Consider the following 52,674-nt stretch of genomic DNA (forward strand, 5'->3'; position numbering starts at 1 on the left):
TCAGTGCTCCATGTTCTCACATACTAATACATATTCTGATTCTCAAATGCTCCACCAAAATGCTTGGTTTTTAAATATCTTCCCATTTTTTCACATCACGTCTCTGTGTGTGTGTGTGTGTGTGAATACTCTGTATTGTTTTTATTCACAGAAAGAACCAAGCACGTTAAAAAGAATGAATTTTGTTGAATGTAGGTAGGAGTTTTGGCCAATGAAAGTAAGTGTGCAAACTCTGTAAGAGCACGAGCAGTCTATTTTGATTTCTGTAAGTGACACTTCTCAGAGCACAAAATTCTAATTGAAAAACAGAAAGCGACAAAACATGCCCTGAAGACAATTTTTCCCCACATTTTTGTATCAGGTAAGTGTTTTGCTCAGCCACGACACTGAAGCCCACCCCTCATCGACGCTGTTGAAGTTCCACAAATCAGCCCGTTTTCCATCCCGGGCGCCGGACGGAGGCAGCTCCCACGGTCCCGGCTCTCCCGCTCCCAGGCACAGCTCCTGCGGCACTGACTGCCCGACACCCCCGCTGCGGGTCCCCTCTCCGGCGGCGAGTGACGCGGGCCGGCCCTGCTCCCCGCCCGCCCCTGAGGGGGCAAGAGGCACGGCGGGGCAGCGGCCGCCCTCCGCCGCCACAGCCGCGGCCACAGCCACGGCTCGCCGGCCCAGTGTGGCACTGCCGCCCTCTGCGCACACCCTCCATCTGCCGGCCCCGCATCCGCCTCTCCCTGCGCCCGCCTGCCCCGCATCCGCCTCTCCCTGCGCCTGCCTGCCCCGCATCCTTCTCCTCCCCACCGTTCCGGCCGCCTCCGGCATGGCGCAGGGGGCGCCGCGGGCCGCAGCGCCGGGGGCGCGGGTGTGCGGTGTCCATGCCGGGCGGCCGCTGGAGCTGTTCTGCGAGGACTGCGGGTGCTGCGTGTGCGCTCTGTGCCCGGTCCTGGGCGCGCACCGCGGGCACCGCGCCTGCCTCCTGCCCCACGCCGTCCGCCGCACGCAGGTGAGTGCCGGGAGCCGTGGAGAGGGGGTATAAACCGGGAGCCGAGCCAAGAACTTCCTGGTTCGGTTTTATATCTTGCCGGTTTTCCCCTCGTTTCTGAAACTTGTGCCGCTGAGTGTTCTTTTGCCAGGGTGTGATGGTGGTAGCTGTGAGTATTAGTGAATTGCCACAGTACTAAGCCGATCTTCAGCCTTCAGCCTTGCTTTGCTTGCCTTATAAACACCTTGTGGAGTTCAAGGTTTGTAGGCTGTGTTGACTAGCAGAACAAAGTTTCTGTACTTTCTGTACTTCAGCAAGTGCTTTGTAGACCCCATACAGACAGGGTCAGCCTGATGCTACTGCACAAGGATATGGTTCGTGCACGAGGAGAAAGAGTTAATCAGTCACACCCAAACGTCCCCAAAACAGATGTATAAATCAGGGGACAAGGAGGAAGTGGCTTTGACTGTTAGGTCACATGCAATAGCATTTTATCCTCAGACCTTGTACGTGGAATCAAGAGGAGTGTGGTTGCCCCAGAAAACGTGTTTTTATTGCCAGGCTGGAAGTACCTTTGACAGAAACACAGATGCCTCAGGGGCAGGGGAAAGGTAACTTCCGCTTACCCTCTGCCCCCACCGTTGTAGCTTGCTAGATCACAGTGACTGTCTATGCAGAGTTCTCTGATAACTCCTCTGGGATGGGAGCAGGGGTTGTTGTGGGTTAACATCAGTAGGCAGCTAAGCACAACACAGCTGCCTGCTTATTCTCCTCCCTTGCCCAGTGGGACGAGGGAAAAGAAGAGGAACACTAAAACCAAGAAATTTCATGGATTGAGACAAAAATTTAATAAGAGAAAGAGAAGTGGAGGGAAGAGAAAAACAATGAAACTGATGCAAAGGCAGATACTCACCAGACAGTTCCTGAGCAAAAGACAGCAAACCCACCTAGACACCCCACTTTCAGTTTTATTGCTGAACATGATGTCATATAGTACGGAATAGCTCTTTGGTTAGTAGGCGCCATCTTCTGCTTGTGTCCCCTCCTAGCCTTTTGTGCACTCACAGTATAGTCACATCTGAAACACGGCACCACATGGGCTGCTATGAGGAAAACTGGCTCCATCCCAGCCGCAACCAGCCCCGCGGGTCTTTAAGATTTTTTTCTTCATCCCAGTGTAGCTGTCCACCAAATATCCTCAGGAAGATTTGCAAGCTTGCCAATACTCCTGCTTGTGCTTTGTTTTACTTGGAGAGCCTGCCAGGAGGCTCACTGGGGCCTGCATGCTGTGGTGCTGAACTTGGGAGACTGAAAATGCTGTAACACAGAGGTTTGATGTTCAGCAGCTTTATTTATTTATTTTTTTATTTTTATTTTTTCAGCTACAATTTCAGAAAGTTCCTTCCTACTCCTTTTGTGATATTTTGGAGCAGAGTTACTTAGAGGTTTTCTACAGAAAACACTAGGAAGAAACAGTTCCTACCGAACTTCCTGCTTGGAAGTTCACACAGATTGTGAGCCAGTACACAGGTCACGATAAATCCTTGTAGCATTTTATTGCATTTCATGTTAGAGAGCATTACAAGGGCAGAGGGCTGTGCATTAGGCTGCCACAAACAGCAGCACAGAGGTAAAACCATTTAAGACGTCTGAGCGATGCAGAGCATGGCTGCTGCCTGCTGGTATGCTTTCATCCAAAGTGTCCCTCTTGCAGCGGGAACTCACTACAGTGTTGCTTTCCCTTCAGGCCAGAGCGGCAATGTGTGGATGATACAGGTGTTGTGCAGTGGCAACCTGATCTGAGGCAAAGTAAAGTGCACAAAGCTACAAGCTGTGCTGCTACCCTGGGGGTCTGATGGACACAGGGAAGCACGTGCTGTTGATAAAGAGTTGTCTCTGCACGAAATCAGGAAGTGAGCAGGGTAGAAACTTGTACTCCCACGTGACCCTCTATCCCTAGGCGGTTTCTGCTGACATCTACTGGCTTAGGGATGCAGAGATTTTATGCACAAACTATCAATAGTTACAGCCTAAGAGACGGTATTTGACTACTGATTTTGTTTGCTGGGAGCAGTTATTCCGTATAGCCCTTGTGATGTGACATCAGCCAGGCAGCAGTTCTTCCACTGAGAATCTTCCACAGCTCTTTCAACAAATCCTAGCTGTGAGTGCTGAGAAGAGATGGGAACTGTTGTGTGAGGTCCATCAGCTGCGTCATCCCTGGAGCAGAGGTTGTTTAATATAGTTGAGAAAGACACTCCCTGTGCTCTTGAATGCAGCACACAGGATCACCATTCTTTGCACTTGGTATGTGTTCTGTGGGCCTGACTGGAGCTGGGAGTGTCATCTCAGAAATCCTTGCTTTTACAGTGTTTAGACTTGAATGAGTTAAGGCAATCCCTAAAGGAAGATTTTTGGAGTTGATTCCTCAGGGTGAATGACATGGGTTGCTGGCAGGGTCTTCAATCGTTAGGAAGGAGTTCTTTCATGTACCTCTGTAAAGAAGGTAATGCTTAACCAGAAATGCTTGGGATTGATGTAAGTATTTGCATATGGTCACTGTTGTGAGGGTGTGAGTGCACAAAGTGATGTCTGTTACTAGCAAAGAAGGTTGTCTTTTTCTCTGTGGTCTTTGTCAGCCTTCTGGGAAGGGAATGAGGTGTAGGCTGCAAAATAAACTAAGGAAGGCTGGTATCTGGTAGAAGTCCTGAATCTTCTAGTGGTGTAGAACTCTTCTGGTTCTTCAGGGACAAGACTGGAAAATTGTGGCTGGAATAAATAGCATGTCTTTCTCTATGCAAGAATATTTATCTGCTTGCATGGATGTATCTGTGCCAAGGGCCTTCCAGATGTGGAGTCTCTGGCTTTTGCTTGGAGCCCATTTTCTTCTGACTCTGTCATAATCCAATGACAAACTGCATGTGTTTTCTAAGGAGACACACATCAGAAATGCAAACTGTTGCTCATGAAGCAATGCTTTATGCTCTGTTTGTCCATGCTGCAGAGTATAAATGCTGTGCTGCCCTGGGGCTGTTGCAGTGAACTGGTACATGTGCATGCAGATGCTCTTGACTGGGTCTCAGCTGCAGAAGAGGACACTGATAGCAGCTACAGCTGGAGCTAGCTTACCTGGTAAATACTGCGGGTATTTACTTACTGTTTTAGCACCAGTGCGTGGAGACTGCAGGGCAGCATTGACTGTATCCTTCATGGTACTAATGACAAAAATGCATCAGCAGGTACACCAAGACTGTTCAACCTGCTGGGCAGAAGGCAGCCAATTTCAGAGGGCTGCAGGTGAGAAACTGGAGCAAGACATAAGCAGAACATTGATTATGCTGTGCTGGGAACACCACAAGTGTCACAGATACTGTGATTGATAACCAGCCATCCTGACACAATTAGCTGTTGTAGACATTCAAACTACAGCATCACTGTAGTGATAGTTGGGTATCTGATAGGTCATTTATACACTGGGAAGCATCCTGAACATTGACTGAATTTTGATTCTAGATGGAGCCTCCCACTGATCCTCTAAATAAAAGTACTTACTTAGCTGCCCTTCAGCTACTAAATGCATTAGCATGTAGTCTGGAAATGCACAGCACCACATATTTAAAGATGAAAATGGTTTTTTGCTTTGGATTTCTCTGTGCCTTAAGAAGATGGTGCTAATTTGCACAGCTCTCAAACCTTAGCAGTATAACCACCAGGTGAAATGCGGAGATCCTTATGTTTCATCACTATACGGGCATTAATAAGCCTCATTAAAGTCCATTCATTTAAGAGTTGTACCTTCCAACTCAGAATATTCTATTATTCTATGATTCTGAAACAGAGTATTTCAGTGATACACCCCCCTATGTGGAAAACAAGCTGGATACTTATTTTTGTTTTTTACAGATGTTGTTACGAAACAGTGTTTTATTTTGTTTCACTGCTGTGTAGGAACTCATGGCATTGTGCTTGAAGAATCTAGAAGAGAGAAAAGAGCAAGAAGCTGGCAACAGAAGGAACATAGTGCAGGCTGTAAATGATGTGAAGGTAAAGTGTGGTTTCCTTTTCCACTGGATGGTAATTTTCCAAGAGGTGACATTTTGTTTTCTCTGTAGCTATTCAAAGACCCAGACACCTACTCCTTCTCAAGAAAAGAGTGTATCCCCTGTATCCATCACAGTATGTTACACTGTCAAAGGGAGAGGAGAGTCTCCAAAGACCTGGTCCTCATTCCTTGATCAGTTTAACACCTCTGGAAGATCAAGGCTGAAATTTTTGTGCAGAGGAATAGCAGGTAGCCTCACCTGCCTACGTTATTCTGGCTTCACTAATGTATCTTGCATTGCACTGAACTGCTTTATTGAATTGCCTGGATTCAGAGTTGACTAAACACAAGAAGAGCTCTGTTGATTATGTCTCAAGAACAGGAATGTGTGCTAAGCTGCACCTCATTTATAGAGCATGAAATTACTTTTGCTCTAAGGAGCATCTGCAAGCAGTTCTTTTACAGAAATGTCGGTAAGAGCCTGAGGGGGCTTTAGAGACTTGGTTTAATGTCTCTTTGTTTTGGAGGCTTTCTCTTCCTATCAGCTACTTCTCTCTAGCTTGCTTTGAAAGGGGTCAAAGTCTTGCTACTGAAGGACCAGATCTGCTTCTTGTTGCAATTTGTACCCCGTTAATTCCAGCTGAAAACAGAATTTACTGCATAAATAGGCATCTTGGAATCTTCCCTCAAGCTTTTCCATCCAGACATCAGCAGGTAAACCATGTCTGCCCTCTTTTAAGTGGTAGACACATGTTTCTGAAGAGATGCAGAAACTCAGTAAAATTCAACCAAAATGTAGCACTGAAAGCCTGAAAGAAAAATGTCTGAAATGTTTATGGTCTGTTGAGCAGGGAGGAGACACTCTTCTGCTTCATCTATAGGCACATGCTGACAGGATCAAAAGGCAGCTGTCAGAAAAAGTGACAGAACTTCAGTTACTTCTTCGGGAAGAAGAGAGTTTGGCAAAAAACTTCATTGATGAAAAGACTCAGCAAGCCCTGGGAGCACATGATCAGCAGTTGGAGTCCTGTCAAGAACAGCTTGCAGCCCTAGAGACCCTCACACTTCAAATCAGACAAATACAACAGGACAGTGATCCTATTCGTTTGCTGGAGGTGGTATTGTATGGTCTCTTTCTACCTCTTACCGTGATAGCCCTTGGTAAATTTCTCTAATGATCTCTTCTACAGATCCTTCTGTATGTAAGCAGCGTCTTTCTAACTGTTTTTTAATTTGCTTTGTGTTGGTGTTTTGGTAATCAAATTTGGTTCCTGATTTTTGAGCTATGAGGTGTTCCTGCTATGGCATTGATTTCAGGTCTGTATGAAATTCATGTTAATTTTAAACAAATATGGAACAGACAGATATGTGTCTCTTAATCTTGAAGACAAATGCTGTATCAAGTCTTTCCTTGTCCAGTGTAATATGAAGGTCTAAGAAAAGGCAGGCCTCAGGAAACCTGAGGAGGAAAGTTAAAATGTGTAATTTATTTAATTGCAAGAAATCCTAATCATCAGAAGCAATAGCCATCACTTCACTGGAGGGGGCAGCACTTTACTTTTTGCCTACAGATAAACATCAGCTTCTCTCTCCTTCTCTCTCCTAGTATCTTCACCTTCCTTTGGAAGGGTGGTTATGCCCTGATACAAGCCAAAAGATGCCTCTGGTGCATTTTTGCATCCTTACAATGTGGCAGACTTGAGTTTCACAGCAATGTATACTTGAGTATCCATTGCTGTGATATGGCCCTGGCATTCTGCTGTGTGGGCTAGCAACATACCTCCACACAGGAGCTGCTCTTCATGATTTTGTGGTGATCTTCTTGTGGGGGAGGTTGGATTTTATTCTTCAGAATGCTTTTAAAACTTAGTGGTTTGACTTTGCCACTGATGGGATTTCCCACAAAGGACCCTGGCCAGGCTAAACCCATTTCCATCCTGGAGGGATCTCTTTTAACCATGGCCATTGGGTTCTCCATGTCTGGAGTGGCCACTGGCTCCACCGGCAGGAGGCGGTAATGGGCAGGCTAATGAGCTAAAAGGCAGGCTGAACTCAGCAAAGCTTGCCTGTTACAGCCCATAGGTTTACCTAGTGATGAAGCTGTCCTTGCTCTGTGGTGTATGGGAGCTGGGAGGGAAGAGTCCTTTCATGTCACAGTCTCTGCTAATTACAGCATTTGGCTTTCTGCCCTCAGAACTACACAGCAATTGAGAAGGAAATTAAGGAATCCAGCCACTTGTCAGAAGAGTGGCATCCAATACCTCTCTCGTTTGAACACTTACTTAACCATTATAAACACTTCATCAAAGTTATTCAGTCCATTCTGGAGAAACCATTGGAAGCCCGGCTTAAAGAAGGTACCTGGGAGAGTGCTCTGGATTTTGCTTTCTTTTGCTCTCTTTGCAAATTAAGTGTGCTTTTAAAGTAAGAACAGGACTTTTAACCAAATCATCTGGAGAAACAGAAGTGTTTGAGGCATGGGTACTGTTTTCTGACAGCATGGGTGTAATGCCGCCATAGCAGTGGTGATTTACGAATGTAAGGGGTCTCTCTTCAACACTGAAAACGATCTTTGGTTTGTCTGCTGCTTTTTTTCCCCCCAGTTCTATCAGATACTTCAATACAATTTACTGTAGTCCATCACACTTACAGAATGTATCTATTCTCTGAGTTACTGTTGGCATTGTAAGTGCTCTGGCACTGGGGTACCTCTAGAATTTTAAAGCCTTTTCTAATTAATGTACCTGGTGATCTGCCTCAGTCTGAAAAAAATTGATGATTTTTGGTAAAGATGAGTTAACGTGTTTTATTTAGAAATCCTTTTGTCTTTGAGCTATTTCATCCTTAAGTGACCTTTGTCATGATTAAGGCAAGGAGTTTTTCCAAACGGGACACAGAACCACAAAGCTAAATAACCATGGGGAAACCCTGCTGCTCTTTGAGTGAGCAGGCAACACTGGCCATCACATTTCACCCAGCTGCCTTTTAATAATCTCTTGTCTGAGAATTGCCACTGAGAAGAGAGTAGCAGGTTTCTGGGGCAAATGGTCAGACCTGATCTGAAAGGCCACTGCGGGATGTGTGTAGGATTGCTAGAAAGTATTGTGGAGGTGCTCTGCAGCAAGCATCTGCAGCTATCTTCAGCTGCCAGACTATTTTCATCTAATAGGGGCTACTTTTTAAGGAATCAGGCGTGATTACTTGGAGTTCTTTTCAGTTGCGTAGTTCTTTGGCAACACTAGTCCAGCATCTCCATGCTATCCAAAGAACATAACGTTAAAAGCATACAGAGTGAGTATCCCCTCCCCAAAAAAAGTAACATAGTTTGTCCATGAAGTTGGAAAATGATGGTTGAAAAACTGGCAGACTCCCTAAACTGCCCCTTTTCATCTCTGCCCAGATGTTTTCAGTAGCCTGAATCCCACTGCAAAGAAGGAGCCTGGGACAGTGCTAAAAACCATGACTCCTGTTGATCGGCTGCTTTTCTTAAAACGTAAGTATGATTATACTGGAGTCCTAGAATCTCCTAAGCTGGAATGGACCCACAAAAATCACTACTGTCCAACTTCTGGCCCTGCACAAGACCATGTGTCTGAGAGCATTGTCCAAGTGCTTCTTGGAATCTGTCAGGTTTGGTGCTGTGACTACCTCCATGGGGAGCCTGTTCCAGTGCCCAACCACCCTCTGGGAACCTTTTCCTGATATCCATCCTAAACCTTGCCTGACAGAACTTTAGACCGTTCCCTCCAGTCCTGTCATTGTCACCACAGAGCAGAGATCAGTGCCTGCCCCTCCTCTACCCCTCACGAGGAAGCTGTAACTGTCATGAGGTCTCCCCTCAGTCTCCTCCAGGCTGAACAGACCAAGTGACCGTAACTCTCTGTGTATAACTCTCCTTATCCCATCACCATGAGTGACCCAGATTAGGAATGTGTGGAGGCATCAGTGTCGGTGCCCTGCTGTGATTCCCTTGGCTTGCCTTTTGCTGTCCCTACCTAGTCTCCAGAGGTGTAGGCTGTGGCTCTCTGAATCCTAACCTTAACCCAAATGGCAGCTTGGTGCTGCAGCTGAGATACCCACCACACTGGTGGCCTAGATTAGAAAGGTGTGGAGGCAGCAATGTTGGCGGACTGCTTTACGCGCTTGGCATACATTTTCCAGCCCTGGTGTCCCTGGAGCTGTAGGCTCTGTGGCCAGCTGAACTCCATCCCTACCTAATGTAACATTGGTGCTGCAACTGGCATCCCCATCACAATAGATGACCCAGATTTGAAAAGTGTAGAGTCGGCAATGTTGGGGCCCCACCTTGCTCACACTAGAATACCTTTTCCAGACCCAGTGTCCTTGGACATTGGGATTTCTGTCTGAGCCCTAACCCTAAGCATAAAGCAACCTTGGTGCTGTGGCTGAGGTCCCCATCACCTTGGTTGAGCCAGGTGTGGATGCAGCAATGTTAGCACCCTGTTGTGATCCCCCTGGCATGCCTTTTCCAGCCTGCATTCCTGGGACTTGCAGGCGTTCTGACTGTCCCAAGACACTGCCGGCTCTGGGCTCCTTTGCAGGTGTTTTATAACTTGGACTTCCAAGGGTCATGATAAATGTAGCAACTATGTTTACGGCTTTGACTGCAGATGCAAGATCACCGACCTGGGAATATGACAGCATTCACCCGAGACTGAAATTGTCTGATGACCGTCTTGAAGTAAGCTGTAGCTGGAGGAGAATATTTTACCCCTGTGGTCCCCAGAGGTTCGATCAATTATGGCAAGTGCTAAGCAGAGACGCATTCCTTTCTGGGAGCCATTACTGGGAAGTTGACCTGCTTCATGCTGGAGCAGGATGGTGGATTGGCGCAGCCTACCCTACCATTGGCAGGAAAGGAGATTCTGAAGCCTGTCGACTTGGCTGGAACAGAGCATCTTGGTGCCTTAAGAAGTTTGATTTTGAATACTGGGCATTTCACAAGGGAGAGAGAATCCCCATCCTGATAGAGGATGATCCTGATTGCATTGGCATTTTTCTAGATTACGAAGCAGGAATCCTTTCCTTCTACAATGTTAGTGATGGCATGTCTCATTTGCACACGTTCCGCTGCAAGTTCACAGAACCAGTTTATCCAGCCCTGAGACTCTGGGAAGGGTCCATTAGAACATGCAAACTAACATAAGAAAAAAAGCAAAATAAAGCCTACTCTTTCATGCTTTTTCTGTGAATGCCACTTCAGCAATTATCTACACGAATTCATCTCTGTGGTATCAAAGTTGTAATTATGATGCTTTTAGTAAGTAAAAGAAGTTCAAGAAAACCAACTGTGACTTTTAATGTGTATGTATTTTTCAATAAGGAAAGGTGATCTTGCTTTTATAAATGATGTTGATGTACCACTGGAAGTGCCACATGTCCTATTTTTGTAGTTCTTTCAACTTGTAAGAATAAGTTCAAGAAAACCAACTGTAATTTTCAATGTATATGTATTTTTGAATGGGGGGAGGTGATCTGACTTTTATAAATGGCATTGATGTACCACCCAAAGTGCTCTATGTAATACTTTTCAACTTGCAAAATGGAAGAAGTCCGGTTGAAAGATATTACAACTTACTGGAACTTGGATATTGACTTTTAAAAAAGATTTTTTTTAATGAACTTCCTTCCCTCATCGGCCTGTAGAGGCTGCAATTGTGTATGGCAACAGGTTTAGTTTGGTTCAAGCCTCCAAGATTATATATTGCATATTGTTATCATCGACAAGATCAGATTTGGATAATAAATGCACTAAGTGAATTAGCTCATATTTAAGTGTAATTTTGGAAAAATCACAGACTGGCATTGACTGTTGGAAAGGTCCCTTCTGAAGTGGGAACTTCTGCGGTCACATTTAACAGCCATTAGCTGGTCTTACATGTGACAGAAACTCTGAATTGGACTTCTGGGTGGCCCTATTCTTCCCACTGAGTGGAAGCATGAGAAATAGCTTTGTGCAACCCCTAATAGACGATGAAATGTCTGCAGGGTTCACAGGTGCAATAAAAACACTAGGCCAGTGGTGCTTTTGTACCCCATTTATCTTTGTGTCCAATCCGCAATATTCACATAAAACTAGGAGACACAGCTTGTAAGTTTCTGTATATGGATATTTCTCCCCCCACCAATACCTTAATTAAAGTCCCAGAAACTTCTGGAGCCTTTGCTTACAGCAGTCTCCAGGACCAGCCCTGTTGGAGTGAAAAACCACTGCTACTTTAAACTGGCCAGGTAATCTTACAGTGTTCAAATACTAAAGGCCCTGGAATCATCACCAGTGCTGACAAAGGCAAGGTCTGACCATAGCCGGAAATGCAGAAACAAGAGCTTGTTTTATAAGCTAGATTTATTTTTCAAATTTGAAGTTTTAAAAAAAATCTTTTAACAATTGAGTAGTTTTTTAATGTAAAGCAAGCATACTGCATCAGTCACAGCTCACATATGACCAAGTATATGATTCAACCTCTGCTTCCCCATTTAAAGATATGAATACAGTTTTCTCAGAACTGCACAAGGGTAAGCATTTTGAAAGAGCTCATAGTTACATAAGCACTCACCACCAAATTTAAGATACTTCACCAACTCATGACCAAAGGTAGCAAGTTCCAAGTAACCATCACTAGCAAATGATTCCACCACAGAAAAAAAGCAGATGAATTATACCAAAGCAGTTCTGTGCTAAGCAAGGTAGTTGAAGAATGACTGGTCTGCAGCAGCTGCTGCTGCTATACAGTTCCCTACTGGTCCAAAGGAAAAGCAGCAGGCGATAGGAGTGGGATTGCATTTCTTACTTGAAAAGTGAGAAGCTGGGATGCAAGAGTAGAGCACACAAAAGGTGCACTGACCATCATGCTGAAGCATAGTGGTGTGATGTAGTCAGGCAATCAGCCTCAGCCATCTTACACACCAGTGTTGAGAGAAAAACCCCAATGCAGAGGATTTGCTGGTTAGAAAAAAAAAAATAGCTGCTCAAACTTTACCAGCATTTGGCTTCCTACCTGAGAAGTTGCCCCCCAGGTCCAAACAGAGGCATCCAAATGCTCTGCAGAATTGACTTCATATTCCAGACTTCACTCAACTTGCAATAGATGCTTTCCACAATTTCTGAAGCATAGGTTAAGCTCTGATCCATCTCAGATCTACTTTTCTTCCCTGCTCAATCTCTCTGGCCTGCCCTTTTGCCTTTCAGTTCACAAAAGGCTCTCTTGCCCCTTAAATGGGACCTTTCTAAATATCCAGTATGCTTCCTTTCCTGGTACTGTCTCTTCAGAACCTAGCTTTCTCAAGAAGCCATTTTCCCACAGAGTGCAGATTCCTGCAACCACTGCTTTATCATGACACTTTTAAGGCTTTCATCTTAAAAAAAAAATCCATCCAGGTTGCATTTGTAATTTTCTGTTCAGTGTATGTAAACTTTCACTTATCTGTATTCAACTCCAACTGAAGTCCTGCTATCAGAGGGGTTAGGCAAGTGGCAGAAAAGAGAGGAATATCAAAAGATACAGAGCTAGAACAATTCAAAGTGTAGACAAAATTCTCATGATTTACTGTATTCTTAACAGAAAAGGGAAACTGGAAAACAGCAGAGTGTGGTATTACATTTGGCAAAACTCCAAACTGATCCAGGTTAAGTGAAATGGAGAAGAGAGGATCATGGTATTTTCTAGGCACAATACTACACAGTTTCTAATAAAATCTGTATAATTTATATCCCCTTGTTTCTGAAATGTCCTGCTAATAAGAACCTGAAAATTCTGTTTGCATCCTCATAATTACACCACTTTCTTCTAATCTGCCATGCTGCTATACTTAGATACGTTGTGCAGTACTACACTGGGAAATATGGAGTGCTTTGGTTTAGCACTTCACTTTTTTTACATGATTATCCACTACTTGCTCAGTGATGGTTTCATCTTCTTCAATATTTCTTTTAATCTTCTGGCCCACCAGATCAAAGATGGATTCTGGGGGAAATCCCTTAGGCTCTCCCACCTTCACCGTCAGCATGTCAAGTGTCAATATTGCACCTTCAGGAATTGCCACTTTCGCCACTACTGACTTTCCCAGCTACAGGGGAGGAGGAAAAAAATGTTTAAGTTAAACACATTGCTAGGATTAGTCTAACAAAAGGAGGTAAAAAGTATTTTGCAGTTATTTGAGAACAGGATGTGTAGAACTGCCCTCTCCACTACTTATTCCAAATGAAGATTAAGTTAGCATGGAAGCTTTCACTGTAACCAGGCTGCTGGGAACATGCAGATGTTTCCTGAAACTGGGCAGTGGCTCACTGAAATTTTTCAAAATCACAGTGGAGAGAATCTGATTAGAACAACTGGTATTTCAGCTTAGTGTAAAAGCAGCTCACACACAATCGCGGAGACATATTGTTCCTACTACTATTAGCAAATACCTGGCACTGGTGAGGTCACAGCTCAAGTCGTCCTGTGCTCAGTTCTGGGTCTCTCGCTACACAAAGGACATTGAGGTGCTGGAGCAAATCCAGAGAAGGGCCACAAAGTTGGTGAAGGGTGTGGAGCACAAGTCCTATAAGGAGGGGCTGAGGGAGCTGGGGGTGTTTAGCTTGGAGAAAAAGGAGGCTCCGAGAGGACCTTATCACTCTCTACAACTCCCTGAAAGGAGGCTGTAGCCAGGTGGGAGTTGGTTTCTTCTCCCATGCGGCAAGACAGAACAAGAGGAAATGGCCCCAAGCTATGCCAGGGGAGGGTTAGATTGGATATTAGGAAAAGTTTCTTGTCAGAAAGAGTTATCAAGCACTCAAACACTCTAGAACATGGAAGTGGTTATGATCCCTGGAGTTATTTAAAACATGTGTAGACATGGCACTTAGGAACATACACTAGTGGTTGGAATTGGCAGTGTTAGGTTAGTGGTTGGACTGAATGACCTTATGGGTCTTTTCCAACCTAAATGACTCTGTTTCTTCTCAACTTAGGTAACCACTGGATGATAAATATAAAACTCCATTATAATCAAAATGGCCAACATTACGCAGTGAGAAATTTTTTAAGTGCAGAGGCAGAAACACTACTGCAATAAACAATTTGCAAGCTATTTTTCTGAATATGGAGTTATTAGCTAGAGATCTAAATTATCTGCAGGTTTACACAAACCAAAATCAGAAGTTACCTTTTCATTGCAAGCCATTTCACAGGGCAAGAGTTGTTTGATTGGAGAACCCATTGCTTTTTCCACAGTACGGATGGCTTTCACTAGCTCCGCCAGTTCATTTGGCTCCAGAGATGCTTGGTGGTCGCTTCCTTTCCATGTTTTGTCGAGAGTCACGTGGCGTTCCAGTACTTTAGCACCCATAGCAACAGCTGCCACTGAAATGGCTATGCCAGTTTCATGCCCCGAATAGCCAATGGGGATATCAGGAAAAGCTGACTGATATGCCTTAAATCATGACAGAGTGGGTCTGAATTACCAAGGTAGCAGTTTCAAAGACAAAGCAAATTTTAGAGTGATAACTGCAATGGACAAATACTGTGCCATAAAACAAGCAGGTGGTTATGCAGAGAGTGCAACTTCGTAAATTCAAGAAGTCACACTGCATTACCAATCACCACGTTCCAAATCTGACTAATATTATCAATAGTGACAAGAAAAAGGAAGCATGTCCTCCTCTACAACTTATGTTTCTCCTTTAAATTCAGTTCTGCTACTCAAGGTCTTTGAAGCCTGTATCAGTGTAAGTAATAGTATCCTATTTTCATCCAACAATCCAGTGGATTGGCTGAACTTAATCCAAAAGAGTTTTCTTCAACATTGTATTTAAAATCTGAAGCAATCTTTTAATCCATACATTGAGGACAAATTCTAAAGGCAATTAAAGGCAGCTATGCGGCATTCTATTAAAAATAATATACTCTGTGTGCATAAATCTAAGATAGTGCTTGAACACTGGTCAGTTTGGGAAAACTTTCTTACATCAGTATTTGGCATATTCAAATAATATTTCCAGTGAAGGAAACTATACTAGGGTATAACCAATTTTCTTCACTGCTCTGATAGTCACATGAAGTTTCCGGTCTAGCTCCCTATTTAGAACTATGTTCTCACTTCACGCACCTTCTTAACGGTAACAGTCTACATGATTTTTCTTTGCACAACAGAGCACAGGGTTAACCTGTTAACTACATGTCATGTTTTCCTCTGTCGAACTGTGAATACTCCAGCAATATCCTTTAAACTATTCCTCAAAGATGAGTTCTACTAAAAAAAGATCTGGTGGATATTTTTACTTCAATGCTTGCATTGTAATTTAGAGGAACATGAGACATAACTCTCAGAAATGAATTCCAGCATGCCTAAGATCTGGAAGTGTTTCTCCATAAAAGGGCACAGCCCTTCTCTGCTATCCCACCCATGGCATGCTCTGGGTTACTCACTGACCGATATAACACGGAGATTGACATCCTCTGGCTGAAGCGGGTATGCACTGGTACACTGCAGGAAGCAGAAGTTTGGATTGATGGGCTTCACGATCTGATAAACTTGATGCATTGTGTTCATCGACTGCATCCCGCTGGAAATCACCATTGGGCGACCTAGCCATTAGAAAATATGCACAAGTTTTGTGCTACGTCCACAAGAAACCTACCCAATATTAAATTAAATTCTTTAAGTACAGTAATTCAGTAAAACTAGTAAAACTAGAAAAGAATGCTGAGTAAACACTTTTTTTCAAAGTCTGAGGGTGAGTTTCTTTTAAAGAAACTTCAGATTTTTTCCCAAAAATCAATTGGAGGAAAAATCTAATAACTGAGCTACAGAGAAATAGTGATGTTCACCAAGATGGCTCAAATAAAATGCTTACCTTTCTTTGCAGTCTTTTCCAAATACGGAAAATTATTTGTATCTCCTGATCCTACTTTGAAAAATGGAACATCCAGTTCATGTAGAAATTCCACAGCCATCTACAAGGAAAAAAAAATCACTGTGTTTTAACACTCCACTTCAGGTGGATCAAGGGATAAAGAACTACTGTGCTTGGAAATAAACAACCTTTCAAAACAGCAAACCCAAAACTTGATTAAACAGGTAGATATTATGGACATCTCCCCAAAAACCACTGCTCCTGAAGTAACATTTGCTATCCTGACAGTATTAGTTTCTGACTTCCCTCCAGGTGAAGTATCATTATGGTGTCTTCTTTCATACTTCTGTTTTTGTGCAGGTCTTTGACTAGGATCACTGTCTCAAGGCAGTCTCTGGCCTCCCACCACAGCTGGTCACACCAGCTGTACATTCTGCTGCTTAGTTCAAGTGAGCTCCACCTCAGCTTAAAGACGAAGTTGCATACCACATCATTCTTGCTTTTTTTCCTTTTTTTAAACACTACCAGAGAGAGCAACTACCTGTAGATGGGAGTTCGCCTGTTGAAAAAGAAATGTGCTACAAGCATGCACACTGTCTTCCTGCCACACACATCCTGCAGGTCAGAACTATTAAACCACACAGTGTTTAAAACTACAGGCAGTAGAATAGATTTGCCACACTGAAAACTTGTATGAGTGTATTAAATAAGCACTAGGAAAAAACCCAAAAGTGCCCAAAAAGGGAAGTCCAAAATGAGTTTGGTTTTAGGAGAGATACTAGACAACAAAATATGCCGAAGCAAAGACTATAAAACCGTTTATTCAAATGCCAGTTAAACTCTGCCTTTGTCTAAAAATACGTGTGCTATATTGAAGACAATTCAAGAATTATTAGAGGCTCTCTGAAAATGGGTATTACGTCAGTAAGTGGCCTTTTAAAAATTAGTACTTTATCGGAAGAAAATTTAAATTCCAAACCTATCACAGGCAAGAGGTTATTTAAAGCCTCCATTCACCTCTGGGGAAAATAACGGAATAGTTACCTTTGTCCCCTGTCAACCACCCACAAACACTTTTAATTTCTTCAGCTCTTTCCTTGTTACAGTTAAATTTACTTAGTGCCAGAGCAAGAATGCTAACGTCCAGAAGAGAATCACATCTTATTCAGTCTAATTTTTCCACCATCAGTATGATGGAGATTCCATTTCTTGTACCTAAGATGTATAACATCTCTTTAATTTAATAATAAACTATTTAACATAGTTTATTCAGACGCATTGTGTATAAAGACAGTGAGTACTCTCTATTAAAAAGGCACAGATCTTATCCCAGGAGATGGCAAAAAATTAAATATGACAGGTAGACCTTGTATCTAAGGCCACTCTTCATTAGGTAAATATCTCTTGAAAACCAGCAGCTTTTCTTTAAGAGATTCAACAACCAGGAAGCAATTTCAAGTAACAGGAATGACATTAAAGGGAGTGGTTCAGTGAGATCCTGCTTTGTCTCCAGTACACACTGGAACAGAATAGATAAAGAAGTTATTCATAGCCATTGTGTTTACTTCACACATCACTTCATTAGTTTCCTCATATAGTTAAACGCAAAATTTAACCTCTTTGACATAGCTGGACTTCCAAAGATATATTAAATTTACTGAAGTTAATATATTCTCAAAGATTTATTATGTTAATTTATGCAATATTTTCCTTGAATTCCAAACCCCTGTCTTGCAAAAATGCCACCAGAAATCTTAGGAGCTGTGTAATGTAATTAGTGCTCAAAAAAAAAAGGCACAAATATGTATCAGTTCTGTTAATTAGCTGTACAAAGGAGCACAGCAGAGAAAAAGAGGGATCCCAGCAGCAGAAAGTGATCTTAGCTGCTGCCTGTGAAAGGTGTTCTGTGTTGCACTACAGCCTTTAGAAACCAGAGGTTTTAACATCAAAGAAAGAACGTGGGGTTTTTTTTTCTCCCCAAAGGCGCATGGGTCTTTAAGATCCCAGATAAAGAAGTCCAAGACTCCTGGGTTCATATACTCCTTTCTTAAAGGAGTGCACGTTGCTCAGCAGGTCTTCTAGACATCACCACTCTCTCTTTTCACAGATCTGTTTCAGAATCCATGGCACTGAGCTATTGCTACATACACAAAACATATTTGTCTATCATCAGACTAAGTGGGAGAATAAATTGTAAGAAAAGAAGAAAAACACTGATATATCAGTAATTCCTCCGATTGCAAGAGTGAGACAATGAACAGATCACCTTAAGGACTAAGTAAATCACATCCTAGTCTCATCCTGGATATGTCTACTTGCAGAAAGTCAGGGACATTGCTGTGCTGGCCATATGCAAGAGTGGCTAGCTTACTTCTCATAGGGTCTCCTTCAGTTTGGCTCTTTGTATTTTCTAGGCCTCAAAGAAAAGTAAAACAATCTATACAATCTCTCATTTATACTGACGTTCAAGTGTTACCTGGCCTTTCCAGCTTACACATTTCAATTTTATGTTGCATTTGTTAATACTGTCACTACCATCATTCTGAGGTAGGCAACATGCAACAGTTACAAATACACGTGCCTTAAGGGGAAACAGCAGCAGGAGTTTCATGGAGTTGTGAAGCTGGTGACTGACTGTTCAAGAGCCCACTGGCAAAAATGAGTAAATGATTCAGGAGTAACAGGGCAAGGTGCTGAGCCTCTCCATGAGATTAGTAAAAGAAATAGGGGCATAAACATTTCTGCTGCTTAGAAACACCACAGGGGTCTAGTAAACAACAAGGAAGGAGGAAAAAAAAGAGGGAAATATCAGGGATTAGAAGAAAGGAATCTGGTTTAAATACAGAAGGAAGTTTGGTATGCTTGAAACCAACACTGGAGTGCAGTCTGATTGCCATCTTGATCTACACTCTCAAAGCCTCAATTGTTTATGAATATCAAAATGAAGCCTTGCCCCTAATATTACTTACTGTGTATAAGTATCTCAGCACACATGGCAAGTCTTCCAAAATATTCAGCCATCTACTCAACCATTACAGAGACACATGTGAACTAGCAAATTACTCTAGGTCTCTTAGAAATTCATTGTCCATATATTCTCTTCATGTAAGAACTATCACACCTAAGTAATACCCAATGGACATAACAGCCAGACTCCCCTTGTCATTCCAGTATGGTTTACATACCTCATCCATGCCAGAAGCTGTGAAGAAAATGCCAATCTCCTCTGCATACTTCTTTAGCTCTCTATATTGGTCATGACTGAACTCCAAGTGGCGCTTATGCTCCCCATAGGTCTTTCCCCAGGAGTGTTTAGAGGTGTAGGGCCTTTCTAAGGCTTTCTTGTTGAATTTGTACTCCAGTTCACTCTTCTGGAACTTAGCACAGTCTGCTCCACAGTCCTGCAAGACAAGCTGGTGCACACTGAGTGGAAGTGCAAGTGAAACCGCACTCATCCTAAGTCTGAATGCAAGGAGTTAGTAACTGATGTGCCCATCTGTTGTGGAGTTTTTACATTATCATCACAGCAGTCACAGAAATGGTAATGAACACAGAGTGACTGTGGACCTACACACACACAAACCCTTTTATTTCAAAGTGCCTATACATTTCATAGAGCAGTAGTCTGGAGAGAAATCATAGTAAACCTACAAAACTACTTAGTCTCTTGCTATGCATGGCACTTATTCAAGAGTTGACTTCTGTGGTGTTTTTCCCAGATTAGCTGTCACTGATAATTTTACATTAAAAAAGGACACAGGATTCTGCGGAACAAGGAGTATGAATCTGATTCATAGACTCATCAAGGTTGGTTTTAAGATCATCCAGTCCAACTATCCACCCAGCACCACCACTGTAACCCCTAAACCACATCACCAGCACCAGACACCTCTTGAACACCTCCAGGAATAGTAATTCATTTGAAGTCACACAAACAGTGAAGATGTATACTCATTAGAGCAGTCTGCACTTACACCCCAGTCACAGAACTAAATACACCATGCCCTGAGCTGTGATGACGCGCAGTTTTCTATCTAATGGATATAACATCGAATTTCACAGGAGCTTGGCTGTCTTACTGAATGACACAAGTGTTACTGTAGTAAATCCCTAATGTCAACCAAGTCAAACTGGAGGTTAATTAGAGATGGTTCAGCAGCTGCCTGATACTTCCCAAATTCCCCGTGAGCTCCGGCCCCACCTGCGGGGCTGCAGCCATGACACAAGATCACAAAATCAACTAGGTTGGAAAAGACCTCTGAGATTATCGGGTCCTTGAGGTGACCGAACACCACTCTGTCAAAACAGACCATGGCACCAAGTGCCACGTCCAGTCTTTCCTTAAGCACCTCCAGGGACAGCGACTACACCACCTCCCTGGGCAGCCCATTCCGATGTCTGTTCACCCCTTCTGTGAAGAAATTCTTCCTGCTGTTCAGCCTGAACCTCTCCTGGCACAGCTTGAGGCCATGTCCTCTCACCCTGTCACCGGCTGCCTGGTAGAAGAGGCCGAATCCCACCGGGCTACAGCTTCCTCTCAGGGAGCTGTAGAGAGTGATAAGGCTCCCCCGTGAGCCTCCTTTTCTCCAGGCTAAACAACCCCAGCTCCCTCAGGCGCCCCTCACAGGACAAGCGCTCCAGACCCTTCACCGGAGTGAAATGCAAGGGTCTTCCTGCAGACACTCTGTGTTCCGAATAAACCTCCCGCGCGTCCCCCGGCCGCGCCCCGGCGCTCTCGCTCAGCCGCCTCCCCCCGCGCGCACCTTAGCCATGCGGATCATGCGCTTGGCAATGTCCAGGTCACCCTGGTGGTTCTGCCCGATCTCGGCGATGATGAAGCAGGGATGGTCGCCGCCGACGCGCCGCCCGGGGCACAGCTCGAACTCCCCAGCCATGGCGAGATGGCGACAGCAGCACCGCCCGCCCGCGACTGCGCCGCCGCTCCCGGCCCCGCCGCGCCCCCTCCCAGCCGCAGCCAATCGGCGCCTCCCCCATTGGCCCGCCCCATGGGCCACCTCCCGGCCGGCAGGGGGCGCCGTGGCACTGCGCCCTCAGCGCTTCCCGCCCTCAGCGCCTGCCGTGCTGCTCCTGCCGCGGAGCGATCCCCGCGGCGACATCGCCACCGCCGCACGGGAGCGGCTTCCCGGGAAACACACACCAGCCGGGAGCTCCACCTGAGAGACCCTTACTGTGCATTGATACGGATATATCATATGCACCAGATCCAGGTGCTTCTTGAGAACTTCCAGGGGTGGTGACTCCACCACCTCCCTGGGCAACCTATTCCAGTGCCTGACCATCCTGACAGTGATAACTTTTTTTTCTAATATCTAATCTGAATCTCCCCTGTGTCATCTTAAGGCCATTTCCTCTTGTCCTCTCACTGCAGACGCAGCAGGAGATACCGACCCCCACCACACTACACCCTCCTTTCAGGAGCTGTAGAGACTTGGTTCAGACAAAACTTTCAATGATACATGGGAAAAAATGGTAAAATGTAAAGCAATGGCTAAGGCCGCTTCTGAGACTATCTTACTCCAAAATCCTCCTGTGACAGACATGAAGATACACTTGTGACATTCTGGGCCTATCTGTTAGGTTTTTAATGGAACTGAAAATCAGTAATTTCAATTGTTAGGATTTTGTGGTACATGTCTGGTGTTTGTTTGTTTGTTTTATCTGATTGTTTAGTTTTGTTTTGGTGAGGGATATGAAACTGACTTGCATCTTATCAACACACAATGTTAGCACCAGATACTGCAGTTACAGTACAGCCATTCTTTTTGCTGGTGTTGGCTGTTCTCCCAAGGGAAAATTGCATCCTTCTGAGAGATTGCAGTGACTGGCTGAACACAACCAGCAGACTCTAAGCTGTGTAGTACTACATGAGAAATAGCCTAAGAAATTGCCTCAATTTCAAATCAGAAATGGCCTTGATGAGCGACATACCGCAATATGCCAGTGGCTCTCAAAAAGGATGCTGTCTTTTACAAAGGATTGAATTTTGTACATTATGGTAAGGACACTGTATAAATATTTTTTTGTGCATGTGTGACTAAGAATTGCAGACCACATAAAATGTTTGTATCTGCATAAACCCAGCCAATTCTCTAGAAATAGGTCAGTTGTCTGAGACTGTCTCATAGACGAGAAACTTTCCTGACAACAGAATTCATGCCAATAATTTCAACTGGTCAATTACATTGACTAGAGTCACAGGTGGATACAAATGCAGGCATAGTTTTTTTAGGGGTGCTGAACGACTGTTACAGAAAGAGATCTGAGTAAAATACAGTCCCTATAAAAATGGTTGCATTTGTGCAATGGGTAATACATACTTCATGTTTTTATGAAAATTTTCCAGAGAAAAAATAAAAGGTTAAAACTATACTGCAGGTATTACTGCTATACCCCATATGGGCTATAACAGCATAATTTCAGGGATTGCATAGAGTTGAAAGCCATACTGTAATCTGTTGAACTTTAGGATACTAAAAATTAACTAACAATTTATTAAAACACCTGACATTCAATATCGGCTATGCAAAACAATTTGTGAATGTAGCCTTAATACTGCATGCATACAAACACTAAGAGTAATTATAAACAAAGTTTACCCCAAAAATTCGCTGATTGAAAAAGCAGCTCACTAAGGGTTTCTTAATTGTAATGTTTGAAGCAAGCCTCTAATAAGCTATGTCTCACTGGATTTTAGTTTACACTTTTGTATACCACCCTATGAGACATTTCTCCAACTAAACTACATGGCTTGAGGCCAAATGCCCAGCTTGTTCCTTGTAGCTCCTTAGGTGCTCTAGGTTCTTCCTGCACAAACTGTTTACCACCAGCTCCACTGAACAGACACACCCTTCTTTCCTGGGGCAAGTTCCTTGTTCAACCATCAGGTAAAGAAGAAGGAAAAAATTGCCTCCAGAACACAGGTAATTAACTTCTGGAATAATTTTGCAATGACAGAATAACACTTTGCATATTATAGCCCAAAAATGATAGAAGATCAAGCCCCTGTGCTTTTAATTATCCAGTGCTTTTAATTATCCGGTATTAAAGCAGTAGAACTGAAGATAAGACGAAATGCAGTTTTATATACATGTATATATATATTTCTAACATAAAGTGCAGAAGTAAGAAACAAATAATAATAGTGAACACAAAACCTGTGAACTATTCCAACCCAGGCAGTTTTATACTCCCTAACACTTCCTAATGAAGGTCTGGCCACACCAATTCCAACATTGTATTCTAAGAAATTCTGTGCTCCTGTGTGATGCCTAAAAACCTGGTTCTGTTGCAGGTTTGTCTTTTATTTCAGTGGGAGAGCCAACTCAGCCTGAGGATTTAATGGCTGTATGTACAGACAATAATGAGAAGTATACATAGAATACAATAGAATACTTCCGTCTGGAAGGGACCTACAATGATTGTTTAGTGCAATTGCTTGACCATTTCAGGGTTGATGGTTGTGTGATTGTCACACTGATAGTTTTCACACTAGGCAAACTGAATTTATGTGCAATAATGCTTTATTCAGGAATTACAGCTTGAGACAACAAGTACATATAGTTTATGCACTCAGACATAGACTTGTATACAGCCCTAAAACTTGACTGGCACGATAAAAGACGTTTTAAGATTCTTGGTCCTTGAAACAGGTAATGTGCTTGCAGCTTTGACATAGTTTGTAGGAAGAAAATTCCATGATGATCCAGTAATGACAAACATTTGCCAGCAGCAATTCCTTTCAAATATCAAGATCTAGCACATTTCGAAAATGCTTGAGTTTATCAGTGAATTTTAATTCTTTGGTCTCCTTTCCTGGGACTATATACTCTGCAATTCTGAGGGTATTAACTTCCCATGGCCACCAATTTATTTGTCTTACTCTTCTGTTCGATTGCTTCCTTGTCCTCCTTTTTATGTCTAAAGCAGTGTTCTCAGCGCTTAAGATTATAACTCCTCAAGAACCAGAAGCTGACCGCCGGTGAGATGTTTATACTCTTGTGGCCTTTGTTTTCAGCCTGTGCACGTATTTTCAAGGTCTCAAGTATTACCCCACGCTTAAACTCCACATCATAACAAAAGACACCTGGAACCCAACTTCAGTTTGCACTGAGTAAATTCACTCAAGCTGAAAACAAACCTAACACCCCACCAGTTCTTATGGCCTTGCAATGCTAGCATTAGGTTTCTTATTAGCAATGACAGTATAATTTTTATTGGGCCATTCAGACAATAGTGACAGGCAGTACATCTCCTGGTGGTGACAGCAAGAATTTGATTTCTGCAGATCTTCTTTATTTCAGCCCAGCATATGAATTTTAGTTTCCACACAGATTCTGACAAGCTAAGAAGACCAGCATGTTTCCCTTCTGCTCTGACCAACTTTCTCATGCAGCTTTGAGAGCAAGCCTGTGTATTGTGAATGAGTCCAGCATGTGCTAACTGTTCAGTAAATTACAGTAATGGATTGACTTTCACCAGATCTTGTGGAGTTTAAGTAACTGTTTAAATGGCTTCCACAGGAAGAAGTGAGAGGCCAAGATTGCACACAATATTTGGGAGGGGTGGCTGGGATGATGTGAATGAGACAATTGTTACTGACAAACAGTGATTAAGAGTTACAGAGGCAGGAAGGGATTCAGAAGGGGAACGATATAAGAAGAAATTAGGGAATAGTGACAGAATAAAGTGGTACTGGCTGATACTGGGCCAGTGGATTGCTGAGAATGCTGTGAAGCCCAAAAGCTGAGGGGCATAAGAAGCTGGACTGAAAGCTGGGGGATAGGGGAACTTGAAGGATACTGGTTTCATGAGAAATGCTGCTGGAAACAGCAGCTGAGGGGACTGAGTCATGAAACTCAAAAGAGCCTTTCCCTAGTGCTATGAGGAATATGAGACAAATGGAGCTAGAAATAAGGGGTCTGCATGACAAAAAGGCAGATGATGTTAAACACCATCTTTTTTTCCTAAAAAAATCACAAGTGAAGGACTATGATCCATTAGAACATATTCAAAATTCAAAAAAAGATTTACAATTTAGCTAGAGGCCTACCATCAGTATATTTTCTCCCTCCTTCTGCACAGCTGTCTTCTCTCCTTCAGTTATTTCCTGAGCTGAAGGAATAGAGATCTCTATGTTCCAACCCTGTGTGTATCACTGGGATGCACTGACTTGCAATTTTTGACTTGACAATACACATGATTAGCGCTATGACACAAAGCACAGGTTTAGGGCTATACAACCCTCAAAGGAGAGGGCCTACTAGTTTAAAGATTTTTCAGTTGTCATTTTTGCCTCGTTTCCATACTTAATGAACAGTCAGTAAAACATACCCCTCAAGAGCAGTCTTGCCCCAGTCCATATCAAATATAGTGGAGGTGACTGTCCTAGTCTGTATATCCTGTGTTTTAGAAGACAGCAGGGAGACAGTGACCAAAGCTTTAGGGAAGAGAAATAAATCAGCCAGCTCTGATTCACTGTTTTTGCCACCAAGTTGCTGGATGGTACTGGGCTAATCACAAAAATAAGCTTTTCACATCTCATTGCTGAACCGAATTCTTACAACTGGCTTATTCAAGGCATTATTGTTTAGTTGACAGATCTGTTGAATTCTTGCAGCTACAAATCAGTATGAGAAATGCACTGAAGTAACACAATATTTATATAAAATACCAGGTCTTTGGCATCTCTAAATTGGCATTTGGAATAAATGCCACTCTAATCTGGTTGTACTTCAGTTCCACTCTGTAGGAGCAGAGGAGGGAGGAGAGTATACTCTGTAAATTGAGGGCAGAGAGGGAGAGGAATAATACTCTCTCAGTTTTCTGAGAGGTGTGTAAATGTAAATTATTACTTTAAGAAGCCTCCACACTATTGTAAAAGGCACAAGGGAGAGCCATAGGACAGAAATAATACATCTGTTGTCAGAGGAACAGTTGAAAAGTGTGTGATGCAGAAACCCGTGATTCCCCTTTCACATAACAATGAGAATAAACAGAATGCTTGTTTGTCAGCTTAGCTCGCGGCTGTCAGTCCTGCCTCAGTGGTTCTGTAGGAGTGCCAGTCTACATCTCAGCCTCCTGGCCTGCCTGGCTGACATCGTTCATCATTGACCTGCTCATTACTACAATCTGTGGGCTGAGGTCACATCACAGGCAAACCCATATATGTGTTAGTCACAAGTTCCCACTGTAAGAGGCACATTTTGCATCTGGACCCAGTTGCTTTCCTCCAACAGATCAGTCTAGGTGTGCTGTTGCAAGGAAATAGATCTCTAACACTTGCAAGTATTAGAATGAAAACTGAACTCTGGCTGGAAAAATAAGCATTCCCATAGATGCTGCTACCTTGATTACCCAGGAAAAAAAGTCAAGTTAATTTATATTGTGACAAGTCAGCTGAATGGGTGCTTTCTATGTGTTCAGAATGTAGATTACTTTGACACTTAGATGGGGAAAGCGGTGAAATACCTCACCTTCTGTATTGAATTCAATCATAAATCCGTTGCTGTTTTAGGAGAGAAATGAGAAAATCTTGGCAGATCCTTCAAGCTCTTGACTGCACAGTTTTCCATATAGTCAAACTACCTTTCAAAGTTCTTCTAAAAATGGCAATTAATTAAAAAGATAAAAAGAAAAATCCCTGTCAATATAGAACGGCTTTTCCCTTCTACCAGAGCCTTCTTAACTTGACTTTCTTACCTTGCAACAGTCTGCAGTAAGTTATGATTTTTACTCAGCATGTACTTCAACGATCCCTGTATTTCAAGTGGCTGTAATTTATTTCAGATTCAATTTAACCATTAAAAAAAAAAAAAAAATCTCACTTTGAAAAGCAGTTTACAGTAGAAATAAAGAGTTACTTTTATTTGTGCATCCTTGCATTAGTTGCTTCTATGCAGTCAGACTCTTCTCAACTTTTTGTGACCTGTGTTGGGTTTGGGCAAGGTGAAATGCTCATCCTGCACCTCATGAAATGTCTCTGTGTCTGTAAATCAAATCCAGAAAAGGCCACTGCTTTATTGTTTCTAAGGAAGCTAACAGGACTTTTCTGGATGAAAGAAGTGGTAGATTATTTGCTAATGTTTCAATTCATTTTACTACCTTAGGAGTTGCGAAAGTTCCACATTTAGAAGTGATACTGAAGGACTAAGACCATGTATTGTGAAGTACCCTCAGGAATCCAAACTGTGGAACAAATAATAGAGTAATACAAGTAAAACAAGTAATAGAGATTGTCCAAGACAACTTGATGTAAACTAATTTACTCAATACATTTTCAAATATACTACTGAAGAAAAACTTTACACTGAATACTTCTGATGGTGTTGAGGGAATTTACCATTTCTGCTGTAAATTAAATAAGTCCCTTCAGTTATGTCAGAGAAGTCAAGGGTTGATGTTATAGAACAGAAAAATGCTTATTGCCTACACAGTTGCAATCAGTTTGATCAGACATGCTAGGAAGTTATCATCTGTGGAAAATCAATTTTTCTCTCACGTCAGTTCAGGCAGGCTGACAAGTCTTCCTTTGGATGTAAGAACTTGACATGCAGGACATTCTACAACAATAAGAAACTGAAGTCAAATATACATGTCACTGCTTTGTGGAATCAGAGATTCTGTTTAATCTTTCACTAGTGAGGAATTCAAAATGTTTTCTTGTGAACTTGTTCTTGAAGATATGAATAGCAATTGCCCATATTCAGGCTTAAGGAACTCTCCCAACTGACATTTCAAAGATGATTGAGTGGCCTCACAATGACACCAATCATCTTCCTTGTTGGCATTCATGCCAGACAAAAGTAGATTAAGCAAATTTAATAAGGCATGAATTTGAGGCTTCCTGCAGGCTTCCTCAGTTCTGCATGGTAACATTTTTTTTCTTCTTGGTAATAAGCCTTTAACCTGAAAAGGGGAATCAATGACCTGGCTTGCAAATGTGTTCCAGACATACCTGCAAATAGGTAATTTTTTCTTCTGTCCCTATGTAGTGCTTTTTATTCCTGATAATGAATGAATTTTGTACCAAGAACTAAAAGGGACCCTTCCAGCGCATTCTCCCTTGTTATTTCATACACCTCTCATAACACCATAAAAATGTTGACGTCACCACCTTTATGGAAAAGCAACGTGCTATAAGAGTTTTTCCCTGTGCATTCCTCTGATTCCTTTTGGCACACCAGATGCTCTTAAGAAAACAAATTGTAAGGCATCAAAAATCTAATTCTAGTTTTCTTGTGTTCCTGAGGAAGTAATGATCCATGGGGAGCCACATACTACTGATTCAACTATCAGAGAGACACCTATCTCTATACTGGATTTGTATGTACCTAAGTCAAACTCTGCTGCTTGGATTGTGAGTAAATTTGGAGCACCATATTAGGTCTGTAGCAATAAAATAATCCTAACCTTCAAGAATCTCAAGGCTCTGCAACAGAGGAATAGGCTGGACCAGAGAAATTTTCTGGAGCAAAGAACTTACTCTGGGTGGAGAAGGACCAGTTTAAGGTGCACATAAACAAATAGACCTTACATACTCCACCAAAGAGAAAGATGACCGATGTCTTTGGGAGTCCAGCCTTGATAATCTTTGAAAGGCCGTGGCAATTGGGAACGTTCCTCAAGACTGGAAGAGAGCAAGTGTCACACCTATCTTCCAGAAAGTCAAGAAAGAACATCAACAGAATAACAGGCCAACCAGCTTCAGGTGAGCCCCTGAGAAGATGATGGAGCAACTAATCCTGGATACTGTTTCCAATCTCAGGAAGGACAAAAAGTTATCAGAAGTAGCCACCATGCACTTATGAAGGCGAAGTCATGCTTAACCAACTTGATAACCTTCCACAGTGAGTTGCCTTGCCTGCTGCATGAATGGAGAGCAGTGAGACATCGTTTACCTTGGTTCTAATAGGGTTTTAATTCTGTCTTTCACAATGTTCTAATAAGACAAGCTGACAAAGTATGGGATAAATAAATGGATAGTGAGGTGAATTGAAAATTATCAGAACAATCATCTCCAGAGCTTGTGAAATGTGGCACAAAATCAAGCTGGAAGCCAGTTCAGTAGCATTATACTTATACAGAGAGCTGTACAGCAAGTTCACATATTATACAAAACCAGGAGGAGTGACTGTTACATCAGAGGGTTGTGCTGCTACTCAGAGGGACCTTGATAGGCTGGAGAATCAGGCAGAGAGGAATCTCATAGAGCTCAACAATGGGAAACATGAAGTCTTACACTGGGATAAGAATAATTCCAGCCATCAGTACATTCTGGGGGCTGAGCAGCTGGAGAATACCTTGGCAAGAAAGGGCCTTGGGGTCTTTGGGAGCAAGAAGCTTATTACCTACCAGCATATGCCCTCACAGTGAAAAAGGCCAAGAGCATCCTGGGCTGCACTAGGAAGACCACTGCCAGCATGTGAAAGAAAATGATCCTTCCTCTGCATTCAACACATCCGGAATGCTGAATCTGGTTTTGGGTCCACAGAACAAGAAAGACATGGACATACTGGAGTGAGTCCAGGGCAAGACAACAAAGATTATTAAAGGACTGAAGTATCTTTTGTATTAAGGAGAGGCCCACTCTATCCATTGAAAATGTTAGCAAGACTTTACCTTTATGGTATTGCTTACTCTATAATTAATGTAATTTCAAGTATATTGGCCCTGTATTTGCACACCTGCCTCTTTATACTATTCTTGTTATATTACTTCCTACTGTTCTGCTCTGACAGTCTATCCCTCCACTCTCTTCATCTTTGTGCAGTTCTGTGCTTCCCTTCAGTAGGGAACAATGTCTATGCTCTGCTTACTCAGATTCTGTTTGAATATCCTGCACAGCTGTGATGATTAGAGATACAGCTGTAGGAGCAACAAAAAAGCAGCAGAGCACCACTTGTTTTTTAGTTGTAGGTATGTTTCTTATTTTACTTACTACTGGGTGTTCCTGGGAAAGCAGCTGCACCTCTTATCTTGGGATGTTTATGTTTGACAATGTGAACACTACCAGCAGCATCTCTTCATTACCCCATCTAATTAAATTCTCATGGCAGCAAATCAGCTTGATAAACTGAAAGCAGTGTGTCTTGCTGTGGTACTGGAGGTCTTGTAGAAGAAGACATGTTTGTCAATATGCATGTGAAGTAAGGGTGGGCCACTTCAAACCCTCTTGCCTAGCTGGTAACTTGATGTACCCAAGAGGCCTCTCTCATGAAAAAACTGCCTTTCTTCAGGGGATGAGAGCTACCTATATTTAAAGACTGACTTCTCTTGGGGGTTGTAGCAATAAACATGTCTCCAGTTTTATTGTCTCAATAGGTGAATTGTTCTTTGGTCTTCCTAGGTAGGTAGAAGAGGCAGATGGCTTATTTAAGCTGCTAGTGTCAATAGGAGTTATAGACCGTGGCTCAGCTTTAAATCCAGCACCATCAAAACAAGGTGAACAGCTGCAGCATGAGTCTGTAGCGCAGATGGGCTTGAGCTGAATGGCAGTGACGTGTACGAATGTTTTCTTTGTGGGCTTTAGTCTTCATAAACCCATTTAGTAGAACTGTTAATTGTAGCTCTGAGTGCCCAAGTCAGTGAATGTGCAGTGACCTTTAAAAATCTGCTTTGAGGGAGCTTCCAGATTGATGTGAAGTGATGTGCAGGGTAGCTGCTGTGGAGCAGACTGATACTGGTAGAGTTATGTGCCTCTCAAACCAGTTCTTTTTGGCTCTTGTACCTTATGAAGGAGAGGCAATCTGACCCCAAGTAGGGACCATCTTTCTGATATAGGAGTCTAGTTATAAATACTAGGTTCTTGTAAGAGAAAAGCTGGGAGGTTTTTCTAACTTCTGTCTGTAGCTTGAAAGTCACTAGCCATCAGGAGTTTGAGGAAACCTCTTAATTGATTTCAATGGAACTGGACTGAGTCATTATGTTCTCTCGCCTTCTACTTGCCATTAACTGCGGGCTCTTGGGCAGGGAGGTTCTAGTTAAGAGAGATTTCCTGAGAAGTGATTCATCTCCAGATGACAGCTGTGCAATGCCTTTATTATTTGCATACTGACAGAATGTTGTAAGGACTTGCATTTCAATTTTTTTTCTCTAGAAACATCTGTTCTACTAATTATTTAATTTCTTAAATAAAAAACGTGAAAGAGTCAGAGAAATCCCACTACCCTGTTGCAATGACTTTCTTAATGTTGGAATTGGAGAATTGCAAACCCATATTTTCATAAATGCTCGAAAACATATTTTTAAACTACTGCTAAAGCAAATCTCAGTACATATAGAAACTGGAATTAAATGTCATCATCTTTCAAAGAATGGAGAGAAACAGAAAAAATCGTGACGCTCCTTTGTAGCCTGATTACCTTTTCATATTTTCGTGAGGGTTTATTAATCTAGTATTTCTGTAATAAACTCTTCTCCCCAGTGTGACACATCAATAAACCATAATGGATGAAAAACAAAGGGTATTCTACTCTTATGTTTTGTACTACTCTCTAAGGAGTAACACCTGCCTTTAGAAAAGGAGGTACCTGGACTTCTTTCACAGGGTAAGAAAACAAGAAAGTAATAATAGCTTTGTCAGTGCAAGAGCACTTCATGGTGCATCTGAATTATAGGTAACATACAAGTTTTTGAATGCATCATCAAAACATATCTAATGGCTCACTGTATTTTCCTTTGCATCTAAAGCAAATAACATTCAGTTACTCATTCTGATGGAACACAGAAAATAATTTTCTTGGACCATTTAAAATACTGTAATTCTGCTTATATTTCAAATGCCTTAATCCCCATTCTGCAGTTTTTAGACAAGCAAGTAACCAGATTTGCTTTTCATTTTAAGTCACAATGTCCTACTTCTGTTTGTGTCATCAGAAATCCCCCAGAGGACTAAGAGGCAGTGGAAAAGCAAAAGAGGAAGTAGCTAGACTGTCATCCAAAATTCACTATTCATAGTTAAAGGGAAGCAGTGCAATAAATATTACTTTTATTTACATATAGGGAAAGAAGAGTGATGAAAATGAACATGGGAATGTGTTTTTAGCAAAACTTGTGGAACAACGTCAGCAAGTTTCTGTGAGAGCACGGCATATGCTTCATGATGGCATTTCATTTTTATGGTCTCCTGTTGTGAGTTAGGGGCCTGCTTTCTGCTATTATTTTTAGTTCTTTAGCTTTTCCATGGCAGCTGGACATCATGTAAAATAAATAACCTTGCTGTGTTTCTATGGGAGACAAAATTCAGGAAAGTCTAGCCTCCTGCCATACCAGATTCTGAGTTTTCATAGGAGAAACTAGGCACATGTTTTATTAGACTAAATGAGGTGAAGGGAGCTCTCTACCATACTACAGGATTTTACTTGTGCTTTTTTTCCTAGCAAATGATAGGGACGGGGGGAAAACAGTGTAACTCAGCATGTGGTTTATCTTACACCATTAAATTCACATGGGAAACAACTGTCCTTCAGAGTTAAATTTCCTCTGAATGTGGCCTCCTTCTGAAAAGTTTGACTATTGTTTGGGACTATAACATAAGCCTGGATGGCATTACCTCTAATATTTCATGAAACATACACACAGACTTAAAGGCAACATGTAAAAAGAATTAAACAAGTACCTCTTGCAGCAACTGCACCAACTTGAGGGCTGCCAGCATAATTTTCTTCTTTCTTACAGCAATATTTTCCCCTCTCCTCTCTGCTGTGCCAATGAACTATATGCATGGCCAGCAGGTCAAAGGAGATTATCGTCCCCATCTCTGCTCATGTGAGACCCCACCTGGACTACTGCACACAGTTCTGATGCCCTCAGCATAAGAAAGACATGGAACTGTTGGAGCAAGTCCAGAGGAGGCCACAATGTTGGTAAGAGGAATGTAGCCCCTTCCCTACAGAGACAGACTGAGGAAGTTGGGTCTGTTCATCCTGGAGAAGAGAAGGTTGTGCAACCTCCCAGTATGTGAAGGGTACTACAGGGAAGCTGGAGAGGGAGTCAATGTTAGGAACTGTAGTGACAGGGCAAGGAGTAATGGGTACAAACTGAAAGAGAGGAAATTTGGGTTTCATATTAAGAAAAAATGCCTTACTCTTATGGTGGGGAGACACAGGAACAGGTTGCCCAGAGAGGTTGTGGATGTCTCAGCCATGGCAGTGTTGAAGGCCAGGTTGGATAAGGCCTGGAGCAATCTGGTCTAGTGGAAGGTATCAAGGCAGGAGCGGGTGGGACTAGATGATCTTTCAGTCCATTCTGACCCCTTAACATTCTACAATTGTATGATTTTATCTCTGATAAGCCAGATACAGGAACCGATCAAAGTAACTGTCAAAAAATTGTATCAGAAATCATTGCCCTTCCAACGAACATTTTGTCAATACATGGTCAATGGAACACACGCTTCCTGAATTTACACCGGTTTGACTTCATTAATGTGTGTAAATATCTAAAGACTGGGGTGTCAACAGGATGGAGCCAGGCTCTCCTTGGTGGTGCCAACCACTAGGACATGAGACAACTGGCAAAAACTGATGCACAGTAAATTCCACTTGAATATGAGGAAGAACTTTACTGTGTGGGTGACTGAGCACTGGAACAGAGGTGTCTCTGTCGCGGGAGATATTCAAGAACCACACAGACACAATCCTGTGCTAAGTGTTCTGGGATGACCCTGCTTGAGCAGGGAGGTTGGACCAGATGACCCACTGTGGTCCCTACCAACCTGACACTTCCCGTGTTTCTCTGACTTAAGCTTCCCAGTGTCAGACAGAAAACACCCAAAATCACGAGAGAAAGATGTTTGACAGAACCGATGTTTTTAGTGACATATTTTGCGGGTTCGAATTTGTCTCCAGGTTGCCGACGGACCCGTGTCTTGTCCCAGCGGAGCGCCTGTGCTTTGGCAGGCTGGCAGAAACAACCCCACTCCCGCCGCAGGCCGAGGGATCGGATCCCGAGGGATCGGATCCCGAGGGATCGGATCCCGAGGGATCGGATCCCGTCGGTGCCACCCGCACCTCCGGGCACCGGGGCCACGCCCTGCCCCACCCCGCCCTCCCGCCTGTCTCTGGGCGCTGATTGGCTCGCATACCGCAGGCTCCGCCAGCGTCGCTCGTTGATTGGCCAGAACCGCGGTGCTCCTCGCTCATTGGCGCAGGAGGGGCGCCCCCGCCCCTTCCGCGCTGCTGCCCGGCGTAGGCGCGGTGCGGAGCCGCAGCTGCCCGCCCGCCTTTCCCATGGCCGACATGGAGCTCTTCGGTGCCCAGCAGCCACAGCAGCCGCCCGCCGGGAATGGGGCGCCCGACGGCGGAGAGGAGGATCCCGCCGCCGCTTTCCTGGCGCAGCAGGAGAACGAGATCGCGGGCATCGAGAACGATGAGGGCTACGGCATCCTGGAAAACGGCGAGGTGCCCGAGGCGCTGCAGGGTCCCGAGGGCCTCGTCGCGGGTACGCCCTGCTGGGGGCCGGATGGGGCTGGGGGGCGAGGAGTCCCGGCTTCCCTTGTCCCTCGGGGGCGCCGCAGCCGGGCGGGGGCGCGACCGGCGGGACCCTCGCCCCGGCGCTCTGCCCGAGCGGGGCTCCGCTGCCCAGGGGTGGTCCCTGGCATGGGTCGGAGCCGTCCTGGGTGCGCTGTGCCGTAAGGTGAGCTACCTCCCTGCTCCCTAGGTTGTAGTTTGTATCTCCTGAAGATGCCTAAGGAGTGCCCATGTCCTAATGCGGACGGTGCTGATCTCGTCTAATCCAGGAGCCTGCCTGGAGGAAGGGCTTCTGAAAGCTGGATAAGTCCACCACTTGAGTTTCTGTCTCCAGAGGGGGTGATCTCAGTCTTAAACCATGAAAGCAGTTAAGCTAATGTTTAATTTTACTAAACTTTTAGCCTTTGTTCCTTGGTAACCTTTGTACTGAACGTAGCAAACCCGACACTGCAGAACCCGCGTTTGGAGGAGGGTGGGAACTGTGTGTGTTGGGACCTATAGTTAGTGTGTTTTCAGTTAGTCTGATGGTAGCTAAAGCTGCCCAAAGTAAACACTTCCCATTATGAAAGGTTTTAACTGAAGTCTGAGTGGAAGGGAGTTCATGTTGCAGCACTCTCGGAAGACTTCGCTTCTACTTGTCACCAGGGCCACAGGAACCTATTTGCTCTCATGTGACATCCCTTTGTCACTGCAGCAGAATGCCACTCTTCTTCAGAGTGAATTGAATAACTGCTCCCCAGTTCACTGTCGGAACATCTTTAGAATTAAGTCTTCATTTTGCAGCCTGGTATCAGAAATTACTGGCATATCTCAACTGGTATGAGGAGACAGGTTTGTAGTATCTCTGGGAATAAAGCTCATCTAGATAAATTGGGTAATGGAGACCTTCCAGTGCTTATTTAGTGGTAGCATTGCTCTTAACGTCAGCTCACTCATAAGGTCCAAAACATATGGATTACATACTCCTGAAAAAAAAGTTGTTTACTGGGGACTATCTTGCTCCAGCACAAGAACTTGAGGACAGTTGTTATCAGAACACCATCCTGTTTTGGTATCATACATAATTTGACTTCTGTATTCTATGTATTGTGCAGAAACAGACACAATGGACACTTCCCTTCTTACTTTCAGAAGTCTTAGACAAACATTATGCCTTCCATAGTCTTTATGTTCAAAACAGACTCTGGAACATTAAAGTAGCTGTTGAAAAACTAATTTAGTTGAAAAAAAGTCTATTATTTGCCTTTCTTAGAAGATACTTGAACAACTAGAAGAGTACATTCTCTACATACATGCAGTGAGGACTGTTGCAAAGTGTTTGTCAAAAAGTCAGTTTGTTAAGAGCTTCCAGATAGGTTTGACATTTAAAAGTAGTTCTTAAACTGCCTTTCAAGAGTTTTCTCTCAAGTAATGTGACTCGTCATGAAATGCAAAGGTGTTATTGGAGAATTTTAGAAAGAGGTTCATAAAATAATAAATATGATCATATGATCCAAGGATCTGGGAAGTCTAGGCAGGAACTGTATGTCATCTTGCTTTCTTTTATGCCCTGGGATTGCATTTATGCTCTGACCTGTTAAATAGGCATGGGAGATGATGCTTGTGGACTTTTGGTGGTCCTGTTTTTTAAAAGAACACTGGTATCTGTTGACTGTCAGAGCCTGTACTCTCTCCCTCCATGTTACAAAGCACAGACTTCAGCCATGCAAAATGTACTGGTTCAGGCATGGTGAAAAATGATCTAATGATTTCTGTTGCCATTTGTGTTAGACATTCATCATCTGATCTGCACCTTAAATATCAGACAGTTGTAGTCTTTGGCATATTAGCTTTTTAAAATCTTCTCTAATTGAATAGGTGAATGCAAATTTATTCTTGAATCAATGCAAGTTCTTATGTAAATCCTTAAGCATCGTGACCAGGGATTTGTGGATTTACTTTTTTTAACCGCAACCTTTTTTGAACTCCTTATTTACAGGTCTATTGGATAAGTTCTTTGTAAAATGGCCCAAAAGTAATAACTTGGGCAGCTCTCAACTGAAGTTTGAAGATCTTGACTTCAGATATAGTGACAAGCAATCATCAGCTTCTTGAAATACACTTTAAGAATCATAGTGTCTCATCAACAAACAGTTTTTAAATTTCAGTCTCTTGATAAATTATTAGACAAATACATGGACAGAAGTGAGCTTCACGAGTTGTTAATATCAATATTGGGAATTCTGTTAATTGTTGTAATGGTGTATACTGAGTGAGTATGGGGGGAATGGCAGAATGTTGCCAAGCTCATGAGTCTCACACAGCATTGCTTCATGTTGCTATGGTCAGGGCTGGAATACTGGCCTGATCCAGTAGGACATTCATTATGTAAATAGCTATGGCATTCAAGCTGCCTGGGCATGCATAAACCTGATCTTACTTTCCTTGGAAGAGGAAGCATAATCCCTGCTTCAGAAAGCAGGGAGTGCTGTATAAATCAAGTAATGCAAAGCTGTTGCCTAGGAATTAGGAACATGAAGTCTTACGAGATTTCTTTTTCAGTGATGAACCAATGTCCATATATTTGGAGTCCAGTTCTGACAACAGTATGTCTTGAGGTTGTATCAGTTCACTTACTATGTTCTCTGAGCAGGAGAGAGAGAGAGAGAATTCAAGTGTAAATGTGTGGCTTCCAGATACTGTAGGGCAATACAAAATCCTTGTGGCAGTTTGTCAAGTAGCTCCTTAGGGTGAATTTCATTCAAAGACAAGCAGTTATATATGTCAACAATCAAGCAAATACACACAGGTTTAATGTAGGCTGACTAATCTCAAAAATTACCTTCCCATTTTCAAGCTCTGTAAGTTTTATATGAACTTGACTGAATTATGTTTCTCTATCTTCCAAAGATGTTCATGAGCCTCTAGCAATTAAGAAAATTAATTGTGTCTGGTGGTTTGTCTAGGTGTTTCATTTAATAGCCTTTCAGGAACTGAATATCAATTTGCTTGAAAATTGTTTAGAAATTTGTAGTTACCACCACAGACAAAGAGTTCTTGTCTGTGACTGTTGATTTTTTTCTTAATTGTTTGAACAGCCATTGATCTGGGCTTTGCTATGCAATCTGCATCTGAGGCTTCAGAGCCCCATAAAACAGCACTGAGGAAGGTATGATAAAGGGATGGTATCTGTTTAGCTTGTATTATTGATGCTGCATTATTATGAAGTCAGGACAGAAAAATCTATTTTTTTTTTTTTTTGTTTTCAAGAGAATACTGTTGGAAATTTACAGAAGGTGGAAATTACAGAAGGTGTTAAATTGGAAAATTACAGAAGCTGTTATAGGACAGCATTACTACAGGTGTGTTTTAGTTCTAGCCTATTGACTATATTGAAAATGAGGGAACTAATGAGTTTTGATAAGATAGCAGATTAGAACTAAAACACAGGAAAGAAGCACTCTTCCTGAGTTGCTTGCCTTTATTTTGCACACGGGCATGAGAATGAGTTATGGCTAGAAAAGTTACTTCTTCCCCAGGTTCTTGCACAACTATGTAAACAAAAGCTTTGTAAAAGATTCTTCTTTCTTATCATCTTATGGGTGAGAGGTAGGTAAGAGGAAAGCATGACTGTGCCTAAAAGAAAAAGGATGGGAAACTAGGCCTTGAGTGGTGAAGTTACTTAACCTTATGTCAGAATATATTAAACTTTATGTTCTTCTGTTGCTTTAACTTGAGCTGCTAGCTCACCAAAAGTAGCAGTACGTAGAAATAAGAGTACTTATTGTGTAAAAGAGATGCTGAAGGTAACTCATAAAAAATACTTACATTTTAAAACTGTTTTAAGAAAAATGTTTCAATGTACTGCAAAGCTCTGCCTCTGACTTTTCTGGTAACAGTCCTCTTTTGCATTGAGAATAAGACTTTACAGACGCTGGTGAACAAGGCTAAGCAAACTTCCTTTTAGGCCAAGAGGTACTGAGTGGTAATTATGCCAGTAGTAGCCTTCAGAGTAGTCGATCATCATTGTGGTAAACCTCTGAGGCCATATATTGACTTCTAGGACTGAAGTGACAAAATGGTTTTTGTATTTATCTTCAAACTACCCAGCCTTTTCTTTTGTAAGCTGTAGTAAATGTGGAGGGCACTGATGCTAGCTTTCTATTTCTGGCGAGCTTGGGTGTTGTATCTCCTGTGAATGCAAGGCAGCTGATATGACTTATCCTCTCCAGACTCTACCAGACTCTAAAAAGTATCTGTGTTGCTGTATGAAAGTTCATTATTACCATATTGTCAGCATGTGTTGCAGAACTGTAGATGTTTGGGCGTGTTCATTGCAACAGTGCCCTTAAAAAGAAGAGTTTCTCTTAAGTTCAAAAGCAAACAAGAAGGAATATTGATCATTACAAACCGAGATAGTTCTAAATATGTGGATGTCAACTTCAGGAGATATGATACTGTGATAGAATTGGACAGACTCTGAAGCCAGTAGAGGCATCTCATTGTTCATGACTGGCGAAAATGTTATGATGGCAGTACCATTATTTAGGCTTTTTCAGTGGGAAGCTGGTTATGAAATTGTATGTTTCTGTGAACAGAAAAATCTGATACACAACTAGCATTGATTACTGATATGAAGGCTGGCAAACACATAGTTTTTGTAGACTTCATACAAGCATGGAGACTGGAGAGATGAAGTGAAGGAATGCTTGACTATTGGTCTTGTTCCAGTTAGCACACTTGTATTGGCATATTACAGCACGCTGGTACAGTTCTATTTCCTCTTCTGCTTGTGATATGCTCAGTCAGCATGCTGACACTGCAGCTTAATTGCAAGTTCTAGGGAGCTCAGAACAGATGGGAAATTTGTTCTAATGCTGCTAATGCTTCTGACCTGGGTGCCCTCTGGAAACACTTAGTTCAGTGTCTGTTAGTGGCTGTTTCTGTGCAGAGCAAAAATGGCCCTTAGACAAACCAATGTGTTTCATCTCAGGCACAGCCTTAAGCAATGATGTTTTTCCATTTACCTGAGCAGACTACCAGCCTGAGTAGTGAAGACCATAATGAATGTTTTTTGGTGTGACAAGAAAACTTAACCATATTATCGTTGTTCTTGGAAGCATCCTCAAGATTTATGAGCCTTCTCACCCAGCTGACTTTAGTCTTTGTAAAGGCCTCCTATACCTTGCGGAGGAGTAGCAATCAGACAAAGTAGCAACCATTTCTCAGTTGTAGGAGTCTAGTTATAAAATATCAGTTTCTCATAACTGAAAAACTATTTTTTCTTAATTTGTCTTGTCCTACTAAAGTTAGTAACTATGTTCTTGGGGACTAGTATCCTCCAACTTAACTGCTATTCACGAACTGATGAATGTACAGTCCTCTCCCTAACACAGTTAATGATTGCTCTTCAGGGCTCAGAGATAAAGACTTAAAACACTTGCCTAGTTCCCTAATAAAGGAGTATGAAGAACTTCCTGTGTGCCATTCACTAGTAGTATGAAACTGGTGCATACCTAGCCACAAATAAGAGGATACAACAGCATAACTCGCTTAGTTTTAGGTTAATCAGCTATCTTTTTTTAACAAGGTGGTGCAAAATAACTTGATTTTTCTTCTTACTGTTTGGTACAGTCACTCCTTTCACTGAGTGGTGTATTAACATGGTGGAAACACTTCTGTGTGATCAATTTGTCTGCGGTGGCATTAAGGGTGAGAGAAAGGTAGTAACACGACTACTTGCTATATAATGCAGACAGATGTTATGTGGTGCTGCTCCCGAGAGATGCCCTGCTGAGATTTTGCAGTTCTTGAAAATCTTGGTGTATTTTGCATAGTCCAGAGATTTAAATAGTTTCAAAAACTTAAAAGTTTGCCTCACAACTGGCATGTGTTCCCTATGGCTGTGTTTTAAAAAGATGAAATTTTAGGGTTCTGTGGCAAAGATTTGTAGCTGATCCTGTTCCTGTGGCTCTATTGCCACTGTCACTTCAGAAATAATAATGCTGCAACTGAAGTAGGAAGCTATCAAGCATGTCATCACGGATGGTAGCAGAAAGGTGACTTTGCTAGGAATGTTAGCTATATCTTTATAGCTGATTAGGAGGTAACCACACTAGGATAAGAATTACTAAGTGTTGGCTGCAGGATTGTTAATCTTCCAGGTAGGCACTAAAAAAGTGGCAGTCATCCTTCTTAACTTCAGAACAGTTGTGTAGTATTCAGCTTCTAAGAGAGAGAGGACAAAGTGGGAGTAGGTTTAGAATGCAGTCTGTAGCAGTTTCTCAGCAGTATCAGCTCTGCTGTTTATGTTGTTAGAAGCAGGATCTCATGACGAAGAAATGACCTTGTATTTCTGGTTCTGCAGAATGATGGCTCACTTGGTTTTTCATGCCTGTCCAGAAAAGTGCAGGGAGAAGAAGTGTCCCTGCAGGGTATCAAGGACCACTCACTTTCACAACTCCCACATTACATGCTCGAGTAAAGCTTTCCATACAAGTTACAGAAATCAGTAAATCTGGCTGTTCTATCCTTTCTCAAATGACTAAACAAGTCACCTCTTTACAGATGCTGTTGATGGAGTGGTTAACGGGGATGTCTATCAGGTAAGATAGAAGTATTCTGTACTTAGAATGTGCTGTTCTACTCCAAGAACTTTAACTTAATATAGACTAATACTTCCTATTTCTTGTCTTTAAATTAATTTTGTCTCATATATGAGAAGGAGCTTCTATTCTGGTAGCTCATCTCATGAAGTTGTCAATGTTCTTAGTTATGCCCCTCTTCTGAACTTAGAGGCAACTTAAAACAGCAGTTCATTTTGAAATGTGGCTTAGCAGTACATAAGCACTGTAAAGCAGACTGACAGGCTCTGTGATATGACTTTGCATTGACTTGCCACTGGCTGTTAAGCTGAAAGTGTGCTCTGATTACTTAGTTTAAAGCAGAGTTTTCAGATTTGCTTGCTCTTTAAAGATAATTCATGCATCCTGGTTGTCTTATCAAGATGGTCTTAGAAGGAATGGACTGAAAACTTTAAACATTTCTTAGTGCCATGAAGTTGCATGAAATTAAGCTGATGGCTAAAAAGCTCAGTTGCAGTATGAAAACATGTTAGACAGCCAGGGAAATGACAAAAGAGGAAGATACCTTCTTTATTGATGTCAGGGAGGAATAAGGCATGCTAAGGCAATCACTGTGTTGTAACTGAATTTCACACCATGTCCAAGGCATCGTCATTGCCTGGTGTCACAGTTGGCTCGTTAGCCCTGATTAAGTGAATGCTTGGGAAGGAAGCAACATATGAGTGATTTACTTCTCCTTAGAGTTTTAAGTGAATGCTGAGCTTTGTGGAGACACAAACAGCTTTCACTGCTGCTGACATTCTTATATCCTCAACAGTACTGTGAGATTGATGAGACAACTTGTATTTTACAGGCCCTTTGTGCTTCCTTGTACAACAGAAGGTAGATTGCTCCCTTTAGATGCCTTGATTTTGTGTTTGGATTTCTAAGAGACCTGTTGCTTTGGCTGATAGAGCTTCCTCTTAACGAGAAAGAAGAGACTGAATGGGCTATACATAACTTTTGTTATAGCCACCTGTAACTAGTTGGCCCTGCAGCTGGCCAGTTTATTTTGCTTTGGATGAAATGTGAAGCCTGGTGGTGTTGCACCAGCCTAGCTTCTTCTCTTTGCATTATTCCTTCATTGAGGGCTACAGGAGGTCCAAAGAGGAGCAAGGCACAGCCAAATCTGTTGTCAGCTGCAATCGATCTGGTACTCTCAGGACTGGTATTTCTTAACTCTGTTGGGGGTAGGATGTAGCAATAAAAGTTGTTAAACTTGGAGTATCTTCTGTAGCAAATAGCACAATATTAATTAGCTTTGTAAATCTGGTGTGTTAATGCTAGCCCTATTAATTTCAAGTCTTTGAGATGTTATATTGTGAAAAGGATGCTAATACTCTCACTGTTTTGATGATTAAATATTGAAATGCCTCTTGTGTTATAAGCTGCATACAGCAATCCAAATTTTGTAATGTGGTATGCAAATGTCTCTTGAAGTAGACAATTAAGTTGCAAAGAATATTTCAAACTCCTGTGCACAAAACCATAAAGAAGATTACTTTCACAGCAGATATTTAAGGTGAGATGAATTCAGAGAATATCTGGCCTACAGCTGCGTAGTGAGGTGCTAGGCATTTTCTTCTTCGTTCTTCAGGCTTAGTGCTCTGGCACTTAGTGTTTGTGGCACTTGTCTTTCCAGTTGTCTTGAATTTTTGTTTGATTCCTGATTTCTGGAAGCAGTCTAGTGTTAATTTCCTTCAATCCTGCTGTAATTTGTGGCAAGATGTTTTTCTTGTTAATGGTGCAAGTGTGTTATAACATCAGATGAATGTGTTACTGGCTCAGTTCAAATGGAGCCTAATTTTATGTAGCTGGCAGGCAGTTATCTGAAATACTTGTTATGCACAAATGACTGTACTATTCCTTTTCTCTAAGGAGAGTAATGGTCCCACAGACTGCTATGCTGCCATTTCCCAAGTAGATCGACTGCAATCAGAACCAGAAAGTATTCGTAAGTGGAGAGAGGAGCAAAAGGAGCGCCTGGAGCAACTTGGTAAGCATGGTATTTGTTGAGTAACTTAGTATCAGCGTCTCTCAGGCTGAGAGAGTTGGGGTTGTTCCACCTGGAGAAGAGAAGGCTCTGGGGAGACCTTAGAGCAGCCTTTCAGTAACTAAAGGGGACCTACAGGAGAACTGGAAAGGGAATTTTTACAAGGATGTGTAGTTTATAAGGGGTAATGGCTTTAAACAGAAAGAGGGTAGATTTGGATTAGCCATTAGGAAAAGATTCTTTATGGTGAGGGTGGTGAGGCACTGCACAGGTTGCCCAGGGAACTTGTGGATGCTCCATGCCAGGCTGAATGGGGCTTTGAGTGGTCTGGTCTAGTGGAAGGTGTCCCTGCCCATGGCAGAGGAGGTGGAACTAGGTGATCTTTAAGGCTTCTTCCAACTCAGGCCATTCTAAGATTCCTAAGCAGTAGAATTCTGAACTGTGGCACTGCCTCTTCGGAGTCCTTACATGCTTCCTGAGTTCGAGGAGCAAGCCTGGATGAGTGTTCTAGTAAACAGACTTAATACTGGTGTGGGTGTCAGCAACCAAGTGGCCCTCTGAACCTTTACTTACAGATAAGCTGACAGAAAATGAACAGCTTTTGTAAGTTAAAAAGATGATAATAAATACTGCAGGCATTAGTACTTTATTTCAAAGGATAAAGATGACTCATTTTGTAATTGCTGAGGCCATCTGTTGTCAAATCTAATAACTAAATTAAGAAAGTAATGGATTATTAACTAAACTAAATACAGCTATCAAATGCAGTGGTACCTACCCATGGACAGTGTCTAAGAGACTACAAACTGGTGTGCTTCCCTTTTCCCTTTTTTCAAGCCTTTGCTTGAAACTGGTAGGAGAAAACCTTCTGTAAAATGTGATTCTGGATAGAGCTGACTCTTTTGCTCCTCTTTTGAGCTAGTTACAGCAGATGAGGTTGTCCTGAACTGTAGGCTGTGTGTAAAAGTACGCAGAGTGCCAGGTGTCTTTGCTTTGTCTAAGCATAGAGGCTTTACTTAAGCTTTGTTCCAGCACTGGCATGGCAAGGTGACTGTTTCTGGTTTGAGGAGTTTGCAGATCAACAGACTTACTGAATCTGAACTACTCTGCAAAATGCCTATCCTAAACTGAAGTGGACTGCCCCAGTTACGCAGCACAGGGATTCTGTTTAGCTAATCCTTTGAACATTTGTAGTATTTAGAGTTCTCATAGCCTAAATCAGAAAATCTCCTAAACCTTATCTGAGTTGGTGAAGCAACTGTCTGCACTAGAGTGCACCCTGAGCCATCAGTTGAATTGTTTGCAAGATGCATTTGGATACAAGTGTGACTGATAAAGCAATTCTTAAATCTTCAGATGCAAACTCACGAAAGCAGGAAGCAGAATGGAAAGAGAAAGCGATAAAAGAGTTGGAAGAGTGGTATGCAAGGCAAGATGAGAAACTTGAGAAAACAAAGGCCAGTAACAGGTAAAGTTTCTCCAGCCATCAGAAGAGTTATAGTACTGGGTATGAAGATAATTGGGGAGGTAGATTAGAATACTTCTTGTATGTCCTAAGGCAATAGTCCTTCAGATCATTAAAGTAAGCATTCCTACTACCTACCTTTTAAAGTTTTTTTAAATAATCTAAATTAAGTGTCCAAGAATAGCAAGAGGAAGCATTAAGATGATGATCAAGAATTACTGAAGATTCCTTAGGACATGAAGCTTGAACATGGCCAGAAAATTTTTTACTCTACCCACTTGTTGGCATGATCCCAGCTGCACAGGCCTTCAGTGACCACAGTTACCTACCCTGAGACTAGCATTCTTACGTGCTTTCTTTAGAACATATGGAAGTGGCATTCTAGTTAATCTTTGCCACAGGTTATGTCATTAAATATCTTAAAATCTTCTGCTGCTCTTTTTGGAAGCAGTTCAGAGATAACATGACTCCGTTCTACTAGTAAAAAACTAAATGCTGACTGTGTCTGTGGTGGTTTGAATTGTCTAGTTATGGGTCCTGCAGCAGCAACTGATGTCTTGGTTGCTGGACTAGCAAGCTCTTACACTTTCTTAGAGGTTCCCTGTGGAATTTTGACTTCAAGCTACATGAAGGTAAATGTGATAGAACTGACTTAATGCCTCTTAAATCTCTACTTCATTCTGTCCAGGTAATCATAAAGACTGCTTTATATTTTGGGAACTCACAGGCTTCAAGATGAACTGCTGTTTTGTTCATTTTGTTGTTTTGGGTTTTTTTTTTTTTTAATTGAAACACCACTTCTCTTATCAAAATGGCCATCAGGTTTATCTTAATTAAGAAAGTCCTAGGTAGACTACGTCTCTTTCTAAAGGAAGAAAGGAGGCCTACACTGCCTACAGAATTATGAATTTGCCACTTCCATTCACTATCTTTTGGCTGGCCCAAGAAAGGGAAACAGGATTAGTACTACTCTAGGTTGGTGGCCAGAGCTCACGATACCCTCATAGCTTTATTATGGCCAGTGTTTGAGTGCAGGATATGGAGTCTGGAGCAGGGCTCATTAATCAAGTGTTGCACAGAAGTGTTTGGCATTCTCATCACCCTGGTGAGATCTCTTGCCCGATGGTAGTTTTAATCTTCTGGGAGTAGTCTAATGCTAACATTGGGGCTGTAGTCCTCAACTAGCTGGTTCAAACTTCTAGGATGTAGCAGAATGTCTGTGTTGCCCCTCTGACCAATGGCTTAATTGATACATTCCATGTGGTAACTGCTTTCCTGTTACAGTAAGTCTAGGTGATGCAAGGTTAACGTACTTGTTAAAACTGCCTCCAGCTGTGTTCCGTACTTCTCATCCTTATCTCTTTTCTCCTGCCTGCTTGCCTGCCTGTTGGACTACTTGCTACCTAGGGTGGCAGATGAAGCTTTCTACAAACAACCCTTCGCTGACGTGATTGGTTATGTGTATGTTGCTTAACTACTAATTCTGCTTGCTAGTCGACATGATAATAAGCAAGATCAGAAACAGTGCTGAATGTCTGAAGGTGGCTTCTGAGTATTTACTTTTTGGACTGACTCCAGTCTGCAGTATTAAGTGCAGTTCTCTTGTATGCACGGCACAAAGCCTAGCACTTTCAGATTTAGTGATGTAGTGTACATACCACTGGAATTTTGCTAATGACTTTCATATCTTTAGACCTAAGGGTTTATGGTTGTTTCTAGGCCAGTGAACATTGCTTAGCAAGGTGCTTTGCTGGGGGTGTGGGTTAGTGCCTGCAGTTTCACATGGGTGCTGTATTTAGTCCTTCACAGAGAAGCAGTGTTTAACTCAGTAACAGGCAGTGACCACCTGCTTTGCCTGCATTTCAGAAAAATATTCAAGCAATGCTTGCCCATAAAGGTTCACAAGCCAAGGAAGGTAGAAAGGATATAAATCAGGGTAGAAAGTGTGTGTGCATATAGATATAGGAGGCTGTTAGAGAACAGATGGAAAGTACAAGAAGGTGGTATTGGGAAATCAGCGTAAGCTGCTGGGAAGACATTTAGGAGCTGTGTAGATACTTTGCCAGCCTAATAGGTTAGTGAAAACAGAACCATGACTTTCAAGCCCCAGTGAGTATGCTAGTTTCTGAGGGGTAGAAGGATTGCAATGTTCATTGGCTTGTTCATGTATTTTAATTTCTTCCCTTAATTTGTAGACTTGAATTGAAAGATGGACATGTCACAGATTCTAAGGTGACACCTTTAGAAGGTGTACTGGTGAGCCGTGTTGTGGCTTTGAGTGCATTAATATTGAAGGTTTGGTGTGAAAATCCCAGCTAACTGTAGGTGGATGTAAACCAAGACTTGTGAAATGATGGATTTACAGGTGGTGTTTTCTGAAGTCTCCTGGAGTTGGTTTTGTTAGATTTTTTCAATAAAACCCTTATTTTCATATGTCCAGTGCAAATGTGCAGTGTAAGTGCTGCATAATAAAACTGGCTGCCTGTTTCTTGAATGTAGGCTAAGCTACTAGTGCATGTTCAGCCAGCTAATCATCTGCATTAAACTCATTCTCATTTTCTATATCTGACTTAAACTTTCTCTCCTTGTTTCTTTTCTTCTCTTCACCTTTAAGCACAAACATAAATCATCCTTGCTACAGCCTAGAACAGTTAAGTAAAAAAATTTTCACTGCCCCTTAAAAGTGTCATGTCACATAAAGTAGCAGTGTTGTAGTGATCCTTGTCTTCAGTGGTGTCTGTAACCTGATCATCCCTGTGAACAGTGCTGAACCCTCATGGGAGAGTCATTTTCACTGCTTTCTCTGTACTGCTTGTTGGAGTAGATGGATTTGGTTTGATCTGATGCTTATTGCTTCTGCACTCAGGCAGCTACCAGTGCCCCACAGTTCATGTAAACTAGATGCTGGAGTGTTATCCCTGCATTGAAGCAATGCTATTGGCAGCATAGAAAAGCCAAAACAATACAGCTGGGAAGCAACTGGCACTATCCAGTACATAATGTACAAAGCCTCCACAGAGTCTCCTTAGGGTGAGAACAGGGGCAAAATGTTTATTCTGTGAGATGACCTCAAACAAGTCATCTCCTCTGCCAAGATATGTTGTAGTCTATTGCACTCACAGGCAGGGGATTCATGACTTAAATTCCATATGATTCATGCTGCTTCACTACAGCATTGGGAATCATCAGCAGATAGTTTTATGATGGCCTGTAGGCCTTGGGGCTGATTTAAATCCTCAGATGGAATCTGTTTAAGACATGCTTGCAGGCAGTTGTACATTTCCTGTTGGCAAATGTCCAGTATAAGCCATCAAGTGGCAGAGGCTTAACTAGTTAAGACCTGGGCATTTCTCCATAAATAAAATGCCTACATAGAAGTACTTTACTTCCTGGAAGCTTGTGTGGTGACTCCTTAGACAAAGACTCAATAACTATTCTTAAAACCAAACACCTGTATTCCAACATTTTACACAATCCTCTGCAATCCTCAGCACTGCTTGTGCATAGCATACTACTGCAATCTACTTTCATCTCCAGGATTGGGGCAGTGGGAGCTTGAGTGGCCATAATGTCCACAAGCAGCTGTCAGGTCACATTTCTTATGAAACATGCTGAAAGAAACTGCATCCTGTAAGAGGGAAGGAGTGCCTTATATGCTGGGCATTAACACAAGGTGCATTGCATTGCTTTTAGGGCAGCTGAAGAAGCCTTTGTGAATGATGCGGAAGAAGTTTTTCCGGGCACTGAGTGGGAACGTGTGGCTCAGCTCTGTGACTTTAATCCCAAGTCTAGTAAGCAGGCAAAAGATGTGTCCCGCATGCGTTCAGTCCTCATCTCACTCAAGCAGGCTCCGCTGGTTCGCTGAAGCAAAGCTCAATGGAAACACTACAGATGCAATATCTTAACCTTACTCAGAGAAGCTATGTTTGCAGTAATTTGATTAATTGTTTCAATGTGTTTTTTTTGGACCACATCATGATGTATCTAGAGCTGATCATTGTTTGATTGCATGTTCTTCCTGATGTTTCCTTTCTATGTCTGAAATGGGAGAACCTCCAAAACTGTAGTCTCTGTGCTGTTGTGCACTGAGGTGTCATTTCCCACATTACTGATATTAAAGATCTGTTAAACAGCAAAATGTGTTGACTTTGGATGAATTAAGAAGGTCTCCTCCTTCCTTTTGACAGAAGGTGTTTGAATTCAAAGTGTGAGTAAACATTTCTCTTAATTGCTAGTGATTTCACCTTGCTGGTGATTGTCCAGCCAGCAGTACTTCTGGTCTCTGCAAGGCTGTCCTCCTTGTTTGTTTAAGCTTGCTTAAAGCTCTTGAGAGCTTTAGTTTAAAAACTGCTCCCCTATCCAATTTATCACACTAGACAGAAGCTCAAGAAAACTGAAACAGCAGGCTTGTTAAGGGGCTTATCTTGCTTCCAGTGGGACTGAGGACACTGCCTTACACAGGTAAGCAGTTGTTCTGTATAGTTTTCTTCTGTCACTGTGTAGTTTTCTGCTGTCACTCTGGCTGCCTATCTCAGGCTCAACAAAAAGTAGAGGGCACTGAGTAGTTAAGACCTTTGATACTCTACTGCTTACTCTGTTCTGCTGGGTATTCAATGTTGTCTTCATGTGCAAAGATGTGTGGTGTAGAGGCTGTTCACCTGTTTTTGAACTGTGTCCTTGTCCTCACTGACCTTTGCAGACACTTCCTCCCTCTAGGGTGGTGAACTGGAGAGCTGGAGAGCAAGAGAAGGGCAGACTTGCTCTTACTGCTGTTCATCTGCAGGTCGGAGCTCTGTCTGCCAAGGTGGTTGAATCTGAAACAAACTGATCTAGAAAATGTCTGCTCTGCTTCCTTGGCTCACCCAGCATTCACAGGAGCTGTATTCTAGCCTTGCTCTGTTAAACCTTACCTTAGCTGTCTATCTTCTAAAACTAATCTGTTCAATCTTCTACATTATTGCACCATGTTTATCAAAGACACAGCATCTTAATTGGTGTGTCGCATAATTGCTTTAATACCTTTTATGCACAAGCTGGAAGGTTAGTCCAGGCAGTTAGAAAAGGGTTGCACATGCAGACTAAAATGTACTAAGGCTCAGGATGTTGCTGCACAGCAGCTGTCTTATTAGCAGCTATGTCCCCTTGGTGGGTAAGATAGTGAATAAATGGTTTCCAGTTGGGCTGCAGTAGTTAAAACTGTACCTTAGTGTTGTCTGTAGTGATGGGAGCAACTCTCATGTTTGCAAGTGTGTTCGCACGCTACTGATGGGTGGTGATGACAATGATAGTAGATTAAAGGTCTGGAAGCTTGATTCCATGGAAGATTAATGCAAGAAGATACCTTCTGAACTGCACAAGGATATGGCAGGTGAGTCCAACAGGACTGAAGCACAGAGCAAGTTCACAGAATACTGATACTTGTTGCTAGCCTTGACCAGTTATGCATTCACCTTTACTGAAAATTTCCTTTTTGCTGCTCACTCAAAAGCTCTAAAAACAAAGGCTTTCAAAATGAGCTGATAATTTAAAGTCCACTACGTTAAATATACAGTCCTTAAAGTATTAATATGAATTTAGGAGAATTTGAAAGATCAACAGGTTAGAGGGATTCATGCACACTGAATTATGGTATTTATTGATCACCTTACAGAATATTTTATCTTGCTATGGATGTGGTTTAGAGCTGAAATCCAAGAAAATGGGCAAAGACTCAAATTCAAGGCCAACGCAATGTTACAGAAGTTAAAGCAGTATTTTATGTGCTGTGTTTGTAGAATCTAAGAATGTGTTTGCAGGTTTTTTACGTATTTCATCTTGCTGGAACACTTAAAAATGCAGCTCTGTGGTTTCTGATTACCTCTGCTACCTCTGATGCAGAGATTTTGCAGATTACCTCTTCTGCCTTAATTTTATATTCAAGTATGCTAGCTCACTGTCTCCTTTATCAGTGCTGTCACAAAATCATAGACTGGCTATGGTTGGAAGGGACCTCTGGAGGTCGTCTGGTTCAACCCCTCTGCTCAAGCAGAACCACCTAGAGCCTGTTGCCCGCGACCATGTCCAGACAGCTTCTAAAGACCTCCAAGAAGTGAAATTCCACCACCTCTCTGGGCAACCTCTGCCAGTGCTTTGATACCTGTACAGTAAAGAAGTGTTTCCTACTGTTCAGATGGAGCTTCCTGTGTTTCACTCTGTGCTCAGTGTTTCCTGTCATAGCACAAATGAAAAGAGCCTGACTTTGTCTTCTTTGCACTCTCGCTTCAGGTACTTACATACATTGATAAGATTCCCCTGAGCCTTCTTGTTTCCAGGTTGAACAGTCCCAGCTGTCAGCCTTTCCTCACAAGAGAAATGCTGTAATTGCTTTATAATCTTTGTGGCTTTGTTGAACTCTGGTGTGCTTATGTCTCTTGTGTACTGGGGAGCTCAGAACCAAACCCAGCACTCCTGGAGTCAGGACATTTTCTGTGTCTGAGATCTATTTTAGATACTTAGACCTTGTGACACAGCAAAAGAATACGCAGGTTTATTTGGGAAAATCAGTGCCCTTGTCTGTGTTTCTAAACATTTGTTTTCTTCAGAGGTCAGCATCTGTCACTTGGTTTTGTGACTTCATGTGACAATTTTGTGCTACCTCTGGCCTTAGCTGTGCATTTTCAATCCTGTTTACTGGCTTTAACTTCCCACTGCTACTGCTTATCTCCATAGCACTAGTCAGTGGAATCTGGAAAAAAACCTGGACACTTCCTATCCTTCAAACATAATCCCAGCTGCATGTGCATGAAGACCTCATGCAGTATTGAGAGAGAAGCTGCGGACTTGCTGAATACATCCTGGTATAGAACTTGCTTTGTTTAGCTTCTGATCAGGTGGCAGCCAGCAGCCAGGCAGTCTGAAATTACAATAAGCATTTGTAAAGAGGAAGGGGGATGGAGAGGTCATGGGTTTACTGGAAATCAGGGAGCCTGAAAACAACAGCGCTGTGCATTCATCCTCAGCCTGTGGAACATGGGTAAGTTTTAAGCAGCCATAAAACAACATGGTGTGGCTTATCTGTTTCTTGCTGATTTTTTTTTTTTTTTCTGAGCAGCCAGTTAAGAGGGTAACATACAGATTACTGACTTGTATTTCAGTACAACATGAAATACAGTTCAGGACAACATGGTTGTCTATAGTCTTTGCCAAGAGGATTCCTCCAGTAGTACTTGTCATGCAGGCAAGCTTGTTCCTCTGCAGAACCTTGTGCTGTGGCACTAGTTCTAATCCAAACATAATTATCTGGAATGATGCAAGGGGTGTACAGCCCAGGTGTTTTATACTTACTAATGCAGGACATGGTGATCAGATTTCACTGAATGCGAGTATAAATCCTGTCTGCACCTTACTCTCTGTTGTGTTTTTGTAATACGAAATTGCCATTGCCTCCATTGGTAATACATGCAAGTTTTTGACAAATTTTGTTACAATTAAGTGGAGGAGGGACAGTACCTCAAGACCATCAGAAAATGAATGAATTTGTTATTTCCAAGTGTTTGGATGGCAGATCAAAGATTCAAAATACTTAATAATTAAACTTGCTGGTCAGGAAACCAAAAAGAAATTCTAAACCTTGATTCTGTATGGATTAGCTATGTGGTGTGCAAAGCATCAGCAATGATGTTTAAAAAGATAGCTATTGAAACTCAACTGGTCTCCTCATGATCCCAAGTCCTGGCTCTTTGGGTTTCTATGGTAATGCAGAACTGTTGTGGACAAAGCATTCTTTTTCCACCAGCTGCAAGAAACATCGTGGTATAGGAACTTGTAGGGCATTATACTGGTTACATGAATGAAAAGTTACAGAACTAAGAACTCCAATTTTAGTTTGTTTCCCAACCTTTTGGCGCTCTACTGCTGCGACTTGCTTATGTAATGCTGATTATAAACATCCAAGTTCATGAGGGGACTTGTCCTGCCCAAGCTGTTGATGTCATGCAGTTCTGCTTGGAGGGCTGGACGGTTGCATTGCTGGTAAGGCTTCCGCAGTTAGGACACCACATGCACTTACCACGGACACTGCAAAACCAACCAGTATGCAAGAGGCAATACAAGCAGGTGCTGCCAATGCAGGTAATGAGAATGCCCTGCTGATTTAGGCTCTGAAGTACTGATAACAGCTGTGGGAAGGGGTTTCATTCCTACATGTTTTTCCCAGTATTGGATATAAAGGTTGATTTGTCCTCACTGGAGTCCATGATCTTCATATTA

General features: G+C 42.4%; 3 protein-coding genes across 6 annotated transcripts; 2 read left to right on the forward strand and 1 right to left on the reverse strand.

The window, feature by feature from the left end:
* Positions 1–594: 594 nt before the first annotated feature.
* TRIM14 (tripartite motif containing 14) lies at positions 595–10,805 on the forward strand. The gene is made up of 6 exons (XM_032096128.1): positions 595–1,000; positions 4,928–5,023; positions 5,903–6,136; positions 7,216–7,378; positions 8,422–8,514; positions 9,653–10,805. The coding sequence occupies exons 1-6, from the start codon at positions 818–820 to the stop codon at positions 10,186–10,188; spliced, it is 1,305 nt and encodes a 434-aa protein (XP_031952019.1). The 5' UTR covers positions 595–817; the 3' UTR covers positions 10,189–10,805.
* Positions 10,806–11,369: 564 nt separating this feature from the next.
* On the reverse strand, positions 11,370–20,846 carry NANS (N-acetylneuraminate synthase). Its single transcript, XM_032096129.1, has 6 exons — positions 20,643–20,846; positions 19,065–19,280; positions 15,880–15,979; positions 15,456–15,610; positions 14,190–14,456; positions 11,370–13,109 (listed from the first exon to the last, which is right to left on the reverse strand). The coding sequence occupies exons 1-6, from the start codon at positions 20,772–20,774 to the stop codon at positions 12,900–12,902; spliced, it is 1,080 nt and encodes a 359-aa protein (XP_031952020.1). The 5' UTR covers positions 20,775–20,846; the 3' UTR covers positions 11,370–12,899.
* Positions 20,847–34,065: 13,219 nt separating this feature from the next.
* On the forward strand, positions 34,066–48,565 carry CLTA (clathrin light chain A). 4 transcript variants are annotated; one of them, XM_032097446.1, is made up of 7 exons: positions 34,067–34,338; positions 40,914–40,951; positions 42,848–42,965; positions 44,319–44,430; positions 45,835–45,888; positions 47,042–47,077; positions 48,121–48,565. In XM_032097446.1, exons 1-7 carry the CDS (start codon positions 34,128–34,130, stop codon positions 48,290–48,292), a joined length of 741 nt encoding a protein of 246 aa, XP_031953337.1. In that variant the 5' UTR covers positions 34,067–34,127; the 3' UTR covers positions 48,293–48,565. The 4 variants fall into 4 exon arrangements, with proteins under 4 accessions (XP_031953338.1, XP_031953337.1, XP_031953339.1 ...); XM_032097447.1 differs by lacking the exon at positions 47,042–47,077 and having other exon boundaries at positions 34,066–34,338; XM_032097449.1 differs by lacking the exon at positions 40,914–40,951 and having other exon boundaries at positions 34,081–34,338.
* Positions 48,566–52,674: the final 4,109 nt, after the last annotated feature.

Source organism: Corvus moneduloides, chromosome Z, assembly GCF_009650955.1.
Source record: "Corvus moneduloides isolate bCorMon1 chromosome Z, bCorMon1.pri, whole genome shotgun sequence".
Taxonomy (NCBI): domain Eukaryota; kingdom Metazoa; phylum Chordata; class Aves; order Passeriformes; family Corvidae; genus Corvus; species Corvus moneduloides.

Coding starts and splice junctions, on each gene's coding strand:
- TRIM14 (XM_032096128.1), top strand. CDS start 818: ATGGCGCAGGGGGCGCCGCGGGCCGCAGCGCCGGGGGCGCGGGTGTGC. Junction 5,024..5,902: donor AGGCTGTAAATGATGTGAAG/GTAAAGTGTGGT, acceptor CTTCATCTATAG/GCACATGCTGACAGGATCAA. Junction 6,137..7,215: donor ATCCTATTCGTTTGCTGGAG/GTGGTATTGTAT, acceptor TTCTGCCCTCAG/AACTACACAGCAATTGAGAA.
- NANS (XM_032096129.1), bottom strand. CDS start 20,774: ATGGCTGGGGAGTTCGAGCTGTGCCCCGGGCGGCGCGTCGGCGGCGAC. Junction 19,281..20,642: donor GCATGATCCGCATGGCTAAG/GTGCGCGCGGGG, acceptor CTTGTCTTGCAG/GACTGTGGAGCAGACTGTGC. Junction 14,457..15,455: donor TCAATCTCCGTGTTATATCG/GTCAGTGAGTAA, acceptor TCATGATTTAAG/GCATATCAGTCAGCTTTTCC.
- CLTA (XM_032097446.1), top strand. CDS start 34,128: ATGGCCGACATGGAGCTCTTCGGTGCCCAGCAGCCACAGCAGCCGCCC. Junction 40,952..42,847: donor TTAACGGGGATGTCTATCAG/GTAAGATAGAAG, acceptor CTTTTCTCTAAG/GAGAGTAATGGTCCCACAGA. Junction 44,431..45,834: donor AAAACAAAGGCCAGTAACAG/GTAAAGTTTCTC, acceptor CTTGCTACCTAG/GGTGGCAGATGAAGCTTTCT.